The 70,690-nt window shown below is 47.4% G+C and overlaps 3 protein-coding genes and 1 long non-coding RNA gene across 4 annotated transcripts; 3 read left to right on the forward strand and 1 right to left on the reverse strand.

Moving 5' to 3' along the window:
• Positions 1-7,672: 7,672 nt before the first annotated feature.
• Positions 7,673-22,352, forward strand: LOC125943558 (ATP-binding cassette sub-family A member 7-like). The gene is made up of 5 exons (XM_049662957.1): positions 7,673-7,912; positions 11,012-11,475; positions 20,141-20,688; positions 21,705-22,234; positions 22,314-22,352. Exons 1-5 carry the CDS (start codon positions 7,673-7,675, stop codon positions 22,350-22,352), a joined length of 1,821 nt encoding a protein of 606 aa, XP_049518914.1.
• LOC125939612 (ATP-binding cassette sub-family A member 17-like) lies at positions 21,724-33,134 on the forward strand. The gene is made up of 3 exons (XM_049662958.1): positions 21,724-24,006; positions 30,715-30,843; positions 32,671-33,134. Exons 1-3 carry the CDS (start codon positions 22,452-22,454, stop codon positions 33,132-33,134), a joined length of 2,148 nt encoding a protein of 715 aa, XP_049518915.1. The 5' UTR covers positions 21,724-22,451.
• A 2,611-nt stretch (positions 33,135-35,745) lies between these two features.
• Positions 35,746-40,111, forward strand: LOC119440537 (phospholipid-transporting ATPase ABCA3). Its single transcript, XM_049661833.1, has 3 exons — positions 35,746-36,353; positions 38,024-38,321; positions 39,557-40,111. The coding sequence occupies exons 1-3, from the start codon at positions 35,755-35,757 to the stop codon at positions 39,845-39,847; spliced, it is 1,188 nt and encodes a 395-aa protein (XP_049517790.1). The 5' UTR covers positions 35,746-35,754; the 3' UTR covers positions 39,848-40,111.
• Positions 40,112-60,093: 19,982 nt separating this feature from the next.
• LOC125943206 (uncharacterized) lies at positions 60,094-63,669 on the reverse strand. The gene is made up of 3 exons (XR_007465645.1): positions 63,134-63,669; positions 61,994-62,131; positions 60,094-60,191 (listed from the first exon to the last, which is right to left on the reverse strand). It is a non-coding gene; the product is annotated as an uncharacterized LOC125943206 (long non-coding RNA).
• Between the last annotated feature and the right edge of the window lie 7,021 nt (positions 63,670-70,690).

Here is a 70,690-nt window from a genome sequence, read left to right on the forward strand (position 1 = left end):
TAGTTGCATTCGCATTCTAAGTTAGCACTCTGTAGCGGGTGATTGCGCGCATTTCAACTCTTGATGTGTTTCTGGACCTGTTTGAAGAAGTAACGTGGGTCCACCCCATAAGTATCAAACCCTATTCGCGTTTCTACCAGGCGCCTCGGAATGCGTTGACGAAAAGAACGGGGCGCATATAAATCTTCGAGAGCTGTTGGTAACATTTTCACGTAACGCAAGCTCGTACGAATGCAAATTGCACAAGATTGCTTTGCGTGTCTCTGATGATTCCGTGACCATACCACCTCGTTCCAGTGTACTGGTTACCGTAGTGAGCGACAAGGACCGAAATGTCCTTGGAGTTGTTGAAACCAAAGTGTCCATCCTCTTCTCTCGTCAAGTATGCGTCGCCCGCGGCCTCCTCGAACTGACCAAACAGCCTGCTGAAATCCTAATCACGAACTTCAGTCGCGAATACCAGCACTTCACGAGGCACGCTGTTGTCGCTTACTTCGAAGAAATCGGCGACGCGAGAACCAGCCTATCACTCGCAGAACTTTCCTCCGTCCAACATGATGAGAAGCAGTTTACAATTCAACTCGATGTGAATACTAAACTATCGGCTCAACAACAAGATAGTCTTCGCTCTCTTTTGCTTTCCTTTAGCGACTGTTTTGCCACGACGTCAAAAATCAAGCAGACATCCGTTGCGAAGCACAGCATTATAACCGAACCCGCCGAAAGACCCATCCGACAGCATGCCTACCGTGTGTCTCGAAGAGAACAAGACGCCATTCGTGAACAAGTCAAGCAAATGCTTGCTGACGACATCATTCAGCCATCTACAAGTCCATGGGCGTCACCAGTGGTGCTAGTTAAAAAGAAAGATGGCACACTGCGTTTCTGCGTTGATTATCGCAAACTCAACAACGTTACAAAGAAAGACGTCTATTCGCTACCTCGCATCGACGACTCGCTGGACCGACTTCGACACTCCAGATATTTTTCATCCATGGATCTGCGTAGAGGTTATTGGCAAATAGAGGTCGATGACCGTGACCGGGAAAAGACCGCATTTATTACTCCTGACGGACTCTCTGAATTCAAGATTCTTCCTTTTGGTCTGTGCTCTGCTCCTGCGACTTTTCAAAGAATGATGGACACTGTTTTGTCCGGTCTTAAGTGGCAAACGTGTCTTGTTTATTTGGACGACGTCGTCGTTTTTTCGGAGACTTTCGAGCAGCATCTTCAGCGTCTTCGTGCAGTGCTTGATGCGCTGCGAACTGCAGGCCTGTCACTCAAGCCCGAAAAATGCCACTTCGGTTACGAGGAGCTGAACTCCCTTGGTCATGTCATAAGCTGCGATGGAATTCGCCCGGATCCTGAAAAAACGCGAGCTGTTGCAGCCTTCCCAACGCCTACGAACAAACGCGAGGTTCACCGTTTTTTTGGGATCTTGCGCGTATTACCGTCGCTTCGTACCAAAATTTTCGAAAATAGCTGAGCCCTTGCATTACCTCACAAGAGACAATGTCGCTTTCGTTTGGAACTCCGAGCAACATCGCGCTTTTTGTGACTTACAACAAGGACTTCAAAATCCTCCAATCCTAGGTCACTTCGACGAAGACGCCGACACTGAAGTACACACAGACGCGAGCAATGTCGGTCTCGGCGCCGTCATTGTGCAGCGGCAAGAAGGTATAGAAAGAGTGATCGCCTACGCTAGTCGTGCCTTGTCATCGGCCGAATCGAACTACTAGACTACAGAAAAAGAATGTCTAGCTGTTGTGTGGGCGATATCCAAGTTCCGACCATATTTGTACGGAAGACCTTTCAAATTAGTCAGTGACCATCATTCGTTGTGTTGGCTTGCCGGTCTCAAAGACCCCTCTGGCCGCCTTGCTCGATGGAGTCTTCGCCTTCAGGATTTCGACGTTACGGTTGTCTATAAGTCGGGACGCAAGCACACAGATGCCGACTGTCTGTCCCGCGCTCCTGTAGAAACGACTTCGCCTGAGCTAACTGAAGTCGACAGTTTCCTCTGCGCCGTCACACCGTCTGACTTGGCTCAGCAACAGCGTGAAGACCTGGAGCTTCGCCCGCTCATCGACTACCTTGAGGGCCAACTTAAACAGCCACCACGTCTATTGCAAAACTTAGTCCAAGCCTTGCACAACTTAGTCGAAGCTGCGCTAATTTTTGGGGTGAAGGCAACTGGTCAGTAAACCCAGACATCCTATCTGAACGTATCAAGGCTGTCGGGACTGCTCGAGACCGTCGCCCGCGCGTAATGCGAAGACGTGGGTTCGCATTCCACCTCCGGCCAGTTGTTTCATCCCACTTTCTTTTCAATTTATTTATAATTTCTTTATTTCTATTACAAACTACAAATAATTTCCCCTATGCTGTCCTTCGTTTCATTGTTTGTTAGCTTTTATGATTTGACCAATAAAAATCGGGCCCCTCGGTTTTCTTTCTTCTCGTATGAATATGTGTATATATAACAGTCCATTCGGCGTTTACCCCTTATTTCAGAGTTTTTCTAAAGGTCTCCCCGGCTTCAGCACAAAACAGTACCGCCATCAATATCGCCGAAAAGCGTGCTGGAGTCGCAGCAGAATGTCTATGAGAATTTCGCTTCTGTTCGGTAGCGTGCTGTAGTGGCGGCACCTCGGCGACACACAACTCGATAACTCTTGCGTGCTTCTCCGTATAGCCGTCAGGTGACGCCACGTCCATTAGATGGTGTATAAAACGCGCGTTGGATAAAATTGCCGCTTTTTTTCAACGCCACTAGCGCAGCATAGAAATGCTGTTTACTATGAATTTAAATACAATGCTTAGTTGCCGAACGACCACACTTCCTCTTCATTTTTTTTTCAGCCTCGCGTTAAAGGCGAACGTGCAGAGGAATACGTTTTATCAGCGGCATGAGGGAAAAAAGTCGATCTTGGCAGTTTCAACGCACTGTGAAAAGGATCCCCTCACGAAGCAGCTATATGTTCAGCAGCAGTGCCATTAAATAAGACTACGTGCACCGCCAGAGGTGATCAGCCGGTAATTTAGAGATGCCATAGAGCTGTCTTTGAAGTAGAAGCTGCTGCAGTACCACTGCTGCATTTCTTCTTCTCACGCACCGTGCGGATTTGTCCCGTACGACTACGAGAGCTCTGTGAGACATGAACTGCTCCGTTGCCTCCAAAAACTCCGCTTATAGACTTATCAGTGTCATACGTGATACATAGAATATTGCATAAAAAAAGCTATAGCGGCCGCCGACCTTCTTAAAGCGCTCACACAACGCTGATGTAATTGGAGGGTATGCAAACAAACGACATAAAATATTCCAGGAGAATTTGCAGCAAAACTGTCGATAAAGGCAATAATTATTTATGATGACTATGTGCTGCAGAGGCTGACGCGCCATAACGTGTTACCGGGCGGCGGGTTCCCGCTGCGAACGTCAGCGACACTGCTTTTAGCTTTGAGCTCAGCAAAATCAGGGCCCGAACTCTTATGCAATAGAATTGATCGCAAAGGAGATTTGCGGTCAGTGTATGTGCTGGACGTATTATTTGCGAAGGCTGCCGGTAAATGGCAAGTAACACTTAAGAACAAAAAGCTTCAAGAATTTCGCCCTATATAGTTTCTTGTATCCGATGAATCGCTTTCGTGAGGTGCGGTATGGCGAACGTTTAAAGGGAACACCTAAATTGATGCTTGTAAATAGTGTATAAATGAGCAGCTTCACAAGTTTACGGGGGGAAATGTGTTTTTTAGCGTATCAAGCATATATCTGGCACTTACGTGGGTAGTTCGCAGGGGTTCATGTCGTATCTTACTCCATAGTCATGTGCAAAGTACTGAGTGGCTGTTTTCGACCACACACTTTACTTACAGTTCAAAATTTTCGCACAACACATTGAATGGGCCGTGTATATTTTTTTTTTCTGAAAAAGCAATGCTTTCGGAGTAATGATGATAATAATGATGATGCCCATGAATACGGTTGCACCTACCCACTCCTGGAGACGGGCCCACAGAGGGGTTGGGTTGCTTTCACAAGCGAATAAGAGGGAATGACTTAAAAATTAGAAACGTATCATATATATAAACAAATGAAACCTATCAGAGAAGAGCATATATTCATTTTATCCATCAGCTTGAATAAAGAATAATAAAGATTGTCTAAAAAGAAAATAGGAAGCTAATAAACAAATGACCAATAAGATTAACAATGAGGTCGGTGGGATTCGCAAGTGGATGTCTCTCAGTTCTTCGTGCTTCCACGACATCATTAGAACAATGTGCTGCAGTTGAGAAATAGTAAACTGACTGCTAATGTAAATAAGCCTCTTACTCGTGCATTCCTATGTGATTCCTAAGTGCATACATAAGTAAAAACATATTTCTTGGTCTAAGTTTCTTATATATTGCACTACTACTGCTTAGCCATTCTTTTTTGTCGCTCTACAGCCCGCTTCATGGGCAGTTTTCCGTTGTGGGTATGTGCCTATGCCTGGAATCGTCATCATCAGCAGCAAAAATCAGGTTGTATACAGGTCCGGTCTGGCACCGTACCCTCTGCGTCTTACCGGTCAGGAACACGAAAACATTGACCACTTTCTATTAGCATGCCGTCGATTTAGACATCAGAGGAAGAAATTTGAATTCTTCATTCCGCAAATTGGGTATTTCTTTTAACTACTTAACATGTCCTCGCCTTCGGGGCTTCTCCATTGGGTTTTAACCACAGGAACATCTGCGTGGCTATTTGCGACTATCTCTGCAACACAAGAAGGCTACCATGTTAATTCTCGAAATCAATGATTGGATAGCTCATTAAATCGCTGACGTTCGAAATTATTCTAATACCACACAAAAAATTGCTCTTCATATATAGTTACAATTACTTTTATTTTCGTATCTGTCAGGTAAATCTATTTCCTATTTATCACAAACGTTATACTTCACCTTGATTTACGTTTTATTGCGATAGCAATTATATGGACACTCAAAAGCAGATTTCTGCCGTCGGCGTCGCCGTCGCCGTCGCCGTCGCCGTGAGGTTCCGTATGACGTCATTTGGAGATGAAATCGTCGCCGCGCGCCGAACGCTGTATGTGCGAGTGAAAGGGCGCGAGGGGCGCGTCTTTCACGGGGAGTGAACGCACGGCGGAGAACAAACGCGCGTTCTGCGCCGTGCTCGCTTAAGGGCTGCAGAAGTAGGCGTCTCTTTTCTCCTTTACAATCACCATATATGTAGAGCAAACGCGCCTTCTTCGGACGCGCGAGAGGCCGTGGGGGAGGGGGAGGGAAGGGAGGCGACGTTTAGCTGCGGCACCAAGTGCCTATTTATATCAGAGGCTCCAGCAACAGTCACCAACGCCGCACGCATTTTGAGCTAACGCGGGCAAAACGCCGATGGCGTCGACAACAGTTCTGCGTGTTGTTGCTACCAAAGCCGCTCACCTTACTTCGTATGACATTGCTGTGTTGCTATCGCATTCATTGCTTCGCCCTTAGGGCGAAACTGTGACATCTTTTATTTAGGTTTTTCTCTATACCTATTCCCTTTAACTGCCGGCTTCTTGGCCAATCCCCCGTAGCGGGTACACGCCACAAGTGAAGAACAATCAAGCAAGCAAGGCTGTACGCTATATGCTGCGTGATTCTCGCGCTGCCCGGGGAAGCACGTTGCCCGCGCCAACGTGGCCAGCATCCACGGACGGGCCCGCTCTCTCGCTGCACGATACCGGACGGTGCCGGCTCCACCATCGCGGCGTTCTGACGTCCTGCCCCGAGCCTTGAAGGTACCGTTGCTGTTTCTTAGCAGTGAGTTGAAGTTTGCCACCCTGTAGCTCTGATTCTAAATTTTCGTTTTTCGTGATCGATGCGAGCTTACGCCATTTATCTTCTACAGCGCGTTAACAAAGTAGCCATGGTTCATGTTAGGCTTCAAGCTGCATGCTGCTTTGTTCGTCTTTTCGGGGTGTGCGAGTGCCCCTTACCGGTCTTCTCCATTTTGCTTATTCAAGCGCGGGCGTGTGTGAACTTGCGCTTAAGTTGGGTGCAGCGCCAAATGATATCGAGGTCGCCTAGTCACTTATGTTGTAGATATCTGCAACGGCGTTTGTCCTACAGCATAGAGCCGGTAATTCCTTGGTGCCCGTTCGGTTTCCGCACCTTATCATTTGTACATAAGCATAGTGCGGTCACTGACGCCAGGGTTCCGAGTCTCTCTTCCGTTGTCTGCGTGTCTTATAGTCTATCTTGCTCCATAGTCATGTGCAATGTGCATAGTGGCTGCTTTCATTTTTTTTTAGTCATGGTGAACTTTACTGCCCAGGCGTACCAATATTTCAATTCATGTTTCATATTTAGGCAGCATAAATGAATGTGAGTACGTTTATTCGGTACACTTGCAACATCGCAGGTGCTAGGGAACGCGAAATCTGGTGCTGGACTGGTAATGTTTATGCTCATAACGTCAATACAAAAAGCTACAAGGCGCATCTTAAGTGGTGTTCCCATCCGAACTATTCACTGCATGTTCAGTGTTCAGTATTACAGCTGTACGTTCATTGATGACTCCCCCCCCCCCCCCCCCCCCCCCCCCCCCTGATGTTCGATTTTCCCGACAGTTAATTTCCACGCAAGCACGCGTGGTCACTGAGAGGACGGTCTTTATTCCTTTGCCTAAGTGAGGGGGGGGGGGGGGGGGGCATCAGTAATCCTCACTTTTATTTGTTAGTACCAAGACGTTTCGACATTTCTAGTCGTGCTTCATTCGGACATTCGGATGTCGCAATAACTACCGCGAATTGCTTTATTCAGTGCGCTGGAGACATCGAAGGTTTGAAGGAAGGTGAAATTTAGATCGGAGAACTGGTATTGTTTATGATTATAATAACAGCGCACAGAATACAGAAAGACAAGGTAAAGTTATTTTATTTGCATTCCCTGTAGTAAATGCGGCTGACAGAATGACTAGAAATTCCCATGTAACATTGGCCTGCATTTCTTTATCGAAGAACGTTCTTGTCAGCGCTGCTTCATAATGAAAGCAATTTCTTCCTTATTTTTAATCACTCCTTACCACTACTAACCACTCGAACTCGGTACTCTACCGTTGATGCCTCCATGCTTTGATCTCACCACTGATGGCAGTGAACGGTCATACGCAGAGACTGCGCGATTCAGCTTAAAATCGTGTCTATCGTCTAAATTCGGCACTGTCCTCTTCCGTTTCTGTTCGGACAGTTCAACTTCTCTCTCTGATCCCAGGTAGCGCTACCAACTCCTTTTAGAGGAGTAAGTGCTATTAGAGAGTTGAAAAGTTTGATTTTTTGAATGATCTGTCTGGCAGCACAAAGGGGCGCAAGTTCAATCAGATTGATTTTAAGGAGACTAAACACACTTCAATGCGAAGTACAAGGTCTATCCAATACTATCACTATCAAGATGAAAAGGGTAAGTAGTTAGTACTACCGAAATAGGTGGCCAGCAGTACTCGACGAATGTCCAGCACAATAATCACCGCGACAGGAGAAACCAGAACAAACACAAATAAAAAAAGATACTTGACACCTTTTCGTGTACGGTGAATCCTTAAAAGCGTAGACGCTGGGCACTGAAGGTAGGTAGGAGAGAGTATCACAATCTGGTTCGTATTTCTCTCGCAGGCACCATGGGCGTGTTTTCGCAGATCTCCGCCATCATCTGGAAGGACGTGTACGTGCAGCTCATCAAGCGGCACTACTTCATCGCATTGGCAGAAATCTTCCTCGTGGTTCTCTCGTTCACGAGCGTCGAGAACGACCGGCCTATCCTGAAACCTGCAAAGTGCCCCAAACTACCCTGCTTGCGCTTGACCGAGCCCACCACGTACGAGGAGCGCAACCTGAGTAGATTCCGCGCACCGCAGCTGGTGAGCGCGCCATTGTAATGTAACCGAGGCTATATAGCTCAGCGATGAAGGAAAGCTTTCTTTGAAGCACATTTTACGGGCGTGTGAAAGAGCTTGAACACGAATGTGGAAGGTGTCAGTTTGTTTTCAACTGCAAAGAGATTTTTGCCTCTTCCTTCGTATTTCCCGCTGCTGTCTTGCATGCCAGATCGAGGGCGTGGTTGAGAGCGCGTAGAATGTACATGTGAAAAGCGCGGGAGAAGAGAAAAGTGACGTCAAGTGGCATGCCTCGCTTGGGGTCTTTTCTATAAAGAGGGGAAAGGTGCAAGTCAGTTCTACGGCAGCATGCAGGACTGGTTTTCCCCTTTCAAGAAAAAAAAGAGACTTTCGTTGATAAATTCAAAACAACGTTCTCCAGCGCAGTAGCCGGTCACTCTACCCATTAGGCCGCTGACACGTTCACGAAACCAGTGAATAACAGCCTTAACATTATGAACACTATTACAACCCACTAATACTCTTAACACTATTAGTACCCTGAACGCACCAACGCCTCAAAGCAAGACGTGTCGCATAGCAAAAAAAAAAAAAAAAAAAATCAGCAACGTGAATGCGCACTGTATATACTTTGGCTACTACAGAATATGGTAGCAGTTGTAGTCACGCTGAAAACAACGTTCAAGGTACGGTACCGACCGTTCCTTCGGTTCTTGAAGAAATAAACAGCTTACAAGTATGTCCACATGGACAACAGACACAGGACGTGGAGTGGCTGCGTTAAAGAACATAGGCATCGGCGGGAGATGCAGTCGGTTCATTTCGCAACCCTACAATGGGAACAGTTTCCGCGGAAAGCGAGCGCGCCAACTTTTAGGTGTGCCACTGGGGGGCGCTAGCTTGCTGTATAAAAAGATACGCATTCATACAAATGCCTTGCCCAGCGTCACGCATTAATCGGTAGTGGCAGCTTTCAGGGTGGCTTGGGTGACATCACATTACCGCGTAGTTTTGTGAGCTTCCACACAAAACGGCGCCGTATCGTGCACCGAGTGTGGAGGAGACGAGGGCTCAGAAGAATCGTCGCAGGGTCTGACATCTCGTTTCAATTTTCACGAAGCCGTCAAAAAAGGCAGCTTCAAGAAGAAAGCATCGGAGGTGAAAATCCATGGATGAAGGAAAGAATTAGGAGAGCATCACGCAACACGACTGAAAATAAACGTATGGACCCAGCACGTGATCCACAAGATAGAGCACGCGGTAGGTTTATAAGTGCTTGTGCTCTGTGTGCATAAATATGGCAGTGTGGCCGCACAAGGTCGCATAAATTAAATATATATGCAAAATACGTTGACGATATTGTCAATGTAAGGGAATAGCCCGAAGGAACGGGCGAACGAGCGAGCGAAAGTACCGCCCCCCCCCCCCTTGCCACCAGTACCACTGAAAGTACCACCAGAAATTCAAATAGCCCAAAAAGCAATAATACTAGGCATTCTTTTCGAGCCAGAAAAAGTGCTGCCGCAGATGTGGGATACAGTAATAAAAAGAGTGGAGAAAACACCCGAAAACCTTGCAATCAGTGGGTCAACCACTAAACGAAAACATCGACATAATCAAACCAAGAGGATATGCATACGCATTCATTGTAGCGCGACTAGCTATCATTCCCCGTAAAGCGGTAAATTGAATCACAACGTCAGCAAACACATATTTATGGGGAAACAAACCGTCGCCTGTAAGAAAAGGATTACTTTAGCTACCTCCAGTAATTCTTTTAAAACATGAAGCATGATTAAAGATGACAATTTTCAAGGACGTGATCTCGTAGCATATTGACGTAAGCACGCTCAGGAATTGCATCAAACAACACAAGAGTCCACAGGCAGAACAACAAATCGACATTCTGCAAAACTAACAAACACGAAGAACATAATGAAGAATTCCCTAAATATATATATATATATATATATATATATATATATATATATATATATATATATAGGAAACACCAGCGACGCAAGTCTTCGCAGGCAAAAGATAAACCCAAGAAGAGAACCAAAAGCTGACAAAAGCAATGGTCAGTCTGGTTTAGGACACCGATGCCGTAAGAAGTCTAATAGAAAGACTTCGAATGGAAAGGAGAATGGGGAGTAGTCCCTACAAAAGGGAGGCTTCATAAGTTCCATAATACACCAAACGAAAAATTCCCCAACTGTCCCCAAAAAGAAAGAGTCACGGTTGTAAACATGATACAACATTCCATAAACTTCCCCTTTCCCACAGCCAGCCACAGCCTCGCTTGAACGCAGCCTGCGCAGAGAGCCGTCCCTAAAACCAGACAGCCATGACCACGCTCGTATGCAGCAGATCAGCAACTGCTGTGGCTTTCGGGCTTTTGAGTGATGCCGTGAGCCAGCAGACTTCCGAAGGGTGTGAGAACTTACTTGTATACAGCTTCGCTGTCCTTGATGTATAAGTTAAAAATATTTCACCGATGGCATACATCTGTGCATCGGCGCATAAGGACGATGCTTCCTTTGGAAGGGAAACAAATGCGGCGTCTGTCTTGCGGTAAGGACGATGACGATAAGAAGATATATTGGCATTTAAAGACAACACAATTAAGAGGAAGAAACAAAAATGCGCGGTATTTAAAGACCGTCCAGGTTATTCCTGTTGACCAGTCCATCCGGCCCCCGAGCTTCCGACGTTGCGACAATATATTCACATCACGCGCAGAGCTTTTCAACCGATCACTCGTTATGTGGTGCTTAGCTTCATTTATAAACTTTCTGTTGTCCTTTCAGCCCCGATAGGTCGGTACGGGCAAAACAAAGTGATTTTACGTGAGGATATAGGTAAGCTGCTCTTAAAACGGCGAGATGCGCTGCCAAGCATTGGGGTATTTGCATTGTACTAGAAGAGAAACTTGGGCGAGTTGGTGGGAATTCATGTTTAGAAAAACAGCGCTGGATAGACAAGGACACCGGCAAAGAACAACAGCGCCAGTGTTGTGTTCTTCTTTGCCGGTGTCCTTGTCTATCCAGCGCTGTTATTTTCCTAAACATGAAGTACTTGCATTGTATAATCTTGCTGGACTTCGTGCGCGCCATTTCGCAGATTGTCTACCAGCCTAACACATCTCATGCGCGAGAGCTCATGGCGGCGGCGTTTCCCTCGGAGCCTCCAAAGGTCGTCGGCTATCCGGACGATTCAACCTTGCTACGCGTTTTCCAGCGTGTGACACCCGTGCCCAAGAGGGGTCCCGAGCAGCGCGTCGTGGCTATTCAGCTGCTGTCGTTCGCCTCGAAGGAACGTACGCTAGCCAGCGGCTACCCTCGGGACCTAACGTTTATCCAAAGCATGTACGACGATCAAAAGTACCTGTCGCAACGCTTCAAGGGTATCTCATCGTTCGAGCCGCTACCGACACCAGTAACGCAGCGAGAGTCTCTGGCCTTCTGCCAAATGTCCCTGGCGAAGGGACACATTTCCTTGCTGCGGAAGCACCTGAGTTCGCCTGAGCCGGAGTACACGTTCTCGACGAGCAGACTCCCCGATGGTCCTCTCCCCATGGACGCAAAGTGAGTGTCGCGATCCGCCGCCACGCATGGCCGCTGCGCGTGAAAGTAGATTTTCACATATCGTGTACTAGCCTTTAGCGTATGCTAGCAGGCGACCGTCATGGTGGCTGAGTGATGTGGCCTCCGAGATTATCCTTAATTATGATTTCGGAGGCCACGCTCACTGCCAATGACGTTCTGCTGCTGAGCGCGAGGTGGCGGGCTCTATTTTCGACCTCTAGGGTGCCTCCATACTCGCGCCTATAATGTACTAGAAATACTTTGGGAGTGTGGTCACAGCGGCAGCCTCCGCGTGAGGCGTTTGTGGTAAGCAGCCGAACTGCGGCGCTGTTGTGGCGTTACCGAGGGCCATATGGAGGAGGGGAAGGACATAGGAGGGAGCGTCACGTGACAAACTTGAAGCCTAGTCCGAAAAACTTTAGTGGAATGGGATGATGGTAAATAGGCCCTCCCGTGACAGGCAAGCGGTACATTTACCCGGTTAGCTTTGGTTGCGTCTGCTGCGGGGGTTTCGGAATATGCGCACATAGAAGACGTGGCAAACAATAGAAGACGTGGCAAACAAACAGCGAGGTTAGTGAAGGATTTAAACTGTGTGAAGTAGTCGAGTCTGTTATGTCAGTCAGGTAATGCACCGAACCACCACGCGGCTCGCCGCTTAAGCGGCAGACAGGCGCCAAGGCAGTACCGAACGAAGTTGTCGGGTAACCGGCATTGTGCCCAACAACCCCGGAAGAACCACCCCAAGGACGACTGGTTACATTTCGGAGCGGTTTCAGGGAAACGAGGAAACCTTTCGCCCTGCGAACGTGTGAAGGCAACCAATCAGCCTTACGACGGTGAGGGTGGCGATGTGGACTTGTTGGTCGGTCATCATGGAATGGTATTTGGAAAGCGCAGAAAAAAGACGAACACAAGAAGAAACGAACACAAGCACTACAGCGCTTGTCCTCGTCTTCGTTTCTTCTCGTGTCCGTGTTTTTTCTGCGCTTTCCAAATACCATTACGACGGCGATTCATCGCGTTTGGAGGCATCTTCTGCGAAACAATGTCTTTCGTCCCGCAAACATGTGCAGACGATCAAGCGAGCGTCCAGGGTCCCCAGCGACTGATTTACCGTGTGAAAAAATTGTCCCATCTTGTGCCCAACGATGGAATGGACACCGACCATATTTAAGGGCACGCCGGCCCATTGTTAAGGCAGATGGTCGCAGTCGACGCTGTCATTCTGCTCAATGCCTCCTGCCTCTCAACAGACCGGCAAGAACTCAATAGACCCGTCTCAACAGCGTAACGACGTCGAACCGCACACTCTTAAAACATAGTGCACGCAAATCTCAAGGAAAGGCGACAACTTCGGCCTTTAGAGTGCAGGTCAATGCTATTTATTTCTTTCACTGCGAAAGACTCGCAGCAGAATCGCTTACTAAGCAAACACGCGACCTCGGTTTCACACAGTATAGGCGTGCGTGCTCACAGCTTGGTATTGGGCTTCTGTGGTTAAAACTTACGCCAGATCTACTAGAACCAAGAGGCCGCTGCCCTTTTTGCTCGAATACCGTGAAGAGAAAAGGCGGTGAGAGTTTGGTTAAAAGCCGACAAAGCCTAGTCGCAAGGCTGTTTGCATGTCCTGTGGCTGGGATGGTACCCGGAGCTTTCTGGTACATTTGAAGTCGTGAGGCATTGCGTATAAAGGGCCGTAAGCTTTTCAAGTATATCTACTTCATCCTTGATTAAATCGACTGTTATTTCATCTTATCCAGCAGCTTTCCCCTGGTCATGTCTTTCAAGGCCCTTCTAAATTCATCGCTAGTTGTAGAAGGGGGTCTCTGTATCCTGCTCATCACTATTTCGAATGAAAGTAGCTTGGCTGCTCTGGGCACTGTACAGCTGAGTATAGAATTCTTCCGCTGCTTTTACTGTGTAATCCAAATTGCTGATGATATTACCCTGCTTATCTTTCAGTGCATACATTTTGCCTTGTCCTATGCCAAGTTTTCTTCTCACTGATTTCACGCTGCGCCCATATTTTGCTGCTTCCTCAGTCTTTTACACCTTATAATTTCGGATATCCCTTACTTTCTTGTTGATTAGTTTCGACAGTTTAGCGAATTCTACCTGATCTCTCGAGTTTGACACTTTCATGTTTTGCCGTTTCTTTGTTAGGACCTTTGTTACTTGGGCGAGCTTACCTACTGGTTGCCTTGGTGCCTTACCACCCACTTGAATTGCTGCTTCCGAGATCAACCTAGTTACAGTTTTATTCATTACATCTATGTTGTCTTTATGTTCCTGTTCTAAAGCTGCATATTTGTTTGCGAGCGCCAGCCTGAATTGGTATGTTTTTACCCTTACTGCGTCTAAGTTGGCCTGTTTCTTCATGACTAACTTTATTCTTTCTCTCTTCAAATTGAGAGAAATCCTAAACCTCACTGGCCTATGGTCACGGCACTTTACCCTACCTAATGCTTCTATATCCTGCACTATGCTGGGATCGGCAGAGAGTATGAAATCTATTTAATTTTTAGTTTTTCCATTAGGGCTTTTCCAGGTCCACTTTCTGTTGCTGCTCTTCCTGAAGAAGATATTGATTATTCGAAGCCTATTCCTTTCCGCGAATTCTACCAACATCTCTCTCCTTTTGTGTTGCTAGAATAGATGCCGTAGTTGCCAATTGCTTGCTCACCAGCCTGCTTTCCCCCCCCCCCTTTTACATTGAAGTCGCCCATGACAAAGTATACTGAGTTTGCACGTTTCTCATTGCTAATTCAACATCTTCATAAAACTGTTCTATTTCTTCATCATCGTGACTGAAGGTTGGGGCGTCCTCTGTATCAGAGGACGTGGCCGTTAGTCAACACTGTATAAGCCTCACCAGTTCTTCTAACCTCACTAAGGCCAATAATGTCCCAGGCAATGCCTGATAATTCTTCAAATAGCCCTGCTAAACTAGCCTTACTTGATAGGGTGCGAGTGTTGAACGCTGCCAGGTTCAATTTCCAGTGGCGGCCTGTCCGGGCCCAGAGATTCTTAGCACCCTCTGCCGCGTAGCAGGTCTGACCGCCGCTTTGGTCAGGTGCTCCGCAGCCGCTGGGGACTGAGGGCCATAGGTAAATTGGAGGAGTCATTTGGGAGGTAGCGGCCGAATACTGCACCAGGGAGGCCAATTCCTGTTCTGGTGAGGGAGTCACTTTGTTGAAGTTTAGTGGGCCTTCCTAATTTGGTTGCACCTTGACTAGAAGAGCGCCATTGGCTCTCGGCAGTGGCGTAGCCAGAAATTTTGTGCGGGGGGGGGGGGGGGGGGGGGCTCAGGTTGCAGCGTGGCCTCCTCCTTATAGAATTTGTCGAGGGATCAAATACTTGAATAATAACTGCATTGCCAATGCCGTTGTATATTAGATGCTGCAAACGAATTATTCAACGCTACGCACTGTCAAGTAAAATATGTATTTTTTCATGAAAGAATATATTCGTAGTTCCAAAAATTCTGGCAGAAATAACTGATATCAATGCGGCCGCGTTTTTTTTGTCTACTTAATAAGTAAAGAAAATATCACACGGACTTTAGAACTATATCAGTTCGAAACCAGCAAAGCAGTGTATACAGCTGATATGAAGAACGTAAAGGCCATGAAATGAATAAGTTGAGGACAAATATTTTGATGAATCTTCGTCATTCAAGAACCTTGTTTACATTTTTGAACATAAGCAACGGCCAGGAAAAAACCTCAGTGACGCCGTCCCTCGTTGCAATATATTGCACAGGAGCAGCTGTTACCGGTCGTGTATTGTAATTACACCGAAATTATACTCGCAACAGTGAATACAAATAAAAAATGTGGTTGATCCCTCTTATATAGGAATCGGTATAGAACACGAAAGTGAAACGTGTCTTCACAGAAGTAGTGTAATGTTTATTGCACATTGATATATAATGTCTATTGGTGTTTTGTGGCTAAAGCGCCCTTAGGCGTTGATGCACCCACGCTGACGCCTGGTGGCACGTCTCCTCCATCGCGACTACCAACGTCGATGACCGTGAGCAACCGTCGTGCATATGGAAGCTGCACTACGCTGCACACGCTAGCACAACGCGAAAGACGAAGCACGTAACTGACACACTAATACAACGCGCAAGACAAAGCACGTAACTGAATCGTCACCGAGTCAAATCAGCGCGTACAGCGCGTCGCAATTGCAGCCTCCGCGATCAACTTCAGAAACATTTTCAGAGCTAATTGCGGAGGCCACGCTCCGCTGTGCTGAGTACGGTGAACGCCACCTAGGTGGCGTTGGTAGTGCTTCTTGATGCCAGCGTCCCTTCGAATGCTGGCATCGAGGCGTCGTAGTGCTGAGACCACCGAAGCGTTCACTGTCGGTGCGCGTTAGTGTCATAATGCAGTACTTCTCTTTTATTGCGATAGCAATTATATGGACACTCAAAAGCAGATTTCTGCCGTCGGCGTCGCCGTCGCCGTCGCCGTCGCCGTGAGGTTCCGTATGACGTCAATGGAGATGAAATCGTGACCGCGCGCCGCCGAACACTGTATGTGCGAGTGAAACGGCACGAGGGACGCGCTCTTTCACGGGGAGTGAACGCACGGCGGAGAACAAACGAGCGTTCCGCGCCGTGCTTGCTTAAGGGCTGCAGAAGTAGGCGTCTCTTTCCTCCTTTACAATCACCATATATGTGGAGCAAACGCGCCTTCTTCCGATGCGCGAGAGGCCGTGGGGGAGGGAAGGAAGGGGGAGGGAAGGGAGGCGACGTTTAGCTGCGGCACCAAGTGCCTATTTATATCAGAGGCTCCGGCAACAGTCACCAACGCCGCACGCATTTTGAGCGAACGCGGGCAAAACGCCGACGGCGTCGACAACAGTTCTGCGCGTTGCCGGTGCTGCTGCATGTCCAAGTTTATACAGCTGATAAAGCTAATATCATTACTCCGTATAGCTCTCTACAAATTTGCTATCGCAATTGATGCTTAACCTTTCAGGTGAAACTGCGACAACTTTTCTGCTCGTAGGCGGCGGCACCGCCCCGAGCAAGAGCGCGGGTACACGGAGGAGGCGTGTCTGTGTAGCTCTCTGCAAATGCGTTTGTGGCGCAATGGGTTAAACGCTCGGCGATCTATCGTCGCGGACCGAGAGGGCGTGGGTTCGATTTCCAAATTTTGCATGTTTGTGGAACTTTTTCTTCTGGTTTCTTTCTTTGTATTATGTTCGTGTACATTGTAAGCTGACGTATTTCCGTGACGGAAATACGTCAGTGAAGTCTTGGTGGACCCCGGCATAAAACACTTTCGTGTTAAAAGAGTCGCTGGAAACAAAGTTCACTGCTTGTATACACAACACCTCGCAGCAAGATATTTAAATATACGCCTAAGTCTCCAATAAATCTACGTATTTAAGCAAACGTCACTGTATATTATGCGTCAAACAAGACAAACACGTTGCGGAGCCAGAGATAGTAAACTTTGCGCACAGAAAGACAGATGATCTAGGCAAGAACAAATCTATGATCGCTGAAATCGTGATATGTACTCGGGCCATGCAGCGGTCGCGACAGCACCATACATGTAGAATAATAGAGGAATAATGCAGAAATCAGTACGAAAATGTGTAAATTAACTGCCTGCACAGCGGCAACAATTACTCTGCACCCAAAATTTAAGGAGGGTTTTGCTTCGTTTCAAAAAAAAAAAAAGCAGGTAGCTAAAAAGAAAAGAAAAGGACAAACGAAAGCCACAGATGATGCGGCAAGTTAAACTACCCAATATCTCCAGTGTGTTTTTGGCAAACGCCGCGTGGGCCAGGCTTTCAATGAGCAAGGTCGGTCAAAATTGGTTATTGATGCCCTCGTAATTTTCGTATTCGCATGATAATTTTGATCATGATGCTAACTGCTAGAATAAACGGCTAAAATTTCTGCGGTTTTAAAAGCTAACGAACAGTCATACGTTTTCATAATTACGAGCTTATGGACCTGAAGGAACAGAGCTTTTTACTTGCATTGATTTTTGCTGCTTCGCTATCTAAAGGACAAACTTCTCTCGGCGGGGAAGTTGAGCGAAGCGGTCAATGACTTCGGACACATTGATGCCGACGTCTCTGTGGGTGTATAGAAGCACCAGTCTAACCATGCGTTCCACAGACATTGTAGAGCGCAAGTAGTTTTTTAGTAAACTCTTGTTAAAAAAATATTCTCTCTGCGCTGGCAGTGGTCACTGGAAGGGTGACTAGAATCTGGAACAGTTTGTACACATTTACATAGAGCCTGCAGTCGCAAAGAGAGAGGGCATCTATTCCGGTGCTAAAACCTAAAACACTCCCTCGAGGTCGTTGGCATCCTTGTTTAGGCACCTTGCACAAACAGTAGGCTGTTCGATTGCAGCGATGTCCGTCGTTTCGTCAGGAAGTATGGAGAAGCAGCCTGCTTTTGCAACTAGGCTTTCTGTGATAATTTCGCCACAAATTTCTAAAATTTGGTTTTGTGCATCTGGGCTTAAATACGAGGCAACTTTCCGAATGGTTCTTCGGATATGTATCTCCACAATCAGCTTGCATGCGAAGAAGCGCTCTGAAAATACCTGTATTTTCAGCAGGGGCTATGCTTAAATCTATAGGGCCACTGTCCCTGTGGCCACGGAGAGCCAGACCTTGTAGCCCACAAAAAGAATTTCCTCAATAATAGGCCATTTCATTTCTCCTGTTTTCTCATATTTTACTTTGCCTGCCCTGATCCAGCTGATCGATCACATTGGGCACGCTTCCTGAAAATGTTTGGAGAAAATGATCAGCTGCTAGCTCAGTCACGGTAATATTTAGTATGTTCGTGTTTGTGGAAGATTCCCAGCGCGTGCTTTCATTTATGGAACAGCTTGGATACGAGGGCTCCAGTGCATGCATGTTGGTCCAAGTTTATAAAAACATCAAACCCAGAAAGTTCCAGAATTAAAGATCAGAAGCACGCCTTTAGAAATGTCAGCGCACTTTTCGCGTCAAAAGTGTATGAGAACTTTATGGAGTTGAAATCCATGCGCTCCGTAGATTCCGCGGCCGCTGCGAGATGCCGCAACGCGCCCGCCCGCTATCGAAAAGCCCTTGAAAGTTTGTGCTCAGATGAGGCTCCTTGGGTTACGTGACTCCAGGTGCAAGGGCTTTGCTACGAAATCCAGCCCGAGTTCGCAATGTTCGTGCCGAAATGTCGTTTCGAGCGTGAAAAAGACATTGTACACAAAATCCAGAATGATTCCCGGCGTCGGTGGTAGTTTTGGTCGGCGGTGGATGCCGCCGACGAAAAAATTTCGGGAGGGGGGGGGGGGGGGCTGAAGCCCCATAAGCCCCCCCCCCCCCCCCCCCCCCCGCCTCCCTCTGGCTACGCGCCTGGCTCTCGGCAATATTATTTTTTGCCGGTGTGAGGCGCCACTCCATGCCTGAAAATGTAGTGGACTGTAGGAGGATTCGGACTAACGACTTTCAGATTACTATACCATTAACCAAAAAAAAAAAAAAAATCGAGCAGAACATTACCCTAAATAAATGGTCATTGAAATATTATATGCGGCACAAACGCCGTGAACTGTCTGTCGTACTCTACATTCGTTATTAACGCACGTAATAGTGCCACTGAGAGCCTCGTTGACTTCACGGATATACTATCAGACTCGCTCTCACATTGCGGTCAAATCTCTTGAGTGCGACTCACGCAAGAAAAAAAAAGAATATTGAACAGAACACTACACGTCTATGCATCCAAGAACAAAATCGTCCAACTTAACTGCAGAATGGCCCTAAATAATTGATAATTGAAATAGAAATGATAATTGAAAATGTTCGTACTTTACATTCGTTATTAACGCACATAACCGTGCCACTGAGAGCCTCGTTGACTTCACGGATGTGTTATCAGACTCGCTGCCACTTTGCGGTCAAAACTCTTGCATGCTACTAATGCATTAAAGAAACAAACACAAACTTGCGCAAATTACGCGTTTATAGAGTACAAGAAGATTCGCGCTTATTTAAAATTATTTCGACGCACTAAATGAAGCTCAAATGCTGCTGTCTTCTAAATACACGTGCGAGGCACGCATACCCTTAGATGTACCCCATAGAAACTATAGTATAAACTATAGTTCCGAGATAGTTTATACTTTATTCTATCTTTATTCTATCGTGGGAGCAGTCGCTTTGGATGCTTAATATCCATTAAAATTCCCGCTGCCAGACTTTAATATTTTGTTGACATGTTGTGCATCACTCTTACTAACATAAGGACATTACGCTGGGCTCAAACCGGGCACCGTGCGTGTCCCTAACGTTTCAAGAATTCCTACAGAACCTATTCGGTCATTCCTTTATTTTAGGCCCTTGGTCAGACGTGTAATGGAGTTTTTAAGGTCATCCAGGCGTTACTGGACTTTTTAAAAAGTACGGCCCTGGACTGTAGGTTTTGAGTATACGAAATTGCTTGCTTTACGCTTTACATCCTCCTTCTCTCGTCATCGTTACCCATCATGCGCCTCTTCCCTCTTTCTTTACCTCTTTCCCTTCCTCCAACGCATAGTAGCGGGCTAGAGGAATGTACCTTAGGCCAACCTATCTGCTTGTTGTATATGAAACTTTCTCTCTCTATTCTGTCATGCCATTTCATTTCGCATTGCAGGAGTGGCTACAGCCTTACCGCACTCCGCGCCGGCCTCGGCTACATGGTACCCTTCTGCACACTAGTGGCCCGGCTTGTCGAGGAGAACCAGAGCGGCATGCGTGAGAAACTGCGCCTCGTTGGACTGAACAATGCAGTCTATTGGCTCGGCCATTTCTTCGCCTCGCTGTTCATAGGCATGGTTGCGGTGCTTTGTAACATGACCCACATGTTGTTCGCTCCGAACTGGCACAGCGACTTTAACGTCACGTACCTAATGGGAATCGACAAGCTGGTGGTCTTCGTGTGCTTCTTCATATTCACGCTGCTGTACATGCTCAAGGCGATGTTTATATCGCTGTTCTTCACCAATGCGACGGCGGCCGTGGTGTTCGCGATGTCTTACTGGCTAGCCACATACCTCGTGCCCTGGTTTGCGCTGGAGAAGATGGAGGGCTATGCCGCCGACTACATTAGCGTGGGACGCATTTCAAAGCTTCTCACGTCGGCGTCGCCCTGCATGGGTCTTCACTGGTGCTTCAGAATTCTTGGATGCGCCGTCATTACCGGTAAGTGACTTCTGCACAAAGTTGACAAAGTGCTAGTAATAATCACTAAATGCGCCACCTTGGTTACCTTGCTTTGTTACCACGTGGTATAGCCACCGGTGCTGGAGAGAAATCGTTGGCTCCGGTCTCAAAATTGCAGGTTTCTTTTTTGAATATTTACTCACTGTAAAGGTCCTTCTCTAGCTTGTTTTCGTTTGTAAAATCTTCATGTTTGGAATTCTTTCTTGTATTCACTACACATCAGGAAACTGAAAGGTGGCTCTCACAAAACAATTTTTTTACAACAATATTTTTGTGCTGTAGTCAAGGTTTCTTCAGTTTAACCACGCGCGATTTGATATTTGTGTCAATGGCAAATAGTCTCTAATATTGCGCAAAGTGTGGTGCGTTTGAGCGATGTAGATAAGGCTCTTAATGTCCCCTTTCATTGGAATCCCAGACCAATTGATGTATTCATTTACTTAAGTTAATCATGGGTATGACACGCCATGGTGCTCGGACCCGGATTAACTAGGTTGATTGCTTGACGTGCAGAGAAAGCTCAGCGCACGGCTAATTTTTGAGTTGGCATTCTATGGAATGCGGCTGGCGGCATTTTTGGCATTGAACCATCTGACCTCACGAACAGGAGCAGAATGACGTAGCCACTGAGGGCAATTACTTTGTATTAAATTGCTTGGAGATGATGAAACATAGATTACACCAAGGCGTCGCGGCAGCTCGTACCATGCATAGCCAGCGATTCACGCGCGCTGAGTATAAGCACAGTATAGATCCCGAAAATTCTACTTCCTACAGGCTTAGGCTCTTAAGATAATACCCCGACTATCGAGAAATAAAGGTTACGTTTTCCGCGCGAGCAATTGTCCAGGTCAGCACAGTCGATGTAGAGAAATGCATTCCGGCTTTAGGAATTCATCAGTAGAGAGCCGGAGGCTCGGTGTTGTGCTGCCTGAAACAACTAAACGCAGCGTGGTACGAAATTTGTCATGGGCTTTCACTTCATCTGTTTTCAGGCGAAGATTACACCTTTGAAATGGTGAATGAAGAGGTTCTGGGCCTCGACAACGTCAAGATGTTCGAAATATGGATCGTGATGCTGGCGTACACTGTTACTGTTGCCATCATGATTTGGTACTTCGGCAACGTGCTCACATGGGCTCTCGGGGTACCGCTGGAGCCATGGTTTCCCTTCACAATTAAGTATTGGCTACCGGGCGCCCAGGGGAGCGTGGAGGTCTTCGAACCAAAAGAACCGGATGGTTACTACTTTCAGAAGTACCCGACGAATGAAGCGTCTGTGACTGTGAGCCAGCTTGAATACGAGTGCAAGGAGAAGCACATTCTGCGCGACACAAATTTAAAAGCTTACCACGGTGAGATCTTGGGCATCGTTGCTCCAAATGGAGCGGGAAAAACAAGCCTGTGCAACTTGCTCACCGGCTACTCGCTTCCGAGCGCGGGCCAAGTCATGGTCCTCGGTTACGACATGATGCTACAGACGGATTTAGCGAGGCGCCACATCGCCTACGTCCAGCAGCGCGATGTGCTCTTTGCCGATCTGACTGTTTACGAGCACCTTCTGTTTTTCGGCTCCATGAAAGACGAAGCATGGGCCGTTCTAGACAAGCAGCTGGCTCAAGTACAAGAAATGCTCCAGCTAGAACCAATCATGAATATCCAGTGCAATAAGCTGGACATATCTCAAAAGAAAATACTGAGTCTTGCCGTTGCACTTATCACAGTGTCCAAAGGTTTTGATTATGGACGAAGTCATGGTCAAAATGTACCCCGCGACAAGAAAGATAGCCTGGAACGCATTGATTTCTCTTAAGAGCACAATGTGCATCATCGCTGCTACGGCAAACGTGTACGAAGTCGACACGCGGGCCGATAGGCTCACCGTGTTTGGCTACGCAGCCCACAAGTGCTACGGCACCACATCCTTCATACAGCGGCGCTATGGCTGGGGATACACCGTAAAAATAGTAAAAGGCCCACAGTTCCGCGGCCGTGGCGTCCTGGCTGTCGTTCGTCAGATAATACCGGATGCTCACGTGCTGCAAGACCACAAAGCTTTTGCTGCCATTGGCCTGGGACAACATATTGACTACACACCCGTGGCAACAGTGCTAAATAGACTCGAGGCTGAGCAGAGACAGTTCGGCATAAGTTCTTTCACAATCAGCGTCGTTACGATGGAAGACATCTTTTTCCGCATCGTACTAGAAATGGACTCTGGTGACTACCAGTACAAGGCGAACATGGAAAAGGCAATGGGCATTGACCTGAAGAAGACTACTGCCGCCGCCGAAGAGCACGTGGATTACACCATGGCCAATCTTACCGTCAATACAGAAGACCTGGGTGGCATTGTCGAAGGTGGAGAGAAGTACGAGTCGTCCCTCGAAATTCAGCAGCATGTCAAGGCAGTATATGACCTTAAGCCTTCAAAGCCCACTTGGGTTCAGCTGTTTATGGCCATGATAATCAAGCGTCGCCACTACACCTGGCAAACCCTGGCGCTGCCCATGTTTGGCTTCATAGTGCCCACGGTGATTCTCATGCTGCGCGGTGAGCTCGAGACCATCGCCGGTCCGCGGGTGTCGGTCGAGTTCTCTGCCGACAACTTCATCTACGACCTCCGTAGCTTTGAGAAATCTGATCAAACTTTTGTCGCATATGACAATGCATCTAAGGTAGTGGCAGAAAGCGGCTTCGAAGCGTACATCCGGTCTCATCATTTTTCCGTAGAGAAGGTGCCGAACATTGAAAACTTCCTAGAAGAGGAGAAGACAGCCCGCGCCGGCCAAGTAAAGTACGTCTTTGGAGCTGAATTTGCCTCCCACAAAACTGAGCCGACGACGCGCAGGGCCGTAGCCTGGTTTAGCGGCGACGCGTTCCACTCACAGTCGTTGTCTCTCAACGCCATTTCCACTGTGCTGCTGCGCAGAGTGACGAACGACAGCAAAAGTGAAGTACTTGCCGTACTGCGACCGCTGAAAAAGGGCAAGAAAATAATAGCTTCTAAACGCCCAAGAAATGCGAAGCATGCGGAGACCCTCGAACAGGTAATATCTACGAGGCTGACAAATTTTATTTTGCTTCCGGCTGGCATTTCAGTGGCCACGGCCAGCTTCATTTTCTTCCCAGTGGACGACCGTGTGAGCAACTCGAAGCGCATGCAGTTCGTGTCGGGTGTGTCGCCAGTGATTTACTGGCTGGCTAACTATGTTTGGGACATGTTCATGGCAATGGTGGGGCTGATGTGTATGCTGTTCCCTGGCTTCCTCTTCTACCAGCACTTCGGCAATTACGGTAAGTCATCTTGGTGCCATAGCTTGCTCTTCACTGCTCCCAGTAAGGTATCGCGCGTAGAAGTAACACTATATACGTTCATTGTAAGCAACGCGGCTAGCGGACGACTAACCAAGAACAAATTGGACAACTTTCCCCCGCCGTGCTCTTTCTTAGCCGTATTCCGCCATTTCGGCCGGAGCGACTAATCCCCACCAGAACACACCAATGTTGCCATATCTCGTCTTGTGCGGTTCCCTAGATTTGCGAGGCGGATATGTCCCTAGTAATGTCACGTGACTGCGTGCCGCACTCGCCTTCTTATCGCCTCCCCCTCCTCGTGCGTGCGTGCGCCAGATTTCAATGTGTGTGCACGCAGGAGATGAACGTGGGTGCAAGGTTTAAACTTATTTGAAGCTTATTCTGAAGAGAAAGTGAATAAATAAACTTATAGTTCAATTTATTTATGATAAATCTAAGGTCGCACGTGTTACGACGGGGTAGCTAGGTGAGCCTCAGCTAGGCGACTGGCCGCAGCCGTCTGGTGTTGAGCTATCGCGGGCAGTGTCGAGACGCTCTCTCAATGCCCATATTGATCCGCTGACTCGTTCTTGACGCCTTTTATGCGCCCCCCCCCCCCCCCCTCCCATTCTTAAAATTATTTTTTGTTACGTTAATCACTGTCGCACACTTCAACATTCACCGGATTCTTGAACGGCGTGGCGGCCCCTAGCATTCCTATATTTGTTTATGCTTGCACTTCGAGGCCATTCGCCTACCTGCCCTCCCAGCTGTTTGTTGTGGTGGTTTCTTAGCTTCCCTGGCCCAGCGCACCTGTCCTTGACATATCTTGCCGTGCGCAAATCAGCGTTCCGTAGGTCTTTTCTTGTCGATGCTCAACACATCAAATGTAATGCTATATTTTCCGCAAGGCAGTTGCTCAAGTAATTGTGCAGTTAATTTTGCAATCAGCATGCCATCAGCACTGCATGGTTCCAGCTATGATCTAGGCAGGCTTAACTGAACCGATTATTTTTTAAATTTTGCACGTCTGAGAAAGCTTGATCTTGGTTCCGTTTGTGCCTTTGTATATTCTGCATCTCATAGCAGCACACACTGCACGACTTATCAATTCACAACTTCAAATGCAGTCAGCCTGAACCTACAGATGCATTGCAACAGTCGCCTTATTTCTGCGACCTGCCACGTGGACTTCCCGTAGCTCTAACTGGCAACAGCTCCCTGGTTCAGGAAAACGGAAAGATCATGTTTCTAACGTGACTCTTTGGAATCATGAGGTTAGTGGGTGCACAGATGTGAACAGATTGCGCAATTTGAGAACACAGAAAGAGCCTGAAGCTTGACCGCGGAGCGAACTAAATTTGTTGTCAAATAAACACACACACAGGTTATTGGGAATAACCGATTCCTTATCGCGCACAATCGACCACTTATATACACAAAAGGGCCACCAATCGAGTCAAATCAGCGCGTACAGCGCGTCGTAATTGCAGCCTCCGCGATCAACTTCAGAAACATTTTCAGAGCTAATTGCGGAGGCCACGCTCCGCTGTGCTGAGTACGGTGAACGCCACCTAGGTGGCGTTGGTAGTGCTTCTTGATGCCAGCGTCCCTTCGAATGCTGGCATCGAGGCGTCGTAGTACTGAGACCACCGAAGCGTTCACTGTCGGTGCGCGTTAAGGCCGGAATACATGGAGCGAATAACCGGCGTCCGAGCGAAGAACTTCGTCGGGCGGCGAACGTCCGACGGCCGGCGTCAAGAAATTTGCCGTCCGCAGCCGATCTGCCTGTCCAAACATTTTCGTCGGGCGAACGCCGCCGCCGGAAGCGTCTAGCGCGCAGCGGTGGACGACAGCCAATCAGGAGGCACTAGTTCCGGTCGCAATGCATGCTGGTGTTTCGCGCGCGCGCGCCTTTTCGCGTCGTCTGCAATCGCGTTGGTGTTGCCGTGTCTGCATGTCTCTGCACCGATTGAGTAGTTCCTAGTATGATCTCTCAGGAATCGCGTTGTATTTGTACATCCCATATCCGCTGATCTGCGAGGAAACAGACAAGCAGTGCAAGCTCTCTACAACAACCTTCAACAGAAATCTTCTGATCTCAGAGGCCACATGCTGTCGTCATGCCTATCTCCCGACTTCCCCGATAGATGGCGTTGGCATCGGATATTTCTTTCGCTAGGCTTAGACGCGTTCGAAACGAGAAGCGATCTCGAAAACTACTCAAGGTTATCCATAATACTCTGTCGTCGAAGCGGCCTGAGACTAAGCGAAAGCCGTTTACGCAGTCATTTGCTTCCAACTAAGTGAATTCTACAAGGACAACGCCAAATTCAGTTCGAAGCGGGCGGCCGGGACCGCCGCCAACACGGCGGCCAACGCGCGGCGGCGTTCGCCGCATGTATTGCAACACAGCAAACATCCTGCGTCGTGTCGCCGCGTCGTTACTTGACGCGTGAAGTTCGTCGAGAAAGTTCGCTCCATGTATCCCGGGCTTTAGTGTCATAATGCAGTACTTCTCTTTTCTGCTCATAGGCGGCGGCACCGCCCCGAGCAAGAGCGCGGGTACACGGAGGAGTGTTAGATATATAAGGCGCGTCTGTGTAGCTCTCTGCGAATGCGTTTGTGGCGCAATGGGTTAAACGCTCGGCGATCTATCGTCGCGGACCGAGAGGTCGTGGGTTCGATTCCCAAATTTTGCATGTTTGTGGAACTTCCCAATCGTGGCCACCAAGACGATTCATCCAAATGATCGCACATGCCACACAAGTTTATAAGGCATCGTCGAAGATGAAATTGTTGACAGTCCTAACAACCTCCCCGTCAATTCATGTGAGCGCTCGCGAGATGACGCAATCCTGGCTAAAACAAACAAACAAACAAACAAACAAACAAACAAACAAACAAACAAACAAACAAAGAAAATAAACAGAACAATGCGCATAGGCGGGTCCATCATTAATCGTATGGGCAGCAGCGAAAAAAATATGCACAGCGAATTTCACTTCACCTGTTCAACTGGTTGACTCGACTAGGGGATTTCGGTCTCCATTTTGGGTGCATAAAAGAGCTAGTTTTGGTGAGCAGCCCAGAGTTACCAGCATGGTGTTTTCTATACCGCTAACCTTTGCGGTCGGTATAGTCTCGCGCCATTTGCGCACTGCTTACAATGGATCACTTTCAACTTGCCCGCTTCACTATGCTGCTAAAGATTATCTGGTCAAAACTTGTCGCCTATAGCTTCGTAGTTACGTTGTCTTTATTTTGAACAGTAATTCATTGATTTGTTTGCTAGTAATGGCCGAGCTGCAGGCGCTTCCGACTGTCAGCTCTGAAATATGGGACATTTTCTTGGCACCGTATAATTTGTTAATATAGTCTTGCTTATATTTGCGTGCTAATTTTGTTCAGTACGTGCTGCGTACAGGGGTCTTTTTTCAGTGTTGACCGATACGTAGTGTAGATATGAAGCAGGTATATAGTGACCTTGACCTGCGCTTTTGCCTTAGACTTTCGCACTTACCATTGCTTTGTTCTTGCTCAAGTTTCGCTGCAAGATAACATTTTTTGATCCGGAGTGTCGGTGTAATACCGGTGTCACAAAGGGCACTTTCGATTGCGATCAAGCCGCATCGGAATAGGAAGTTATAAAATAAGACGAGTTATAAGATGGTAAACGAAGCCGGTTATTAGAATATCATACAAAGAATTTGCAGTAAGTAAGAAAGTTAGGTGTCAACAAAATTCCTGTGTTCCGGAAACGCGCGCAAAGCGCGCCACGCTTTAATCAAAGTAGTCAAACATAGTTATAGCAAACTCTTAAAATTTAGCGGAATATTCTGTAACATCCAAAATCGCGGGTATCAAAATCAGGGGTGCTATAAGGTAGTTATCCCAATTCTGACTTAATTCCAATCTCCTGACGACCCGACGTGGTTGATTAGTGGTTGTGGTGATGGGCTGCTAAGCACGAGGTCGCGGGATCAAATCCCGGCCACGACGGCCGCATTTCGATGGGGGCGAAATGCACAAAACACCCGTGTGCTTAAGATTTAGGTGCACGTAAAAGAACCCCAGGTGGTCAAAATTAATCCGGAGTGCCCCACTACGGCGTGCCTCATAATCATGTGGTGGTTTTAGTACGTATGTTTAATGTGTTGTAATAATTTATTGTATTCCAATCTCTTTACGTCAAACTTGCGTAACCGCCGACGCAAGCACAGCCGGTGACCCGCAAGGCTGTTTCAACAGCCCAATAAACGCTCTCCTCGTTTTATAGGAGGTGGCTATTGTTTGATTTCAAAGTGAATACAATTTCCTGCCACGACAGGTTTCCTTATATAAAAGGCTGACGATATATAGGCGAGGAGCGCACAGAAGAGAAGAGGGTGTCGGTGGGGCCGAGCTCGCTGAGTGAAAGTAGATACCCGGGTGAGGAGCGTGGTGCCAGCGTGTCCGATTGAAGAATAAAATTATTACACGCAAAACATTCATTATACGCAAAGAGATCAATTCTCACCGGCAGCTACGAGTAACCAGTGCCGGAGCGATCAGTGGCCAGTGTTGGGATGACGTGGGGCTTGTCCATCGTTCGGACTCAGATATCACTCAGGGGGTCGCTTGCCTACGCCGCCGGAGCATCTAAATCATGGTAGCTGGCGTGCGCTATGCCGGGGCATCGCACTAAGCTTACTAGGCGGACCCCACACCGCAATCCGTATCTATATCACCGAGAGATGCTTGTTGGTGAGGAGATGAAGTCGGAAGGTTGAAGGGAAGGCATTGGCTTAATTTACATATATTCAAAACCCAGCTGGCTCCATGGAAGTAAAAGCACATTCTGTGTCTGACACCTTTACACGTCTGATCACATTACATGTCTGAGCACTCGTCTAAGCGCATTACACGTCTGGGACACACTACATTGCTCCGAAGATGTGCGCTTTTAAACAGTCGTTTACCCTAGGTATAACTATACGATGAAATTTGATAACTTTGTCTCGGCCGATCGGAATGGTCGGATTGCCGCGAACTCCCCACCATTCCGCTGGGTTCCGCCTCTGATGTCCGACCTTCGAACACGCCTACGATACAAGGAGGAGGCATTCCGGAAACAGGGGTCAACGCTCTTCCCCGGAAGTCGTCGACGTTGGCTGCTTGCCGCAATTAGTGGGCCCTCCGCGATGGTCGACATGAAGCAATTTGAGGAGCCTGGCCTTGACGGTCGTTACCGCTTCCACGGAATGCGGCGGTTGCTTTCACCTCGAAAGGAGCTTCTTTGTTTGCCCGTCAATATTCAGCGCCGGGCCCCGTCCTCGTCTAGGCAGGTGCTGGTGAAGTGGTCGCTTCGTGGGAAGCACGCAAAGAATGCCCATTGCTGTTTTGAGACGCAACAGCAGCCATCTCCTATTCCTGTCGGAATGGGGAAGTCTCTGGCAATTAAAAGGGTTCACTTATGTTCGACATATTAATGCACTTTTAGTGCGTACACAACACTTTGACGTGGCGAGTTTCCGGTTTCGTGACGTCGCGTGACCGACAGGGAAACTAGGCATTGCCTGAACATACTTTCACCAATCCCGGAATGCTAATAGTTACAAGGACGTAGAATCGAAGCGTTTTTCTTTTGTTCGGAATAATCGTGCCTAATCAGTGTGAACACGTCAGCTTTAGATGTGGTGTATTGGCGGTTTGCGAGACGTCTCTTGACCGACAGGCGCGGCCCCAAGAACGTTTGACGAATCGCGGAGGGCTAATGAAGAAAATGGAACAGAAACAGATTGCAACAGAGGTACGTTATAGCACCCCTGCATCGAAAAATAGCCTGGCATAGCATGATTCAGTCAGCTAGCTTGGGATTGAACTAGACTAGCGGATGTTCCTCGGCGCTTTGGACTGCATGCACTAATGCGCGAAGGCTGCTCGCGAAGCTGTACAAGCAAATCCTCAAAAAAAAAAAAAAAAAAATGGACCAGACGGCTCAATACTTGTAGTTCTCTAGCACTTCTCAAGCAGCTTATGATTACAACGCGAATCGACAGTAATTATAGCAGGACGTGAAAAGCATTGACCGAAGCTAGAAACTCATCAGAACGCCTGCTCGCGAATGTGGATACATTAAAAGCGCGAAAATAAGCATAGAATAAAATCTGATGCTGCAGCCCTTCAGCCTTTGTAGAAATTATGCGCAGAACATAATGTTCTCATTCAAAAGCGGATCGAGCCCCCTCTTGTTCTTTGCGACTCAAATGTGTTAAATCGTACAATGTGTTTTATAACCGCCACGGTGGCTTAGCGGCTAAAGTGTTGCGCTGCTAAGCACGAGGTCGCGGGATCGAATCCTGGCCTCGGCTGCGAAATGCAAAAGTGCAAAAGTTTGGGCGAAATGCAAAAACGGCCGTGCACCGTGCATTGGGTGCACGTTATAGAAACCCAGGTGGTCAAAGTTACCTGCCGTCCCCCACTACAGCGTGCTTCCTAATCAAATCATGGTTTTGGCCCGTAATACTCCACAATGCTGCAACGCTGTACACGGCCACGCCAAAGATATGAAGAGCAGTGATGCCGAATGCTCTCAGCATGCAATATTCTCAGCACGGTGACAGTCTTTCTTTCCTTGTAGCGAGCGTAAAAAAGCTATTCTTGCCTAGAAGAGTGATCTCGACCCAAATTTACCGATTGCCTTTCTTTCTTTCTTTCTTCTTACAGTCATCATTGCCCTCGTCACCTACGCTCTGTACATGCACAGTATGCTGCCGTTTGTTTATTTCTACTCTTTTGCTACTGACTCCATGATCTCCGGGTTCATGGTGTTTCACGCATTGACATTCTTTTCAGGTGAGTTCACAGCGACTGCCACGTTTATGAGAGCATAAAGCGTGCAACCTGGCGCACTAAATGGTATTAAATTCGCCCATCAGTTTTATCGAGTTGATGGTTGTGTGCGCCTTTAATTTTGTTTTATTTTTTTATCGAATCTGCTGGAAGCAGGGCATAAGTAGGTCGCACATACCTGGTCCTACGCACCACATGGGTTGAGCGAAGGGGGCAGGCGGTCACGGGTGGTTGAGAAGTGATGCTGAGGAGGATCTTGTTTTAACTAAAACGAATTTTAGTACACGTCTCTTAACGTGGTAGCGACGTAAATAAAGGGGAAGAATGCATGAGATTCATGTAAATAATAAAATAACTAGGAAGTCTATGGAATATAAGCGATTGCAAATGGGCTTCGCAGATTCCGAAAATGGGCACAATTCAGTTCAATTAGCGAAGTCAGAGACGTTGCTTAGTCGAGGAGCAGTGGAAAGATACGTGACCAGCGTGAAAATATCTGCAGGGGTTACGGAACTAGCATTATCCTTCCGTAGAAGAGTGGAAAATATACAGATCGGAAAAGGTCTGTCATACACGGAGATATAAGCTTCCTTTTGTTATTCGGTGCATGTTTACAAGAATTAGAATGCGAAATTGAGGGCGATTTTGCTAAGGACTGAGACAAGCTTGGCAACGTGCCGTACGTATAACTTACAAATGATTTAGAGCTGGAACGGTAAAACCGAAGGGTACGTTCAGCGATTTATACGCAAATGACTACAGTAATGTTAGGTGGTCTGGCAAAAGAACAAGATTTGTGAGTGGTCGTCAGACTAATAAAGCTGCTCAAGACTACGTCTATCGAGGCAAAGTACGTTCCGCAATCCTCTGAAGGAAATATGCAGAAATAAATGTTTCGGATCGTATATGATAAACATTTTCAAGTCACAAACAGCTGCTGTAGCCAGTATCATTGAACAAAAAGTTTAGTATCAGTGCATTCTATCGTTAATAACGTATGCGGCTGAAAATGTGGTGATAACAATCTGAGAAGCCAAAGACCGCGAAATGTATGATACTACGGGAAATGTTAGGCATAATACCGGAGGATGGCAGGATGAATTACGACCTACGCGAGTACCTCAAATACGAGTTAATATTACGACGAAACGGAGTTTGGGAGGCCAGGTAAGGCGCAGAGAAACTAAATGGCGGTACCGGTTCCATTCTGTTAAACAGAATAGGTGAAGGGACATACTTTCGAGGAAGGCGGATTATTAGGCGGCGTGATATTAGGAAATTTCAAGTTAATCAGCTAACGACAAAACACGGGTGAAATATTATCGCTAGGACGTGCCTTCACCACAAAGTGAATATAAAATATTGGGCGATCATATGGATGCTGACGGAAACGGGACTCGGCACTCGAGAACCATGTGACGGAGCACTGAACACAACTTCTGTCTGGGGTGGCGATCAGCTTGCTAGTAAACTCGAGAATAGAAACGATGTTTTAATAACTGATCAAAAGTGTTTCGCTTCTTCCATAACCTTTACATCTGCTCCCGTATAGCCAATCAACGCACTAAACCGTAGCCAATCAACGCACCTTGCTCGAAAGTGACTGATATATAGATTGCGTTCCCACATTTTGCACTAGCATGCCGATTCTTTTCAGCGACCAGCATTTGGGCCATTTCCCGCCAGTGCATCGCTTTTTCTCATAAACTCATCATATTTTACGAGTGTTTCGATCTATATGGACCCCTACACAAGCTCTATCGACTTTGACACACTGTGGCGCTCGCAACCTTCTTCTGAGAGACATTGTTTTTTTTTTTCGATTTGCAGGCGTCGTATCCACCATGGGATACCAAACGTACATGATCGAGAATGAGCGCGGACAGGAGCTGATCAGCGAAGAGCACTCGCGAGATTTCCTTCTCTGGCTGTTCTATCTGTGCCCTCCGTTCAGTGCCTCGTGGGCGCTCGTGAAAGTGGTGCAGCTGAGCATTGAAAACACTTACTGCACGTACACGTCTGATCTGTCAATCATCTACGACGTGTGCGCGTTCGTGAGAAATAGCGCCGAGGATGCCGCCATCATGATGACCGGCCTTCGCTACTGCTGCGCCACCTTCTACAAGAGCAACCAGACGTCGGTGAATCCGCTATCGTGGACATCGTACCACAGGCACGTATGCATTGTGGATGGCTGGCAGTGCTTAAAGAACGCCGAAAAAGGCGTTGCCAAATTGCCCCGTACCACTTGGTCGTCCACTGGTCTTTCCACCTATTGGTGGCTCAATATCTAGATGCGTAGAATGCCGCTTCAAAACGCCGTTGCGTACGTGCTAGCATGTAATATGCAAGATTTACAAGCGGCAACGTATATTCAGCCGCTTTCAGTAGCAACTTTCTTTTATGGCTGTTACCAGAGGCAGTGGGCAATCTTCCGAAGGCGCCAAATGTCTGCATGATGAGCTCATTTACTTAATTGCTGTGCTCATGAAGCGGCCAAATTAGAATTATTCTGTTTGGGGTAACATATGGAACAAAACGACCACGTGTTCTCGACGTGTTCAGTTACATGAGCTTGCTGTCTCACGTATGTGAATAAACGGCAGGTCACAATTTTATGTGACTTAACAACGCCATTGCCGCCAGAATATTCCGTTACCCTGATAGGTTGCCTGCGTACCCTTTAGCATTCGCGTTGCCGCCAACAACTTCGGCAATAGATTATATTGTGGCGAAGTGACGCAGGTGTTTGCGTATGGATATTAGACACACAGGCTCACCAGGGAGGCGACGGCGAAGGGAGTGCAGCTCCGGCATAGGCAAGCGCAGATCAGTAGCAACCACGATGACGAGTAGCATGAGGCTAGCGTTCGTTGATTATTGCGATAGCAATTCTATGGACACTCCAAGCGCATTTCTGCCGTGACCGTCGCCGTGAGGTTCTGTATAAAGTCCAAGAGCGATAAAACGTCACCGCGCGCCGTATTCTGTATGTGCGAGTTAAGGGGTGCGAGGGTCAGCCGACGATCGCGGCTCAATCTCGCGCACGCAAGAGACCGAAGCGGGAAGGACGCGCGACGTCTGCCAGTCGCGCGCAATGCTCCGCAGGGAGGGTAGGGAGAGGGGGGGGAGGGGGGTGTTGTATACCGGGCGCCCCGAGCAGATGCGCGCGCCCGCCTGGAAAACAAAGCTCCGCAAGGGTTCGGGGGAGGATGGAAAGGGAGGGGGGAGCGTTCCCTGCTGCGCGCGACCGCCTGGCCGCCATCTGCAGCGGGGAGGAAGCCTGCCTTGTGCTGTCTTTTCGCGGCTTAGTTAGCGTTGATGCGAGCGGCAGCCGAAGGTGAATTTAGAAATTATGGGGTTTTACGTGCCAAAACCACTATATGATTATGAGGCACGCTGAAGTGGGGGACTCAGGAAAAATTTGGACAACCTGGGGTTCGTTAACGTGCACCTAAATCTAGGTACACGGGTGTTTTCGCATTTCGCCCCATCGAAATGCGGCCGCCGTGGCCGGGATTCGATCCCGCAACCTCGTGCTTAGCAGCCCAACACCATAGCCACTGAGCAACCACGGCGGGTGAAGATCAATTCGCTATTTGTTGCTGCCGCGCTCACTCACTCCAGCGTTTTGACAGCGAGTTTCCACGGTCATCGAGTGAGATGGGTTCATGTTTTCTTGTATGCGCATGACACCGTGTTTGTTAATTTAGTATGTATGCCTATGTTTGCAAGTTTATGCGGCCGATAAAACACTATCCTTATTTCATACAGCTGTCCACTAATTTGCCATCGCAATCGATGCTTCGCTTTTCGGGCGAAACTGCGACATTTTTTTTTTACTTTGAGATTCAGAACTACAGGTTCCTATTAAAAATGGAACATACAAATTGACGGTATATCGGTCGGCGGTGGCCTGTCTGAGAGGTCGGGGGAGGGGGGATATTCGGTAAGATTACACCTAGTGGATTGTCCATTTGGGCCGCCGCTGATTGGCTGGGGCTGTGCGAGCGAGGAGACTGGCGTCCCCCGTCTATCTCCATCTTACTCCATCCATCATGACGTAGATGACTGATCAAACTGTGTGGCTTAGCGTTTTGAAACAACACGGGAACGGTGAGAGACGCCGTAGAGGGGGCTTCTGATTAATTTTGATCACCTGGGCTTCCTTAACGTGCTCCTAAATTTAAGTAAACACGCGTCTTTGCACTCTGCTCCCATCGATGTAGAATTTGACGATTTACAGTTAATTAACATTTCAGATTGTCAATTGATCAAGGTGTACTGATTCAGCGGTCTCATGAAAGAAGTCGCAGTGAAAGAACTAGTGGGCACGACAGAAATGTGGCGTGCACGCGATCGTGGCCCAATGGTTAGATCACCATGTTTTGTGCTAGAAGTCGGAGTCTGGTACCAACATTGGACACACATTTCTTTTGGATGCCAAAGTTTCTTGGCCTCATTCCAGGTACTTGATAATGGTATAGGGAGGTTGCTGTCGCGCCTATTTTTGAGGTCTCTTCAATAACCAGAAGGTGTGTGACGGATGGCTGGATCGAATCTTCTTGTTTACAGAAACAATTTCATCCGCGTCATTTGCGGAACCCCAAACTATGCTTCCTGCCAAATTCTTCGCATAACGTCAATTCCCACTTCGCACAGAATCCGCATAATTTGTTATTTAAGAGGTCCGAAGTGAGGAGAGGCAGAAACCTACCAACCTATCTACCGCTGGAATGATGCAAAGAATGACTCACGTTAGAACTCCGCTGGCCGAAGGCTTTTCTTGGAAGAGCCGTGTTGCTTATATCTGCTCATTTCGAGAGGGCTCTGTGTTTTTAGCCCCAATATATATCGCTAATCCGGCAGGCGGCTCCGTTAACATTTCTCCTTACCCATCATAGGGACGGCGCCATGACCGAGATGACGGTGATGCTGGTCGAAGGCGTGGTGTGCTTCCTGCTGCTCGTGCTCGCCGAGCAAGCCATGATGCGTCACTGGTTTGCACCGGCCGACGTGGCGCAGGCTCCGCCCGCGGAGAAGACGTCACCGGACGTCGTTGCGGAATTCAACTACGTCAACAAGCTGCTCTCGCGGCGGAAGCTTAACAAGCCCTCGCTTGTTGTGATGGACCTGAAGAAGACTTACGACCGGCACACCGTCCTCCGCGGAGTTTCCTTCCACGTGGACCCCGGCGAGACGTTTGCCGTGATGGGTATGCTGGGCTGTGGCAAGTCCACCCTCCTAGACGTGCTGTCGGGCTTCCAGCCTGCGAGCGGAGGCACCGCCTGCATCGGCACCGTGTCGCTGAAGGAAGTGGCCCGCTGGGAGAAGTTAATCGGGCTCTGTCCCGCTTACGACGCGTTCCTGGGTCGGCTCACGGTGCGCCAAACAATGATGCTTCATGCGACCATCCGCGGAGTTCAGTCTAAGAACCGGGATACGCTTATCGAGCACCTCTTCGCGCTGCTCAACCTGGAGGTCGTTGCAGACGAAACCATCGACAACTGCAGGTAGACATGTCTGCATGCGGTGTCTGTGAAATCACAGAGACGGTAGTTTAGGCCTTTGAAGCGAGTCATTGATGTAAATCGCGCGTAAACGTATTCCTTGCTAGGAAAGCGTGAAGGGACAAAGTCAACTGAAGAATACAACACGAGCTCTTGCCAAGCAGTCGTATTTTTTCATTCGCGCTTTCCTATACCGCGTGTAGTCCCCGTTCTTTACGAGCGCTTCCGGGGGTATCTGGCCGACGCAGGCGTTCAGTAATTGTGCATTGCACCATTGAACTAAATTTGCGTCTGCAGGAGTTTGTCGTAAGGTTGGGCGTAGGGATGGTCGACCAGGCGATTAGTGTGCGTGCAACAAATCCCTAGCTATCTATTCCGTGTCTTTTTAGGCTTGTATAATGTTTTGTCTTGTGGCGCTGTGTGCTAGTAACGTATTACTAAGCGTCTTAAGCAATAAGCAGTTTCCGTTTTGTATCTCTAGAGCGCACTTTGCTATGCATTAACTACTGCTGTTCTTGTTCCTTTCGTCTCTTGAACCGATACTCTGGAAATAAAAAAAGAGGCTAAATTTCTCATAGGGAAGGGAATTCTGACTACGACATTTTTGGTAAAGCTGCACTTGGAAGATTGACGGCTATAGGCTGACAGGGTGGGTGAATGGAATTGCACCAAAAAATTGGCATTTAGACTATAGAACACCCATCGAAAATACCTTCGCTGAAATCAATTCACTGGCACACTTTTTTTCATGAACAGCTATTTTCCTGTACGCATGCTCACAAATAAATGACGATTGCTTAGGACACTCAATGGAGGCACGACGTCCGTATCGATTGACACTAATGAGAAGGGGATTGTTTCAGCATGCGGGCATAGCTCTTTCTGCGCCTAGTGACGGGAGGACGGGAGGCGTCGGGGTCATCAAACAGATTAGCGATGGACCCTGTTGCTGTTTCACCTTTCCGATCATGACTTGGTAAATAACTGGTGTTGTCTGCAGTAAATTTTGTTGTTTACACGAGAATGGACATGTTGTCGTCTCCGCTTAAAATTAGTTACAGCTACAGCTGAATTTCGAAGCTAAATCAAAACAATTACATGAAACTATGACCAAAATCCCAAGGTCGTCACAAGAAGTTCAAATCACTTCAGCAGTGCCGTAGTCTTCACGGGAGCGAGCCGCGGACATACCGAGGTCAAATTAGTTTTGAAGGAAGTTGTGAAGTGAAAACAATCTCGATGCCGGAGATGTTGAAGAGATGTGACACCTTTTAATTAAACCGAAGAGTACATATTGGACTAACACGTGGTGACGAAACCAATAAATAAACTGGATCTCTCACTCGTTGTTATGGCTCGTGTAATAAATATTTTGGTTGGAAATATTCAAGGGTCCGCCTGTCCTTTATAGCAGCGCGTGGACCCCCGCTGCTATAACCCAGCACTAACCCAGCTTTAGTGTTTCCTTCAGTTAGTACCCACATCAGAACCCATTTCAGTGGTTTTGAGTGTTAATCTCTTTTTTTTTTTGCTGAGTCATGCTCATGACTATGACTTCTACCATCGTTTTTTAGCCTTTCATTAGTGTGTACGGTTTCCTTGCCTGAGGATGCTTGTCTGGTTGTACACGCTCACACTAGTATCTACTGAAGCATCTTGCATCGAACGCGCAGCGCGAGCAACAGGCGGAAGCTGGCCGTGGCCGTGGCCATCGTTGGCTTGCCTCCCGTGGTGCTGATGGACGACCCGGCGACGGGCCTTGACCCATTCGCGAAGCGCACCATCTACAAGTCGGTGCAGATGCTGCGCCAGCTGAGCAAGTCGGCCGTGCTCGTGGCGACCACCAGCCTGTGCGACGCCGTCATCATGTCCGACCGCATGGCCATTATGGTGGACGGCTTGTTTCGCAGCATCGGAAGCCTAACCCAGCTGCGCTCCAGGCTGTGCCGCGGATTCGTGCTCCGGGTGAAGGTGAGTGAGGCAGCCGCATTCTTCTAGATCGATTACTTTGGGGACACTTTAGCCTGGGCGTGATGAAATAACCTACGCGACTCTTCGCTAGAGCCTCGAATATTTTGTTTGTGTGCTCTTTATACTACGTGGCATGATGACACCGCCCCCCCCCCCCCAACAAAAAAAAAAAAAACCGACAACCTTTTAACGGCTTACTTAATGAACGCACACTAAATGCCATCGCTTGAAGGCATGGTGCACTGGCGCCGTTGGGTGCACGAGACAGTGTTCGTACGCTCAAAATAAGACTAATAGAAAGTGGGCCTTGTAATCGTTACGTCCACTACCACTGGCTTAGCCTAAAGTTCCTAGACTAGAGCACTGCACGGGCTCGGGCTTACCCGAAAGCCCGGGCCGGGCCGGGTAGAGGAGTTTTTCACGGGCTTGGGCCGGGCTCGGGCACGGCGTGTGCTTTTTGACCTGGGCCCAGGCCGGGCTCCGGTTTTTAGACGCGGGCCCGGGCCGGGCTCGGGCTTTCTGCGATTTATTCTCGGGTTTCTCAACTCTGAAAAACATGTATTTTTCGGTCTCGGGCCGGGTCCGGGCCGGTTTCGAGTCGGGCTCGGGCCGGGCTCGGGCTTAAGGTAAAGGGGTGGCGGGCCGGGCCGGGCGGGTAACGTAGATTATTTCCGGGCCCGGGCCGGGCCCGGGTCTCGCCATAAAAGTTTTGATCGGGCTCGGGCGGGCCGCCCAATGTAAAAACGGGCCCGGGCCGGGCCCGGGCCGCACAAATCGGCCCGTGCAGTGCTCTATCCTAGACAACCATTTTGTAAGAAGTTTAGAAGGAATCTGCTAAGAACTACTTGTAAGAGCGTTTGAAGCGCTACGTCCACTGCTGTATTAAGAGACCTGCGAACCGATTTTTTGCATACGTGTGGAAAAATATTGACAGTACCACTCAATGTCGGCACCTCCTCATTTCTTTGCTTTGTTTTGCAGTTGGTGACATGATAAGCGATTTAGAATCTGAAGTGAGGCGCTATGCGTCCACTACGAACGAACGACCAGCACGAGCTGCTCTTGTCACTACCGGTACCGCTACTAGTAAAAGTGATGCATACAAAAAACATTACCTCGCCTAGTCAACGTACACTCGTAATGACAGCCTCAAAAGCTATCTATATATTGAGAATATCGCTAGCTCACCCTGAAGGTTGCACGAAAAGAGCGTTTGCGCACCACTACTCTCCCAGCTGAAGCCCGAGGCCTACGGGAACCCGGAGGCCTGGAGAGCCATCGACAGCACGGTCAAGATGGCGTTCCCGGCGGCCCTCTTCTCCGGCCAGATGACGGCCTTCGTCGAGTACGAGGTGGAGAAGATGCCGCCGTGGAAGGACCTAGCGGGGACGCTGGCCAACTTGAAGCACCACCTGAACCAGTACACGTACGACATACTCTTGAGCGAGGTGACGCTCGAGCATGTCGTACTGAAGATCGCCAAGTACCAGGTGGTGCCGCTCAAGGGCCCCGTCATCCCATCCTGACGACTCCGCTGCGCTGATCGCCGGGCAATCACAGCCAACGAAGCTACCCACGAGCGCATCTGTAACGCGCTTTTTTGTTTTGTTTATTTGAACAAGAAAGCGGCTCATTACCGATCATGTACGCGATCTGCCGTGCTTTGTGCAATGTTTTCTTTGACGGAGCGCGCAGAAGCAGCCTTTGATGCAGAATAAAATGCGGGCTACAATTTATATTGCAGCCAGCCGCTCTTATATTATGCTGTTATATTTCGGCCGCTACTTATATTATGCTGTGCATTTCCCACGAGCCCACGAAAACGTACGGAAGGCGTTGTATGCGCTCGAAGGTTTTGTTAGCAGGTATGCCTTGGGGAAAGAGAGAGAGAGAAATAACATTTATTAGTCCCGAAGGAACTAAAGCCCAAGTCTGGGCCTCCTGGTAGGCTCATGCCTCCTGGCCCAGAACGTTCTTGACGTGCTGCACCAGAAGCGGCCACCATAGTTTTTCAAACCTTCGCGGGGGAGTGGTCCACTCCTCCCAGCTGCCAGGACGCTGGTTGTGTGGTAATTTGGAAAGTATTGTCTTTTTGAAGATGGCGTTTGCAGGGCACTCCCACAAGATGTGTTTATTTGATGGATAGGCCCCGCACTGTTTACAAGTGGGGGAGCCTGGGTCCCTGTTAATATAATGCGTATAGTGTGGTGTGAGTAATGTGTGTGTTTGTGCTTTTCGTATGATTGAGGCGTCCTCTCTCGAATGCGTGTAGGATGGTGTATTGAGAATTGTTGATGCTTCCCTGCGAGACTTCAAGATATGTATCCTTTCTTTCCGCTGCATCTTCTGCTCTTCTCTGGGGTTGTAAGTATCTTCAACAGGCCAAAGGATAGGAGGTCCCGGATTTTCTGTGCGGGTGAGCTGGTGTGCTCTTACATTTCCTCGCAATCCTTGATGGCCTGGAACCCATTGTATGCGTATGCGTAGAAGGGGGTGAGCATGCATGTACATGTGGAGCTTTGTGCGTATGTGGTAAGGAAGGTCATCATTTTTAATGTCTCTGCAAGCGCTTTGACTGTCTGTTCGGATTGTGATCGTGTCAGATGTGTCATTTCCGTTATGGCGAGCATTACTGCCAGCAATTCCGCGTCGTGAGGCGTTGGGACTCCCAAGTAATTTTTCACAAGCGTCGAGTCATGGCCCACGACCGCTGCTTTGCTGATTTCGGCATTATGACTGGCATCTGTGTAGGACGTGCTTTTATCCTCTGTCCTCTGCATTACACTTGTTCTTTTTGAGCGCCTATTTTGATTCTTTTCCGGGTGCATATTTTTTGGAATTGGATCTACGGTTATCTTTGGCAGATCATCCCATGGTGGTAGTTTCGGGGGAATTGGGGGTAAGTTAGCGGTTTCGTATCCAAATCTATTCAGTATTCGTCGACCGTGATTAGATGATTTAAGTCTCTGTACTTGTGCTTGATTGTGCATGTCTATTCTGTCTTCTAGTGAGTTAGAGGCCGGTTGCTTCAATTTTATGGTTAGGTGCAAACTTAGGAACTCCCAGGGCAAGTCTAGCACACTTTCTAATTATGTCTATCTTTTTGCGCTGAGTGCTGGTTATCATAGCGTATGGTAGATAGTACATTATCCTAGAAAAGATCAAGGCTTTTATAACCTTACGAAGTTCATGTTCTTTCATTCCTCTCCTTTGTCTAGTTATTCTACGTATCATTGCAAGGATCTGTTCCAGTTGTACGGTCAGCTTCTGCACCCATGTTGATGCTTTACCATTGTCCTGTAGAAAAAAACCGAGGATTCTTATGGTATTCTTGCGGGGTAAGATTGCGTCTTTCATTGGAAGTTTGATTAAATTTTTATATTCTTCGGCTCGCTTGCTAACGTCTTCACTAATGACAATATATTCTGATTTCTGAGGGGAACATTCTAGCCCTAGTGTTTCGGCGTAGTCACGTATAGCATCTAGTCCACATTGAATAATGTGTTCTTGCCATCCTGGTGATCCTCGACAGCACCAAATAGTTATATTCTCGGCGTACAGATTGTGTTCTAGGTTTGGTATTTGTTCTAGTAATGCGGGTAGCTTCATCATCGCAATGTTAAAAAGTCGGCGAGAGAATAGAACCTTGGGGTGTTCCGCGCGTGATTGGATGGCTAGGTGACACATATTCATCAAGTTTCACTTTAACCATCCTTTCACTTAGGAAGTCCTTAACATAGTTGTATACTCTAGGCCCAGGTTTAGTCGCCTTGAGGTTTTCTAGAATTGCGCGGTGGGTGACACTATCAAAAGCTCGTTGCATATCGACCCCTACGATTGTTCTTAGCTGAGCTGTACTTGGTAAATCGAACACCTGGTTTTTGATCCTCATCATAGCGTCCTGAGTGCTAACATGTTTTCTGAAGCCTATCATAGTCTCGGGTAAAAGTTGAAGGCCTTCCAGGTGCCACTCAAGACGTTCTAAAACCATCTTCTCCATTAATTTTCCTATACAGGAGGTTAATAATATGGGCCTAAAATTGGATAATTTGTCGGATGGTTTTCCTGTCTTAGGAATTGGTATTACTACTGCCTCTTTCCATTGTTTTGGAATTACACCTTGTTCCCATGCTTTGTTTATATGTTCCAGCAGAGCCTCTTGATAATTATCTGGCAAATTTCTCAACATTGCGTACGTGATTCCATCTGCTCCAGGGGTAGTGTTCCGTTTTAAGCTCTGCATGGCGGCATGTAATTCACGAAGGAAAAAAGGCGAATTGATGCCTTGGGCATTGTCGTTACCAGACTCGTCGTAATCTGGTAAGGGATGATCGTCGCTTTTGATTGGAAAAAAGGTATGCAAAAATTCTACAGCGAGCTCCTCTGCATTTTTATTTTCCAGCATTTGCAGTTTAGTTATCGCGTGCCTTGGTTTCGCCTGGTCTAGAAGGGTCCTCAATATTTGCCAAACCTTCGGGGTATGCAGCTGTCCGTTAAGCTGATCACATGTTTGAAGCCAGTTCTCGTTGGCTAATTCCTGGGCATAATCTTGTGCTTCTATTGTGATTCTTTGAATTGTCTTGCGTAATGCTTTGTTTAATTTATTCTTCTTGTATTTGTTGATTAACCTGTGGCGCTTGTCCCAGAGATTTAAGAGATGGGAGTCAACATAGGGGTGATCTTCATCTCTTCCTATTTCCTTAGTGGTCTTTTTGTACACAGATTTGATATCTTCTACCCAAGTATCTAAGTCATCCCCTGGGTCTCTCTGTAATAGTTGAGCTCGCATATCGTCCCATTTAGTAATCTTTGTTTTACTAAAAGTTCTGTTTTCGGTTCGTCCTTTTTTCACTATAAGCTGCGTTGTAAGGATAAAATGATCGCTACCCATGTTCTCTAGGCTGTTCTCCCACACAGCATTCATGGGTCCTCTGAACCATGTTAAGTCCGGGTTCGTGTCTTTCTCGACGCTGTTGCCTGTTCTAGTAGCAATCGTGGTATCATTTAACAGAGTAAACTGTACGTTATTCATAACGTATTCTAACTTTCTGCCATTCGGTGCCGTCCAGTCATATCCCCAAGCTTTACTTGGACTGTTGAAGTCCCCTGCTAAGAGAATGGGGTACTTTTTTAGGCCCCTTAAGTGTTTTTCGAGCCACTTAATGTTGTTATTTGCCTTGTTAGGAAGCCAGTAAGCATTTATGAAAATTATTACCTGTGTGCTCTTCGGGATTCTGCACTTTATCGTTACGTATTCTTGCTCCTCTGTATTGCCCCCTGCCGTGTCGAGCTGTACCGCCGCTAATTCATTCTTAACGTAAGTTACAGTCATGCCTGGTGCATAAATGTTATTTGTCTCCTTCCTACATTTTCTTTTAATACTGGGTTGCTGAAATAGTTGGTATCCTGGTATGGTTGTTATCCCGTTTGATTCCTGCACCATAATTATATCAGGTGGTCTAGGTTCCTTTCCAATTAGCTGCAACAGCAGCGCCTTTTTCTTTCTGAAACCTCTGCAGTTCCATTGCCAGATTATTATTTTATTTTCAGTTGGATAGCTTCTTTTATTTCCGATACCGCTATTCATGTTGGGTGTCATGTTCCCTGGGGATATTTGTGTTCTCCGAGTCCGGAATTACTACCTTGTTAGGTGTTTCATCTTGTGAGTAATGCGAGAGGTTTTGTGTGCGCTTTCTCGTCATGTTGAGAATTGTCTCGATACGGTTAATCGTCCTTTCTGTTTGTTCTTGTCTTTCTGTGATTAATGCATTTTGCTCTGCTAATTTTTCTATGATAGCATCCCTTTTCTGCATTTCTGCTTGCAGGTTCAAAATGTTTTCCTGCATTTTAGTAACTACAACAACGATTTGATCTAGTCTGCTTAGGACCTCTGTCATTTCCGTTTCATTGTTATGGTGTGTACCTGTGTCCCCCTCTTTCTCTTTAATACTCATTGGTAGATGTCTAATTATGTTCCTTTGAGATTGCGATGTCTGAGCTGCTTTCAATGCCTGACAGTAGGAAGGGTGTGGATTAGCGGTATGATGTGAGGGTGAAGACTTGGCAGCTGGTGAAAGATGCGAACCACTCACCCACGTACGTTGCTCTTCTCGGGAACTTCTTTTGTCTGTCTGTGTTCCTGAAGGGGTCCTGTTCGTCTTTTCTTCGTTTCCTCTTGGTTTCTGGCGTAGTCGTGGGGCCTCTCTGCCAGCTTCCTTGTTAGCTACGGTGCTCTTGTCCTGGTTGTTGTCTCTGCTGTGGCTGGCACTTCGATCACGTTGCTTTTCTGGGCTACTAAGTCTTTCGAAGCGGTTTCTTGTCGGGAGCTCAGGCCATTTGGTTCTACTGGGGCTCCTACTGCGGCTGCGGTGCTTGTGCTTTGGTTTCCCGGATTGCTTGGCGGGCTCGTGTGGTTCCTCATCTTTCATAGCGTTTAAGTAGCGTTGCTTGCGGCTTCTTGCAGTTTCTCTTCTCGCTTCGTCAGCCTCTTGACGTACTTGACAATCGGGGTAATTTGCTGCATGCTCTCCACCGCAATTTCGGCAACATAGCTTGCAGTCATGAGGAGTGTCGTCATTGGATCCGGGAGGCAACTTAGTTCCACATTTTGCACAGGCCACAAATTTCTTCTTGTAAGGACATACGTCCGCGCCGTGTCCAATTTGAAGGCATGAATTGCACAGCATGCTGCGGGGCCTATACGGGAACATTCGGACGACCAGTCGACAGTAGAGAGCATATCGTGGCAAATATGTTCCCTCGAGAGTTATGAGGATTGTTTTCGAGGAACCGATGCGTCTTACTTGCAGTATTTTAGCTCCTTGCACTTCTACCTCCCTTTCAAGTTCTTCTCTGTAACGGCACACTGTGTACCATGAATTACACCTTTGACTGTGTTCGTGCCATTCGCCTGGTATGTGAGGACCGGGTGCTGTGTTCCCATTATCGAAATTTGCCGTATGCGAAGAAGTTTCTCTATTGCTGTTGGGCGGTAGCTGTCAACTGCTATTAGGTTTTGTACAGTCCTCACCTTCACGTAGGTATCTTTCTTTTCCGTAGTTGTCAAAGCCGCTGCGTGCACAACACTGGGTCCAACACAGTCTGGTGGGAGTTCTTGTAATGCGGTACCGTCGGTGACTTTCACGATTATGGTGATGTGTTCTTCAAGACGCTTACTAGCGTCTCTAACGGTTTGCCAGTCCTGGTCAGATCGTTCTTCGGTCTCTCGCGTGTCCATCATGCTGGGCGCGTGCCAGCGGCGCTGGCCGCCGCGAGGCCGGCAGCGCACGTGCACGAGCGTTCGGTCTCGTGCAGCTAGGGTTAGCGTGGCGAGGCCATCGGCTAAGGCACAAAACTGGTCACCGTTATATGGGAACTGAGTGTAAAGGTCACTTTTCACGTTCCAGTAGATCTAAAGATGTTGACTGACCTCTCGTACGAAGATGATGAGGTTCCGGTGCAGGAAACTGAACAATTGATGGATGTTCTTGGGAGCTCGAAGCGAGCACGTCCGGAAGCATTGAGAGCTGGTGGCGCCCTCTTGGTGAAAGAGCATTTTTCTTTACCGCCTCTCACCTCATTTCATTAATTGCAACGTGGCGTTCTTCTGGCTTAGCTACGCTAACCACACCAGTTTTCGAAGACTTACGAACCCGTATCTCTGTGCCCGCCCCATCCCCCTATGGGGAAGTTATCCTGGTCGCGTGCTTACGAACCATATAAGGTGCAATCGGGCGATCACACGAGGGACTTTGTTAAAGCTGATCATCACATCGGAACTAAAGGGTATTCTAAACAAAAATCTTCTGCCGGTAATGGGAAACTGTGACGCAATAGCTGCTGAAATGTAACGGGCAATAAGCCCTGGCTTGCTTAATGAAATGTTTGTTAGAGTGAACATTCGTCGGGTGCGACCGATCAATCGCATTTCGAGCAGTAAAAGCAAGTGAGCCGTATTCGTTTGTGGAAGTTGTGCTTTCCGGTGCTGAAGGGAAATGACTTAGCTTTTCTTGCTCTCATTGCCTATCGCCACTTAGCCACTGGTCTCTATTAAAACAACCATTTAGCTCCTTACTACTAAATCCGTTCATCTTTTCTCAAATTTATATTTGGGTTACAGCATTATAAGGTCCCGGGACATGCTTAAAGGGCCTCTAAACCACCCAGAGCTCGAAATTGAGTTGTGGTTTGAAGTTGTGCACGAGTCTACAACGAACACGTAGCCGCGAGAACTTTTGCGAAATGGTGCCGTAATAGCGGAGTTACACGCGTCTGATCGAAACAGGGCCCTCGCTCGTTTCGCTCTTTCCTTCGCTACTCTCCGTTCGTCGGCCCGCGAATGGCAAACGGCGTGCGGCGAGTTACCGGGCCGATATACCGTCGACGGTTCTTAGCCGCCACTCGCGCTTCTCGGCTACCCGCTGTTGCTGCCGTGACGGCCCGTGCTCATGCGAAGCGTGCCGCTATGGACCCTGTGTTGTGCACACGTCTAGAAAGGTCAACACTGTCGGACACTGCTCGCGCAGCTAATCAGACCGCTAAGCACGACTGTGTTGGAACGTGACCGATTTGGCACTTAGAGTTGCGGGATGTAATTACCGATTCGCAAGGGCGCCCAAGAGAGCAACACGACGCGGATTAGCGCGCGTACCTGCTAGCAGACTAACCGGAAGTCGTAGGTTCTTGCTCGACCAATCGACATCGTCGCCCCCGTTGACATCAGCAGGTGCATCCTGGTGACATCACGATGACCGCTGGGGATACCGGAAAGGCTCGGAGAGGAGCACGAGTGATTGTTTTTTTTTTAAATTTTTATATAGCCACGCGCTTCCGCCCGGGCGGCTGTATCTAACGCCATCTGCGGTGGGGGTAGAGTCCTTCCTCCCTGCGCTGTGTTTTCGCGGCTTAGGTTGCGTTGATGCGAGTAGCAGGAAGGAGGTCACTTCGCTCGCTGCTGCTGCTGCGATTACTCACCACAGCCTTTTCACTGCGAGTTTCCGCGGCCATCGAGTGAGATGCGTTCATGTTTGCTTGTGCGCGCGTGACACCTTGCTTGTTAATTTAGTTAGTATGCCTATGTTTACACGTTTTTATAGGCCCATAAAGCTTACGAGTACTATGCTTACTTCGTATAGCTGTCCACTAGTTTGTTATCGCAATGTATGCTTCGCCTTTCGGGCGAGACTGCGATTTTTTTTTAACCATGGTGACGAATATTTGCGGCTTTTGTATCGCACGCTATGATCAGTTGAATAAGTCTATTGCTCTTATAATGCATAGATGCGCCGTGTCTTTCCATAAATATAGTGAAACAAAAAATGCCTGCAAGTTCAGTGTGAAGTATTGTACGATCAAAATTTTTTGCAATGTATGGTCAAACGACTGGCAACTGATATGTTACAAGGTGTGGTTCGCAGCCATAGTTTTAGCACGAAAGTGTTTGACGTCAGGCTCCACCTAAAAGGTGTGCCGTGTACACCATACGCGTACTTACGTCAGCAATCATCATCAAGCAAATCCGCGAGCTGGCGATATTTTCCGTTTTGTGCCTACCTAATGGTAGGGAAGTAGGGTAGAAAGGTTTGCTTTATGAGATGAATTACGATCTTGATGACGTATATTTGTTTTAATGAGGTTATTCAAGTATCATTTGTTTTATCACTTAGCGATTCCCGTAAAAAACATGCATGGCAGCCCGGGACCCCTATAGAAGTATAGTATAGAAGATAGTAGCGCCTTGTGGTCTAACTTGGACGTTGTCACATGCGACGGCGTTCACGGCGCATTTCTGGCGCTTTTTCGAAGGTGATCCTCAACAACCGTCACCGAGCGGAGGGGCCGCGGCGACTCGCGCCGTTTTCGCGCGTCTGCGCACCTTTAAACATGTGTATGGTCGGGTACGCTCAGTGCTGCCGGAGCTCAAACGCGAGGTTTCGCCACATACGTAGTCACCGTCGCATCGAATATGCCTATCACGCTGTTAGCCTCCGGGGTGCTGTTTCCGGTGCACAGTAGCGCAGTCCTCGCGTTCTTGCAGTCATTGTGATTGCCTCGCCCTTCGAGCGAAACTGTAATTAATAGAGACTGCACATTTATGGACTTGTATTTGTGAACGTACAAAGAAGCTGTCACAGCTTCTTAGAATGCACACTTTCACTTTCATGTTATGAAGAATTCCGCTGGAGAGGGGTGAACCGATTTTTTTTCCCGATGTTCTGCCAAATGAATTGCAACGGAATGGCAGGTGTCTCGCGGCTTCTGCAGTAAACATTTTCCGCGTTGTTGATTTTTTTAAATATTCACCGCATTACCCAAATAGACCAACTTGTTGATGAGGTTTTCGACGTATATCAGTCAGTCATAAAAAAAATATGGTAACCTCGGAACTTTTTGTTGACAAGAAGTTCCAGTTAACATGAAACTGAATTTCAGAGGAGACCATCTGTGTTGGCCTTGTACCTCCGTCGTTGCAAAACTCTCATACTTTGCATATCATCTCATATGAAACTTGTAAAACGAAGCATCGCCTAATCCTGCTTTAGGGCAGCAATAACCCGGTGATGTCGTCATCAGATGACAAGTAGTTTCGAGCCCGAAGTGCGAAGGCTGTAGCAAGTGAACTTCCGGATCCCACAGCTGAATTCTATAGCGGGACGGCCATTAGCCATAATGAGACGACAAAATAGAGAAGAAAGAAATTATAGAAATGATCAAAGCAATTCTCATTTTTGCTCGGCAGACATTTTCGACGTGGATGAGGTATCACGCAGGTTCCGAATGGTAGGGGAAAGTAAAATACGAGAGAAAGTTTGTGCAATGCACGCGGTAAGCTCTCCGCTCTTTACGAATGCGGAAAAAAACAACAACAAACGTATGCGATGATTTGTATAACGTACGGACGCGGTTGTTTTTGGCTTAACCGATTCATGCGGACCCCCACCCCCCCCCCCCCCACTCTTGCAACATGCAAACAAACCAATGGGAGAAGGACCGACGCCGCGCGCGTTCTATGAGAACGCGGGCATAACGCCGCCGCCGTCGACAACAGTTGTGCGCGTTGTTTGTGTGACCGCACACAACCACTGTCAAAACGCTGGCTACGTGACGGAACGGATAAACACCGTTGTCGACACTGTTAGGGGAGAGGCGGGCGAGAGCCCAGAGAGAGTCGACGGCACAGGCTGGCAGGCCTGCCCGCATGCGCCGCAGTGGGCGAGCGGGCACGCACACGCACAGTCTAGGGTACCTTAGGGAGCCTACATTTTGGCGCTGAGCCGTGCTCCCTCAAGGGCTGCAGAAGATAGCGCCAACCTTTCCCTTTCCCTCAAGAACCACTTATCATCATCAGGGAGCCTACATGCAACGCCGGCGTTGCATGTAGGCTCCTTAGGGTGCCTCGATGCCCTCCTCGCCCACCGCTCCCCTTCCACTGGAAAGTCGCGTTTGCTCTGCGCCGTGCGTTCGCTCCCCGTGAAAGCGCGCGTCCCTCGCCCTCGCGCGCTTTAACTCGCACATACAGCATACGGCCAATGAGTTTTTTTTTATTGCCGGACGCGACCATCGAAGAGTGAGCTCATAACAGCTTCGCTGTAAAAAGTCGCCGCCCAAGCAATCCAAACAGATGGTTTGCCAGTGAAGCTGAAACGTGTGGCCCCGGTGTTTATCACTGGGTTAATCCCAACGGTTCATTAAAGGCTTTCTCAATTATTGGTTACGTCTTTGTGTTTCTTAACGAGGTTACAAACACGTTCAGCTGCGACGGAGAGAACGACGTCACTGACGGTATGCCCACAGTCCGCCATTGTCGCATTGCCGCTTGCGGTTCTTAAAAAAATTGCTTCAAAATTAAATCTGTCCGTCTCGTCAGACAATGAATGGCTCATACCCCCTTATGCAATGACTCATACCCCCGTAAACGCGGCCTCCCCATTACGACGACAGAGGAGAAGTGGAATTCTACACTGGATGATGAGCGGCAACGGAGCCAGCTGTGGGAGAAGCCGATGACGACGAACGCGGGGGCAGTGGCACGAGCGCGTTCGCGCGGTTGCGCCGAGGGTGCCAGCGAGCCAGCTGTGCCAGAAGACGACGACGCTCGAACCATTGCGGATGATGATAGTTTCCGCGCACATCGGACGGACGGATTTGGTCTCGCCTAGCCATCCATATACAGCCGCTGTAAAAAGAAAGCAGCTCTGGCGGAATCTAGAGTGCAGCGTTAGTTCAATGTTTGCGCTATTGATTTTAACGTATAGCGTTGAAAAAAATGTTGGTCAGTGCCTTTAGTGTGCTGCAAACAGTCGAAAATCTCAATTGCAGCATTAGTTCAATGTGGATGTAGTTCAGCTAACACTGCAGTTAGACTGCAGTGTTCGATATTCGTGCTACTGCCCAACGTTTCTGTGAAGAAATTCAAAAATGCGATATTTTACCATGAACGAATCGATGTGAGCAAAGAAATTGTAGCGGGTTAAAATCAAGGTAATTGTTGCAGAAGTCGTATACATAGCCAGCGTTTGTTACACGCTTGCTGCAACCACGGCAAGTAAGTCGCTAGGTCGCTTAACTGGATTGTTCCCTCCTTTGTTTTCCCGTCTGTGCTTTATACTCACGTGAGCTACCGCTGCATAGTGTAATACTATGCATCAAAAAATAAAATAAAAGAAACTGCACTGGGCTGGACTGAACTACGTCGCCCGGCACTGTAACGTTGCCTTTGAGAAATATATTGTTGTCTATGAAGTAAGCTCCGTGCAATAATTTTGATGAACAAAGATATCGTAAAGATATGTTTGAGAGGACCGCCATAAGTGTACGAGCGTAGGGAACGAGAGCGCACAAACGAAAACACGACATTTCGGACACCACTCGAACTGAACCAGACGACAGGCGCGAGTCTTAGCCCTGACCTAATGCGAGTGGCGCTCGGAGCGCCCCTGTAGGTAATTTTGGGGGCTAATAGTATGGCGCACCAGGTGGATCGCACGATAGGTGTAGACCGCGCGGCCGTTGATGTACCATGGTTGCTACCCGGTCGTAGAATTCATTCTCACCACGGTAACAGCGCTCGACGGTGTTAATTTCAGGAGTGGCAGTTGCGCTCCTGATGTGTTCTTATTGAGTATTGCCCCTCAAATGAATTATAGTTTACCATATATATGAAGCAACGAGTAGCATTACTAAATTGCATATATAAAATCGTGTACGTGGTGCCCTTTAAACAAGCTGCAAGCTTCCCGTCCCGATCTGAGCACATGGTAATCTACAGGGTGTTTTTTTTATATTAGCGTACATATTTTGTATTAAAAAATTATGAGCGCAGCGAATGTGGCCTTTTTGCACACGAGTTCCTAGGCGAGGTGGACATACTTTGCTACTAAGAACGTGAGCTTCAGAAGACTAACAAAAATTCGTAAATTTTTTTAACAGTGTCTTTGGGGCAGTTGACTAAATGGCAAACTTGGAGGCAATCACATTTTAATGCAGACCCATTGTTTTTTAAATATTATAAATTGCACCTAATTCGATATATTCATAATCGAATTCCAAAGCTCAGTCGAGGCAATATTGAGACCGAGCGCGTACCCCTGCACATCAGGCGGCAAAGCCCCGTATAAAAGTGTATGACGAAGTTTGAATGATAACAGTGTCGCGACAAATCCTGACCAGCATGCACACAGCCGCACCTGCTCTCCAGGCAATACCTGCCATATCAGTAGCTGCCGCGACAGGCTTTGACATTGTTTCAAACTTCCTCGCGCTTGTCGTCACGGGACGTTTTGTTCTGATATTATCGCGGGACCGCCTTTCCTGCGACCCCGCGGCGCTCGGTTTTCATATTGCCTGTATTTACCGTTGAAATTCGATGATAAATATCACGAATTAGGTGCTAAATTGAAGGTTCCTTTTTTTCAAAATGAGGGTACGCTAAAATGTGACTGCCTTCTAATTCGCTATTTCTACAAGTGCCTCTAAGGAACGTATAAAAAGGTTAACTAATACTTATTGTTAATTGGTCTTCTGAAGCTCACGTTATTAGCAGAAAAGTAAGTCTACCTCGCCTCGGAACTCGTCTGCAAGAACGCCTGGTTCACTGCCTTATTGTAAAGAAATGTGTATTCTACGAAAAAAAAAAAAACACCCCGTATAAAAGATGTATAATTGCGTACGTAAGATTGATGATGATGATTGCTGGGAATGACTGACATAAGCCCCATGGTTGTGTAAAAGCTTTGAGCGTACGTTAAAGCCTTTTCCATCACTCTCATCCGAAACACGCTGCATGTACCTAAAACGCAGTCAATCGATTGGGTAAACTTGGCAGTGCTAAAAAACTGCGGCACCCTTTCAAGGTAACCACTGCTCGCACCTGCGGTGTAAATGAAATGAAATAATATGAAACGCATGAAACTTGACATTAGCGTGCCGTCATAAATGGTCAGTTCACGCTTCATCTACTTTGAGCGAGGTTCTTGAGTGAGCGAGGTTCTTTAATGTATGCTTAGGAGGTTCGCCTGGCGACAGGCAAAACATGCTGCTCCAGATGGGTATGATTAAAAATGAAATGATATGAACAGTGCTCCCGGCACAGACACAGAGCGCACACAAAACACACAAAAACACTCAATGAACTAATGTCTGTCAACGAGACCATGTAGTCTCTCGAGAAGTTGAAAAATGCCTACGTCTGGGAGGTGCGCAGACAGCGTTAGTCCACGGGTCAATAACGTGTCGTAGAGCTCGAGAAATGACAGTCTTTGATGAATGTTCAGTGCGGACATTAAGGCTGTTCTCTTTAGAATAAATAGCCTGCAAAAGCAAATTAAGTGAGGTATGACTTCTCGCACGTCGCACGTTACTGGTGACCTCACCTGTGACCTTACCTGTTCCTACTTACACACCTGTTGGTTTAAGTAGGAAGCGGTCAGTGTTTAGTGCTTGCACCACGTGCGAAACTCGCACATGGTATCGGAAGCGCGAATAGTCTCGTACTGATTTGCTTTTCTGAGCCAGTCGTGGCCCAAGACACAAGAGCTGAACCATCACTTGTAGAGAAATGTATTCGGAGTGGGTCATCAGAGTTGTCTGTTGAACCAGCAGCGCAGTGCGCATGTACATTACCCGCTACTGTGCAGTGAGAAGGCAGCCACAGTAGAAAAACAGTGTGCTTCATACCACATGCTTCGGTGTGCAAGCATTTGATGTCGTAGATAAGCTGGTTATCGGCAGGGGGGGATTTTAGGGATAACAGGGCAGCATGTGCGTCTGTAACGGTGGCCCAGGAGCTCGCTGGCTGCTTCAAGATGTCAGTGAATGTTGATTTCAGTGCAGTCAGCTCCGTGGTGGTGGAAGATGTACTGCTGCTGAGCTTCCGGGAAATCGCGACACTTGTTGGTGGGATCTACACAGCTATGAGAGATGAATCAGTGCCACCAGTGTCAATGTAACCACGTTGTTCGCAGAAGGATGAGATGTGTTAGAGCGTAATATAACTCAATGTTGGCCCAGGAGATCTTTGTTTGCAGGTAATTCTTGGCATGATTGTAATGATAAACCAAGTAGAGAACTTCCAATGACTCAGTTAAGGGGCAGAAAAACTCCGGTAGTCAGGTGGGAGTAGTGCGATGACTTCAGAAAGATATGTGTCAGCAAAGAGGGTTCGGTGACTCTGGCAGCATATCGAAAAAGAAAGTGATTTGATTGCTGCGTTTTGTAAAATTTGTGTGTTTTGTAAAATTTGTCCGTTAGTGTGTACATTGTTGATAAGTTCCTCGGGAGACCAAGGCATACCAATAACACTCGCACTTGCATTCCTTGAAATATAGAGGCAGAAAGGGAAGGAAAGACAAGGAGCTTAGCCAGTGTAAGTACCGGCTGGCTACCCTGTGCTGGGGAAAGCGGTAAATGGAATAATGTGGCTATTTATGTACCTTTGGGAGATGCCATACAGGCCAGGAAGGTTATATCAAAGGAAACCTTCGCAAAGCGCTGTATATAATCTAAGGAGGGATTCATGAAAAAATCCACCAGCATTGCTGGTAAGCATGTCGCATCTCAGTGGAATAGCGAAGGCTCAACTTCTCGACGTATACCTGCTGGAGTGCTCGCATACGGCTTATCTGTTTGCTTGTCGGCAGTACCAAAGCACGAAGTCGAAACACGCCAGCAATTGTGTGGGTATCTGCATATGTTTTGTTCTGGTGGAGCGACTGATAATTAAGTCAAATAGGAACATATTGTCCGCGGTGCTGGCCATGTAAATAGCTTTCGAGTTAGGGATGAGCATATGAGCTTTCAAGAGCATTTTAGCAGCAAACGCCCACCGGTAGAAGTATGAGGGTTTTCCGCCTTCCGTAGCGGAAGACAATTAAATGTTATCTTTGTTATTCCCCGGTGTGCCTTTGTTACATGACTATAGACGCCGCCTCTAAGAATAGGTGTGTCGTATCAATGAACCATGCTCGCTGTAATCTGTATTCAAAACAAGGCCGGTCGTATCAGTTAACCAAGATTTTCCTTCGTCATCGAATTTCGGTGAGCTCGCTGCGGCAGTGAACATTGTAAGGAAATGTTTCCGGTTGCTTAATTACAGCGTATTTAGCGGAATTTAGGATTTTGAGCAAAACAGAAATCAATATTATGGTGATACCCATATCTTATCATTTCAAAAAGCTTTTGCACGAAAATGAAAATGAATGTTCTAGCAATTGCAACAAGTACACGTTAGGAATGACTAACATTCTGAGCGATATCATTTGCAACGAGAAAAGATAAAAGTCCGATTAGATAGATCGTCGTGCGTCCGATAAATGTGAAGGTTAATGTGTTTGGGCATCAACGAAATCGAAGGTGCGTTGTGTGTCTCACAGAAATGAGCTCTTATCACATAATTGCCAATTACTCCATACCAAAATAACCGTTTATGGGGCAAAAAATCAAGCCAGGTTTTTATCTCCAGTCCACATTCTGACGTCCATATATGCGCTGGATTCCTTGGGAATACCAGCGCTGATGTAGTCATCGATGCCACATTCATCGTTACCACGGCGAATCTTGAAGTAGCCTGCGGGAAAAATGGAAACACGACGATTAGCTATATACCGTCTGGTATCATCTACGGTATTCTGAAGAGTTCTTGTATACTACGCGCCTGCGCCTGGCTTAGGCGGCTGATAGTGTGGAAATAACATATATCGTTGAACGCAGCATATAAGGATCGTAGTTTGAGCAAAGGTCTTGCTAAAGTGCCACCCCCCCTCGTTTATAATCATCTAACGCTTGTATTAACGTTCATATTAACGGATACGTTTGTAATAACCTATCCAGAAGCCTTCAATTAGAACACTTCGGTGCAACCCTCATGAACTGTTAGCATGAAATCATAAGCCGTAGGTTATGGTTTCTGTATAGTTGCAACGGGCGTGCAAGCAAAGAAATAATCATAAATGCGCGTGTAGGAGCCATCCATATATCAGAGTTTACCACTCGCTACGAAGCAAAGGTGCAAGACATGTGCCCTATGTTCTTTCTGGTGTGTACATGCATGTGTACCGAGAGGTCACAGTTGTAGGTTGTGCTTTAAGAAAGCGCTCTCTTACCCTTTAGTTTCATACGCGTACTAACTGCGGTCGAGTTGAACCGCACCTACTCTCTACCATACTTGAGCATTTTAAAAACGATTGTCTAAGCGCACTTTTGTGCGCAGCTAAGAAATATTTACCCAAGTTTTCCGCCAAACTGAATGTGTAATTATGGTACGCATAACACAAGTAATAGCTTCAGCCCTGTTTTTCAGCCCATGTAATGCGGCCTTAACAAGGAGATGAATGTTGGACGAACCACGGTAAAACTCCTCAGACAGACTGGCCAACGTTTTGATACGAGGACCTATCTTTGTCAACGTCGGTTCTTGTCACTCTTAGCGATAGTACGATTGGGTTCATCAACACGCTAAGGATGACAAGGCTGCCTTTGACAAAGATCAAAATGTCTCAGGCAGTTTACCCGGTTCATCCAATTTTTATCACATATTGTGCTTCCATCTGCCAGCGCTTATCTTGACTTAAGCTAAGAAGTCGTGTTTGTCGCGACACTCACCTTTGTCACCCCAGTCCTGATTCCAGGAGTTTGCGACGAGCCAATAGGGAACGCCGTTTTCAGTGCCCCAGCCGAGAATTCTGACGGCGTGGAGTCCCACAGGCCTATTACTGTGCCTCTGGTAAACTCCTGCGGAGCAACAGAAGGTTGTAATGAAGATTCTTAAAATATCGTAGGTACAAATTCTGTGCTCGGAAATTATTGCTGTGTGACGTATGTTTTTGAAACAGGGATTATATTCCACTTTTACTTAGAGGCCAAGTCAAGGGGGTGGCTGGCGTGTACCACACGACGATATGAATGTGAGAGCCCAGCAGCGACGCCAGCTTGAAAATTTTCAAGTAGCGGGCTGCGCCGCTTGAACATCAGGCTTCAAGTGGTTAAAGCTAACGTTAATGATTGTTTCTAACAGGCCCTCCGATGCACCCTTAAATAAACAAATCGTGAGGATGAAGCTGTATCAAACACCACACATGGTCGAGCATTGTATTACTCTGTTCTTCTGGTGTCATTAATTTCCATGGTCTACCCATGGTGGTCTTAAAAGGAAATGAATGAGTTTTTAGATGGGTCTCCCTTTTATATATAACAGTGTGGTGACGTCACCAAGTATATATATATATATATATATAGGGTGTTTTTTTTAGCTGCACCAAATTTTTAAAATGAGCAAGATAGATACCTCGATCACGTTATGTTTAGCATTCGAGTGTACGGATTGGCGGCCTCTAGATACAGAGCAATTTCCGCACTTAAGTGCCTAATTAGCGAAGTTCTGATAATTAACTTTTTAATTATCAACAATAGGTGGCTACAGAAAATGAGTAATTTGGGGCCCATCCTCGACGCTACCTATCTCAACGAACAAATTTTAAATAGCGAAGTTCATGTGGGAGCTACGCGAACAATTAGTTCCCATTGGCAGGCTCCTTGAAACCGAAACGGGCAGCAAAAAGAGCGCCTGTGTCGTCGATGTCGCAACCCCCCCCAGAGGCATCGGCTGCAGTCAACGGACACCAGGCGCGTTCGGCGCGAACGCCCATAAACGCGATCGGCGTCTACAGCAGGTCTACGCGCCCCACTACTACATACCGCACTCCTCCTCTCTCTCGCAATCGCTATGCTGCGCGATGCTATTTTTATACTTGGCGCTGAGCCGTGCTCCCTCAAGGGCTGCAGAAGATAGCGCCAACCTTTCCCTTTCCCTCAAGAACCACTTATCATTTTTATACTCTGCTTTCACTCTCTCTCAGCTCTCTCTCCCCCAGCTCGGCGAAGCTATCGCTCAGCTGGCATGGGGTATGGCGTTTTGTGTTAACGCCACGAAATTTTCTGACCAACTAGAGGTATACAGCTTCCCTGTGTAAAATAAAAGCTGCGATGTCAGTGACAACCCACAGTGAGGTCATTGACGCAGTTTTTACAGCGTGAGAGAAGTTGGGGAATATGAAGCTCGATCTTGAACTGTTTTTATTGCGATAGCAATTATATGGGCACTTCAACCTGATTTCTGCCGTCGGCGTTGCCGTCGTCGTCGCCGTCGCCGTGAGGTTCCCTATAGATAAAATCTTCGCCGCGTGCCGTATGCCCGAGCGGAAGCGTGCGGGGATGCGCGCTATCACGGAGAGCGAACGCACTCAATCTCCCACGCGCAAGCAAGGAAGCGGGAAGCCAGCGCCGGAGGGAGCGCGGGGGGGGGGGGGACGCACTTCTACGCTGCCAACAACCGCGCTCGTCGCTCGTCCGCACCGTCTCTTATCTCCACACGGCTCTGACCTTTATGCGCCGTGCATTCGCCGCTCAGTTTCCGTTGAAGCGATAGACCGCACGTACCTTGCCGCTGCGGCGTATCCGCTTGCTGCCAGAGTTTGACAGTCGTTGCCTGCAGTCATTCAGTGTGATCTATTCATGTTTGTTTGTGCGCGCTCAAACCACGCTTGTTCATTCAGTTAGTAATAGTCGGGCCACATTTTCCAACGCACGCCACACATGCAATGCTGCCCGGATCGGCAGTGCAGCGCTACAGGTGTGTCCCTTCGCACGCGCTGCCCACGGAAAGCGCTGCTCATCAACACCACCGTTTCACACGCGCCTTCTCGTGGTCATCGAGTCTCTCTTCATGTCGGTCTCCTTACGCCGCAGCACACCTGCTTACTTAATCAGCTCATGTTTACTACAATTCATATTGCTACCAAAGCCGCTCACCTTACTTCGTATGACATTGCTGTGTTGCTATCGCATTTATTGCTTCGCCCTTAGGGCGAAACTGTGACATTTTTTTGCTCCGGTTTCCGAAAATACTCGTAGATCGTCTTTTTACCGCCCAACAAACGATGGTAAAGCTTCAAACGAACGATCTGTCAATGTGGTGTGTTTGCGTCTGGTAGCCACTCAAAGCAGCTGCCGGTTCCCTGGACGCAACATTGATGCTTCCGTTTCATCATCATCAGCCTATATTTATGTCCATTGCAGGACGAAGGCCTCTCCCTGGAATCTCCAATTACCCCTGTCTTCCGCTAGCTGATTCCAACTTGCGCCTGCAAATTTCCTAACTTCATCACCCCTCCAAGTTTTCAACCGTCCTCGACTGCGCTTTCCTTCTCTCGGTATCTATTCTGTAACTCTAATGGTCCACCGCTTATCCATCTTACGCATTACATGGCCTGCCCCGCTCCATTTTCCCATCTTAATGTCAACTTAAATATCGGCTATCCCCGTTTGTTCTCTGATCCACACCGCTCTACTCCTGTCTCTTAACGTTAGGCCTAACATTTTTCGTTCCATTGCTCTTTGTGCGGTCCTCAATTTGTTCTCGAGCTTCTTTGTTAACATCCAAGTTTCTGCCCCATATGTTGGCACCGCTAGAATGCAATGATTGTACACTTTTCTTTTCAACGACAATGGTAAGCTCCCAGTCAGCATTTGGCTATGCCTGCCGTATGCACTCCAACCCAATTTTATTTTTCTGTAAACTTTTTTTTTCTCATGACCAGGGTCCCCTGTGAGTAATTGACCTAGATAAACGTACTCCTTTACAGGCTCTAGAGGCTGACTTGCGATCCTGAATTCTTGTTCTCTTGACAGGCTATTGAACATTGTTTTTTGCACAATAATCTTCAACCCCGCTCTTACACTTTATCGGTTAAGGTCCTCAATCGTTTGCTGTAATTTGTCCCCATTGTTGCTGAATAGGACAATCCCAGCTAGCACAAAAGCGATAGAAAACTGCTTCCATACCGATTCGCCAAGACTAAATGAACGTCTGAAAGACGCACTAAAAAATCCGTGCAGTCCGTTTAGAAGGTGAAAAACGGTCGTATATCGTTGCTAATGTCCGGCGGATATGACTATTGCAAGAAGTTCTAGAATCCTGCTTAAAGTAGTTTCGAAAAATCCTGTCTTGAAATGGGATTTTGTAAGACCATTAGAAGCATTTAAAAAATACAGATTGAATCCTGCTACAATCAGGATTTTGACATCCGTTTTTTTTCACCCTCCCCTCTAGCGCCCCCCTCGTCTCCCTTTCCTTCCCTCTCCCCATGCCCCTGCGGCGTTTCGCCGGCCGGCGGCATGCAGGTTTGCGCTTGTGCAATACACGAAACATATACAGCAATAACATTTTTTATTGCAAAAAGTAAACACGACTAGACAAGCTAGCAATCAACATTAAATATGAGTGCCTCCGGGTAACGTCCATTACAGGTATCGACCTTGATAAACCTGGTTTCGAACAGGCTGCTGGGCTGTAGCTCCTTAATTCAGCAGGTCTTCTTACTGCAAAAACATTAGGCATATGTAAAACGTATATTAATTGAAGCACACTTTTCTTAGTGAACGTATAGTTTTTCAATGCATTGGCAATAAGCACTGCAATATATCTTGGCAATGGGCAGCACTACAATATATTGGTCCAAGCACAAAGTTTTCGAGCATTCCACCTTTATTAACATGGTTCTAACATTAACCGATCACAAGTGAAATTCCCTTCTGTTGCCTTGAAGACATACTTTACATCTAACTGAAGGTGTTGCATGTACAATCGCCAACCAGTGTAAGTGTCGGCTATTTTGCTAGCTTTCAGGAGGCTGTTGTCTTGACTAGTTGGCGACTGGTAGATGACAGCAGCCTCCTAAACACGTGCGAAGTAGGTGCCAATTAGCATTCAAAGAAAGGAATAGATAATGCATTTCTGATAATGTTGTACGAGAAAAGAGGTAAGTGTGGCTCTGCAAAGGCACAGCTTCAGTGTGACAGCATTGTTACACCACCGCAATTTTATTTGCCACAGATGACATAGCCAACTCAGAAATGGCGCAGGCTTGAGCATATACCTAAACACCAGTCTATCAAACACATCGCATACTTCAAATTGAGCAAATATATTGCGATTCCTTAAAAAATAAAAGACAGCAGACGAGTGCAACCTTAAGTAACAGCGACTATTTGCAGAACGGCTGCTTCAAGCATATACAGTAAGAACTTCAGTTGCTGTAATTAAACCATTAAAATGTTGCACGCCTATGACTTGCCTGTTTGAAAACCTCCACACAATAACATTGCCAAGCACTTGTAAAGAATTTTTTTTACAAAAACAGTGAGTCATCCACACACAAGGTGGGAACATAAGCCGTAATTTTCCACCCAGTTTCACTAACTTTGACCTTGGTGACATAATTATAGTTACGCAATGGGTTAAAGGTTAAGCTCGTGCAGTTTATATATCAATTATGATCTAGAGTGCTTGCATATGCAATTTATTGCTTACACCGAAATGAGCCCACACACTAAAACCCACATGGCGCGCGGCGACGATTTCATCGCCGTTGCACTTTATACGGATTATCAAGGCGACGACGACGGCGGCAAAAATGCGCTTGGAGTGCCCATATAATTTCTATCGCAATAAAAGAAAAAGAACCGCGGCGTAAATTTCTCTCTCTTAAATGGCATGGTCGCCGTTACGTCGTCGCGCCGTAACACGCGTGTTCGAGTCGATGTCTCAACGCTGCGGCTGCGACGCAGAGGAGCTACGACGGAGGCCCAGTCCCGCCAACGAAACTGCTCACAACCGACCAACGCTCGCTTCAACGGCAGGAAAAGAAAGGGAGAGGGTTAAGCTGGCGCCGGGCTGGCGGCGGGCGCGCACGGAGACAGTCGAAGGTGGGGGAGCTACGAGGGAGTTGAGAGGGAGAGTGAGGGGAGCCACCGAAGCGACGGGGTCACCTCTGCTCAGCCAAATCCACTTCCCTGACGCCCTCCTCCCTCACCTTTGACGTGTCCGCGCGCGCCTGGCGCCGCCGTGCTGGCGCCGCCCGCTCCCTACAGCATCGTTTTCTGCGAGCGTTGCTCGACGTGGGCAGTCTCGTGGCCCCTACTCGCCATCTGCTTGCGCGCCGTGATATCTAACGACTGCATTCGTACGTCGTGCTGTGGTGCTCGAATACTTCAGAAATAAGTCTTTCCTTTAATTAGAACAAACTTTCGGGCTCCTTCGAGTTCGAATTATCGAGATACGACTGTATATGTATCACGCTGAAAATTTAATTCGTACGACTTTAATATGAAATAACAGTTACCTGGGTTCTTGGAGTTCAGGAGTTTCGTGGTGGCCCTTTGGGCGGCGGCGTTTTCGTCTGCCCGTTTGGCACCTGTAGAGGGTACATGATCGGTGTCTTCACCCTCACGCGCCTTCTCTCTTGCACGTAGGTATGTGCCTGCATAGTAAGTTACAAAAAAACTCTTTATTGTTATGCTGATAAACTCGGAGTATCTATGTTTATAATGTAACAGCAGTGCCTATTACAACTGTATATTGGAATTTTTCTTTTTTTAACAGAATTTTGTTACTGCACAGACTTGCAAAAAGAAAACGCCAGTGCGACCTCAAAATTTATTTGTTGCATGACTGAAGCCAAAAAATGTTAGGTATCCTAAAAAAAGATGCTGTAAATAGCTACACTGTCGGATTATGTTACAAAAAACAAGGCAACAGTGCACTACATGCAGGGTGTTTCATTTAACTTTAGCCAAACTTTAAAAATATGCAAGTGCCACGTACCAGGACAGAACCAAGGTAATGTTGGAGATACTCAGATTATTTTTTGCATTCCGCCTAGTTAGATAATTAGTTCTAATTAATTAACTTCTCAATTACTATAGTTAGATCAAAAGTGTCAATGAGAAGATTGTAAAGCAACATGAGAAACCCCTGATACCGCTTTCTGTTTCTCAATATGAGCTACATAAAGTGTTTTTACAAGTGTGAAAGGTGCCTGCCAATACACGCAAACTGCCTCGAGCGGCCAGGTCGTTCGGCAGTTTTGCGTGTATTCGCGGGCACCTTTCACGCTCGGAAAAACACACGAGTGATCTCGCACAAGAGCGTTGACGGAAGAATGCTGTGGCTACGCGAAGATCGTAGCACGTCTAATCATTCTGCGCCAAACGGGAATGTCATCGTCTTCCTAACGATCAATGGTCAACGAAACGTCGCAGAGGTAATTTTAGACAGCTTTGGCAAACCTGAATACGCATACAATAAAAGAAACGTACGCAGACGTAAACATGCCTCTTAAACAATATTAGAGATTGCAGTTAAAATCAAGGCGCTTTCATTGAAAAACTTCATTACCGCCTAAAACTTCCACCTAAAACTCCCGCCTGAAAACCGTAAATAATTAAACACGACAGGTGTCAAAGTGGCAGTGACTACTTACGTGAGCAAAGAAGATGTGGAAGGCAGTCTGGCGCTCCGCAGTTCATGAACGAATACGCGTCAGGAACTTAACGGCTGGTCCTGACAAAAATAACGGTCAATGTAACGGCGGGTTCAAAAGTTACGCAATCTGGAGGGAAGCTGCGCGGAGAGCGCAGTCCGCTTGGCTGCTCAGACTGCGTCGGCGCAAGCGATGACGCCGATGAGCCGTCGCGCCACTCCTCGCTTTGTCAGGTAGCCGCTATGATACGTCGCGGCGCTGCATCCTCTTGCGACACACGCTGCTGCAATGCAGAAAAATACTCAGTGTGGCTTCGTACTCGGTACCTGAAGCACAGAAATGCTAGCTAATTTAACTAAGAAAATACAAAATGCGGCTGCTACCATAATGCTAGCGCCACCTTACAAAGATAATTTGAAATAACAAAAGTCGAACTTTTTAATGCCTCATTCTTGGCACTTTGCGGTAGGTAGGTAGGTTCCTAACTCGCTTTATAATACAAAAAAGTGATGTGCAACCTATAATGGAATCGAACCTCTGCCGTGGGTCACAGCAGCCGGTTCTCTAGCAACTAGACTACGGTGTCTTTTTCTTCCTTTCGGTCAAAGTAAAACAGGTTAACCAAACAGACAAAACGAAAACTGCGACAAACAATATCAAACATTTTACAGTTTGAACCGTCAGTCCAACTTGGCTGACATTGTCATTTAAAATTCTCTGAGCGTTGTCAAGGGATCTACCCTCGACAGCCACTCAGGAACACAGCAATCATGCGTTCTAAATTTTCCTTCAAAGAAAATGGCAATATTCGCCAGGAGGGACAGATCGCGTTGAAGTGTATCGAGGACTGTTCAACAATGTCCTCGCGTCGATGACAAAATCAACGTCGAAAGTGGTGCTTAGTTTCCGGAGAAGTTCAGAAACTGCGACAAGCGGAATTCGGTGACTTGTAACCCATGATGCAAGCCATCTTTGAAATTCCACACATTTACGTGGACAAAGACTTGCCTGATTTTCTGCAGATGATGATGCATAGTCCGAAGAACCTCCATTTTCGATGCCCGCGCTCATAGGAGGGTCGTTTTGTGGAACAAAATATTCTCTAGAAATGTCTTGCGTATGTGCTTCTTCATTTTCTCCTTTCAAGGCAAGGTCACTTTCGTGAAAACTGTCCTTGGATTGAGCATCCTCATGTGGCGAGGATACTTCACTAGAAGCATGGTTACTACTTTCATTAACCTACCATGATACTTATTGGACGGTACTCGTGGCAACAGGACTGGCAGATATCGGTTCGTCATTAACTCTACGCCTCTTCTGACGGTCTGAAAGGTCAGCGTAACTTTTCTTCTTTATTGTGGACTTCATTATGAGCATAAAGAGCAAGCAGCTGCCCCTTCAGTGCTCACTCACCACAATGCAAACACCCGCGCCTGGGTTGATTGCACTCTCTTCTAACAGGGCGAAGCAAAAACAAAAACCAACGTCCGTTTTTCCCGCCAAAAAGCAGAACAAAGAAAACAACAACAAAAAATCAATAATTGTAGGCTGCTAGAACAAGCGATTTTAAACGTCTTCTAAAATCCGCCTTATAGCAAGATTTTTCCATCCCAATTGAATCCTTCTCGATGTTGACTTCTTCAATCTAGATTTTTGACGGTCAAAGCGAAATATCCATGAATAAGAATGATTATATCTCTTTTGTGCTAGCTGGGTTACGCCGCAGCACACCTGCTTACTAATCAGCTCATGTTTACTACAATTCATATTGCTACCAAAGCCGCTCACCTTACTTCGTATGACATTGCTGTGTTGCTATCGCATTCATTGCTTCGCCCTTAGGGCGAAACTGTGACATTTTTTTGTTTTGTTTTTTTAAAGCAGGCCGTCATGTATAGAAAACCGATCACTACCTACGGGTGGCCGCGAAAAAAAGAGGTTCCAAGCTTATGTCTTTACGCTGTTCTACTCGAAAGTGGTAACATCGGCAAATAATTAGCAATAGCAGCCACACAGTTATAGCAGGTGTCCTCATGTGAGTGTGTCGTTGCCGATGGTAGGCGAGAGATGCAATCAGCGTCAGCATCATGCCGGCCATTCCGGTAGGTTACCACAAGATCATATTCATGAAGCCATAAAGCACATCGTGCCTGACAACCAGACGGATCTCGAAGACTTGCAAGCCAGCATAAATAATGGTGCTCGGTGATTATATTAAATGGGTGACCATAAATATAACAACGAAATTTCTTAACACCAAAAACAGCCACGAGATATTCTGGCTGCGTGACAGTGTAATTTCGCTCAGAATTTCTGAGACGACTGGCATAAGCAAGAACGCGTTCTGCGTCACTGTATTGTTGTACGATCGCTGCTCCGATGCCTGTCCCACTGGCGTCAGTATGGATTTCGGTGGGTGAAGAAGGGTCGAAGTGACGCAGGTTAGGGTCCGACGTAAGTAGGAACTTGAGTTGACAGAACTACAACTCACATTCTGGTGTCCAATAGCAAGTGTACATCTTTTTGCAACAGAGGCGTCAGTGAATGCTCATTGTCAGCGAATCTCGGAACAAAACGGTGCAAATACGAGCATAATCCAAGAAAACTGCGGAGCTTTCGACCGACTAGCGCTGACTGCCATGGAGGCGCTGACTGTCTCAATCTTCCATGGGTCCGGTCGGACTCCATCCTTGCTTACGACGAGGCCAAGAACCAATGTCTTTCGCTCACGAAGCCAGCACTTTACAGAGTAGGAGTAAGGTCTTTTTTTAAGCAAAGAAGAGACACTGCCGGGCAAGGCGGCGGCGGGCCCGACTCTTGCGCTTCTTTTTTTTCTGCGGTGCTAGTACGTAACAGAACCCCTGCCTAATCCGGTGGATTCATTCAGACAAAGGAATTCTGCTGGCCCACTGCAGTTGCACCAGCAAGCTGGCCAACGTACCCACTATGTGGGTGCAAAGCCTGCTGGGCAACCAGGATGGCAGTGGCGGCCGGATGCGCCAGGAGCATCATCATCGTTGGGGCCACAGGTGCCGGCGGGAAGCAGCTGTTCTGCAGTCGCAGCTGGATTATCGCGGAGGGCTTGGACACCTGGAATCGACTGCTGGATGCTCGCTGCTGCTGCCGCGGCAGGCGCCGCCAGGCCTGACGTTGGTGTCTGGAGGAGTGCCGGAAATGGGTTTGCTGCGGCAGCCGCTGGGCACCCAACGTATCTGGCCCTGCGGGACGTGTGACCAGCACGTCCAAGTTCACCAGGCTCGAATTGGGACCTAGGCGCTCTCCGGCCTCTTTAATTTGCTCAGTTCCTCTTCCTCCGCACGGTCCAAAGCACGGCGCTGGCCGTGCAATAGCAACGCATCAACTCCCGCACCTCCCCAAGACTGTTACAGATGATCTGTGTTTATTTACACATGAAGGCTGCAGAGATGATCGATCGGGAAGAAACTCGTTGAAATGCTGCCACTTTCCCCAAGGACCATCGTCGCCCTCTTCTTCTTCAACCTCTTTTTCTCGCCGCATTACAATATTATTGATATTTTATGATGGATGTAGGCATACAAGACTAAAGCATTCAGCATGTGCATGGTTAAATGGTGGTTGCAGCATTCAACATACTGGCTGCATCTCCTCCGATGACTGTCAGGATCTTGCATTAAAATTCTCTTGAACAATTTGGTCGGTCACATTTTCGTTGGAATTTTTTTTTCTTATTTTATGTTATTGCGATAGAAATTGTATGGACACTCCAGGCACACTTCCGTTGTCATCGTCGGCGTCGGCGCTGCTGTGATGTTCTGTATAAAGCCCAAGTGCAATAACATCGCGGCCGCGCACCGTATGCTGAGAGTGCGAATGAAAACGGGCGAGGATGAGCCGAAAGAATGGTGGCTAGATCTTTCGTGCGCAAAGAAGGAAGGCGGAGAAGAAGCGCGCCATTTTTCATCGCGCGCGAGGCACAGTAAGGGGGGAAGGGGGTGCTACTCCAGTGACCGCTGCGAATTGCGCGGCTCAGCGCGGCCGAGCGGACGCTTTCTCAAGAGCGATCTGCGGTGGGTACCGAGTCCAGGTTTGCCGAGTGCTGATGGCTTCGTGCGAGCTGTGTTGTCACCGCTAAGCTCATAGTTAAGAGAGAGCCAGCACTAAGGGCAATTGGCACCCTGATGCTGCCGCTCTTCCTCACGCCAGCAATTTGACAGCTCGTGCCCGCGATCATCGAGTGAGATGTGTTCATGCTTGCCTGTGTGCGCGTGACACCATGTTTGGTAATTTAGTTAGTAAGCGAGTGCTTACGAGTTTATACGGCCGATAAAACTTCTATCTTTGTTTAGCGTAGCTGTCTAATAATTTGCTATCAGAACCGATGGTTCACCTTTGGGCAAAACTTCGACTATTTTGATACGTGCAAGCGTTTTTGAAGTTTTTGTAGCCAGCAAAAAATACTTTGCTGCAATAAAGGTAAAAAAAAACATCGTATTTGCAGCGAGAACACTCAAACCTATGTATAGGCTAAGGGCTCTTTATAAAGTACATCTGCATTAATTTTCTTCCGGCACTATAGTGATGCATTTTCTACGGAATATAATGCATTCAACGTTTACGCCATGCTTTCCCAAAAGTTACACACACATGTCAGCTTCGTGAAGCATATTCTCTAAAGGACAAGTATAAAGAAGGAGCGTGCAAAGCATTACCTGCAGTGTTCGGGCCTGGCGATGAAGATATTTAAACATTTTGTAGCTGACAAATATTTGCAATCTAGTTGTCTCGGCATGGCCTGTCTTAACAAATGGCGCAGTAACAAAAACGGTATGTTTCTTTTTTAGGCCTACAAAAGAAAATCATGCTGTACTTTTAGGAGTACACTGGACGCTAATGGATTACTTAATGTAGAAAATCCTGCAGTCTGAAAGTTTTCTCGTTATTAAAAAAAGGACTGCAAGACGTGAAAGGCAGGACTCAGTTGGGGCATTTAAATATCACACTGAGACATCGCAGAACAATTTCATGCATTTCTAGCACTTTAAAGAAATTGGAAAATTACTAAAAAAGACGAAAGGATGGTCGAACGGTGAAGAATAACTTCGGTTTATAACCTCTTTCGGCGCAATGAGTCCATCTTAGATCAGCTGTGCGCGAACAACGGAAGCCTTAGCGTGGAAACAGTGTAGAAAAGAGAACATGTCTTCATCAGGGCTGAAACGACTAGTTCTGGCCCTGGCGTAGGTATACCACTTGTCGAAACATTGGCACCAGACCCTCTTCGCTTAATTATCCAATGTTGATCAAGTCTCAACATTCCTGCGACCGTTTTGTCTTGACTCGCTTTTCTCTGGTTTTCTCAAGGGCAACTCGTGTTTTGTCCAGACTATCGCGGCGAGCCGACGGTTCAGGTTACGTTGAATTGAGAGCCAACGACGACGAGATGAGATAGTAGCTGCTGAGTAAACTGGGATACTAAAGAATTTAGCTCCACCTTTCGCCCGGACTGCGCAACGCGTATCACGGTTTCTAGCTGCAACTGCCCCACTTGACAGCCGCGCTCTTTAATTATGTTTCATGAAGGAAGCTTGTTGTCGCAGTTGTGCAAACACGTGTCTGGTAGTCGTAGAAAGCAAGGCCAGCTTCACGGCTACATATATGGTATAAATCACGTTGCATGTGCTGAGTATAGATCAAAGTCAAAATACAGAAAAATAGCCTGATGGTGTACACAAAGAACCGCTGAAAACATTTTCTGGAAATTCAGTTGTCGATGAGCTCTCCATGCATCTGCGCACACGGCACGAACGAGCAACTACCCCTAAACGAAAGAATGCATGCACGACTTACTTGGCGGATCGTTATTTTATTCAACTTTACGCTAATAAGAGTTGTATGTAGTAGATTTGAATTGTGCGGGAGAAGTCAAGGTAAGCGCTCCTTTTGTGTTTCGAAATAGATGTGTCACTGTCATGAAGACAGCTTTGCAGTGATTCATGACTTCTCCACACAATGGTGCCCGCAATAGACTGTTTTCCATAAATGGATTGAAGTACCCCGAAAGCTCGCGCGCACGCACGCGCGCACGCACGCACGCACGCACGCACGCACGCACGCACGCACGCACGCACGCACGCACGCACGCACGCACGCACGCACACACACACACACACACACACACACACACCACACACACACACACACACACACACACACACACACACACGCACGCACGCACGCACGCACACACACACACACACACACACACACACACACACACACACATACGCGCGCGCGCAACCACAAGTACAAATAAATGTCGCAAACATTTATTACCGAACATGGACTGGAAAAAAGAAGCGAAAGACACTGCAGAAGCAACACGTTCCAGTGCTGGCTATGTAAAACCTAGGGAGTTCGTTCAGATTGATATGTACGCGAGTGGTCAACTAGGTTTAATTGAGCAATTACAATTTGTACTATTAAGTAAAGGGCTATTGCCGCTACAACTTTTGTTTAATAACTCAGTGCATGCACAATATGACATGTTTCAAGCCCTCCACCAAGACAAATGAAATCGACTCAATTGCATTGGGCGACTGTAAAAACAATCTTATATCGAAAGGACAAAAGTAATAAGCCAGTTGTACTTATTGAGGAAATACGTAAAAATTTACACCACAACTCAGCCCAAGCCTAAATACCGTTCTAGATAGTTCTGACTTACATGATTTACTGCAACAGATATCGCGTTATTTATATGAGTGGAAAATGTATCATCTTCAGGCTTGGCATGAGATTACAGTTTGATCTCTCTAAGGAAGAACATTGAGCAGCGCTATGTAGTGACCGCAGCTAAGAACAACAGGTACTCGCCTATACGCAATCGGCGCTGAAACCGACGATTTGAGAATGTGACGTGTGTGAAGAAGAAGCGAAATTGAGGGTGGTAATGCGCTGAATTCTTCGTTCTATGACGCTTATTTATCTCGAAAGATTCGAAAATAAGTATTGGCGAGCAAAGCATCATACTCGGTACGAGCGCCGAATAGACGCACTCAGAAATTAACCGAAAATTTGCTACGGAAAATTCAACTCTCACTGTAGGATAATGTTCGGCTCTTCGCTGGAAGAAGCTGAGTGAACAGGCCACGCTTCCTGAAATATGCCAGGAAGTCAGAGCACTTTCTAAATGGCTGCGACCTCGTAAGCGGGTACCAGGAAAGAGCAGCGGCAATCGGATTTTTTGTCTACAGATTACGTAATGTTCACTGAGATCTATCAGATTATTAGAGCTGTATATGGGATATGCTGCATGTCACTTCCGCAGGCACACAAGTGTCTCCGAAAATTTTAGGGCTAGGAGTCGAGCTCAACCGACGTATTTTGCTTCGGTTGGTGGTCGACAACATGCAATGGTCACAAAATTGAGACTAACAGCACTGAAAAAAAAATATTTCGCCCTTCCTGAAAGCCTAACAGATTTAGAGCAAACCTACGAACTGCCTCGTAGCGCGAAACTGTCCATACAGAAAGTAGAAGGCAGTGTTTGCGTCGGATGTAATCATCATCATCATC

The sequence above is a fragment of the Dermacentor silvarum genome, chromosome 2 (assembly GCF_013339745.2).
Source record: "Dermacentor silvarum isolate Dsil-2018 chromosome 2, BIME_Dsil_1.4, whole genome shotgun sequence".
Lineage (NCBI taxonomy): Eukaryota > Metazoa > Arthropoda > Arachnida > Ixodida > Ixodidae > Dermacentor > Dermacentor silvarum.

Coding starts and splice junctions, on each gene's coding strand:
- LOC125943558 (XM_049662957.1), top strand. CDS start 7,673: ATGGGCGTGTTTTCGCAGATCTCCGCCATCATCTGGAAGGACGTGTAC. Junction 7,913..11,011: donor GATTCCGCGCACCGCAGCTG/GTGAGCGCGCCA, acceptor GCCATTTCGCAG/ATTGTCTACCAGCCTAACAC. Junction 11,476..20,140: donor CCTCTCCCCATGGACGCAAA/GTGAGTGTCGCG, acceptor TTCGCATTGCAG/GAGTGGCTACAGCCTTACCG.
- LOC125939612 (XM_049662958.1), top strand. CDS start 22,452: ATGGACGAAGTCATGGTCAAAATGTACCCCGCGACAAGAAAGATAGCC. Junction 24,007..30,714: donor CCAGCACTTCGGCAATTACG/GTAAGTCATCTT, acceptor TTCTTCTTACAG/TCATCATTGCCCTCGTCACC. Junction 30,844..32,670: donor CGCATTGACATTCTTTTCAG/GTGAGTTCACAG, acceptor TTCGATTTGCAG/GCGTCGTATCCACCATGGGA.
- LOC119440537 (XM_049661833.1), top strand. CDS start 35,755: ATGACCGAGATGACGGTGATGCTGGTCGAAGGCGTGGTGTGCTTCCTG. Junction 36,354..38,023: donor GAAACCATCGACAACTGCAG/GTAGACATGTCT, acceptor TCGAACGCGCAG/CGCGAGCAACAGGCGGAAGC. Junction 38,322..39,556: donor GATTCGTGCTCCGGGTGAAG/GTGAGTGAGGCA, acceptor CTACTCTCCCAG/CTGAAGCCCGAGGCCTACGG.